This window comes from Salmo trutta, chromosome 28 (genome assembly GCF_901001165.1).
Source record: "Salmo trutta chromosome 28, fSalTru1.1, whole genome shotgun sequence".
Taxonomy (NCBI): domain Eukaryota; kingdom Metazoa; phylum Chordata; class Actinopteri; order Salmoniformes; family Salmonidae; genus Salmo; species Salmo trutta.
Genome location: NC_042984.1, coordinates 14,084,619 through 14,156,707, shown reverse-complemented (window position 1 = coordinate 14,156,707; position 72,089 = coordinate 14,084,619). Strand labels below are relative to the sequence as shown.

Genomic DNA, 72,089 nt, shown 5'->3' with positions numbered 1-72,089 from the left:
TTGACAGTGATGAGGGGTGGTCGTTTGACCATAGACTCATTATGGATGCAGGCAATGAGGCAGTGATCGCTGAGATCTTGGTTGAAAACAGCAGAGGTGTATTTGGAGGGCAGGTTGGTTAGGATGATATCTATGAGGGTGCCCATGTTTACAGATTTTGGGTTGTACCTGGTGGGTTCATTGATAATTTGTGTGAGATTGAGGGCATGTACCTACATTCTTAAAAACTAAAACAGAAAAAGTAAAAACAAGTGTAGGAAAAGGCATAAGAGGGAAAAGCAGATGGGATGGGGGATTGAGGGATGGGTAGAGAGAAGAGTGGAGGGCTCTGAAAACTATTATTGCTGAAATAACCACTTCCTTTTGTGACTTAGAGTCTAATACTTCATGATAGGTCACCAAAAATGATCCTGAAGTGTGCCAGGCCTTGCAGACCGAAATAGAAGAGGGGGGGGGGGGGGGGGGGGGGGGGGAATAACCTTGCCGAAATCCTACCCCCTTCTAATTTCCTTCATTTTGTGGCTAGAGTCAAATACTTTCTGTGGCACACATCAGAGTCAAATACTTTCTATAGAACAAACTGGCAACCAAAATGAATAATTAACGTATGTGTGTTATATTAAACATAGAGGAGGGAGTAAAATGTAGGCAAGCAATAAACATTTCAGAACGACTACTAGTCGAATAAGACATGGGAGAGATGCCGAATTTTGTCAAAGAGATTTAATTCTAGACTAATACACTTGTAACAAATAGCCAAACTAAAAACTGCAGACATTATTAGTGCCTCCCCGCGATCAAACAGCCATAAAAAATATAATGAAACGCAGCCTAACGTGATCAGAAATCTCAACTAGCAAGCAAGTCGCAGCAATGAAGAATTGAGTGTGTGCATATTCACGCGAAGGGGGAGAATTCTGGCAGGGAGGAGCTTTTCGGCACAACATTGGAGCACCAAGTCTAGGACCAAAAGGCTCCTGAACAGCTTCTACCCCCAAACCTTAACACTGCTGAAAAATTAAAAAATCGCCACCGGACAATTTACATTGACCCCCCTCCCTTTTTGTACACTGCTGCTACTCGCTGTTAATTATCTGTGCATAGTCACTTTACCCCCACCTACATGTACAAGTGACCTCAACACTGACTCGGTACCGGTGCCCCCTTTATATAGCCTCGTTATTGTTATTGTTATTCTGTTACTTTTTATTCTTTTTATTTTAGTCTACTTGGTAAATATTTTCTTAACTCTTCTTGAACTGCGCTGTTGGTTAAGGGTTTGTAAGTAAGCATTTCACGGTAAAGTCTACACTTGTTGTATTCTGTGCATGTGACAAATAAAATTTGATTTGATTGATTTGATTTGATTGCTGTGTGAATGTGAGTTAGTCAGATGATCTCCCAGGGATGTATTGCTATCAAGTCTATTCTATACTGAACAAAAATATAAATGCAACATGCAACAATTTCAACAATTTTACTGAGTTACAGTTCAAATAAGGAAATCAATCAATTTAAATAAATTCATTAGGCCCTAATCTATGGATTTCACTTGACTGGGCAGGGGTGCAGCCATGGGTGGGCCTGGGAGGGCATAGACCCTCCCACTTGGGAGCCAGGCCCACCCACTGAGGAGCCAGGAGCAGCCAATCAGAATTAGTTTTTCCCCACAAAAGGTATTTATTACAGGCAGAAATACTCCTCAGTTTCATTAGATGTCCGGGTGGCTGGTTCCAGACGATCCCTGTAGGTGAAGAAGCCAGATGTGGAGGTCCTGGGCTGGCGTGGTTACACATGGTCTGTGGTTGTTAGGCCGGTTGGATGTACTGCCAACTTCACTAAAACGACATTGGTAGGGAAATTAACATTCAATTCTCTGGTAACAGCTCTGGTGGATGTTCATGTAGTTAGCATGCTTATTGCACTCTCCCTCAAAACTTGAAACATCTGTGGCATTGTGTTGTGTGACAAAACTGCATATTATAGACTGAGATTTTATTGTCCCCAGCACAAGGTTCACCTGTGCAATGATCATGTTGTTTAATTAGCTTCTTGTGTGTGGGCAAGTAACCTAAAGGTTGCTGAATCAAATCCCGGAGCTGACAAGGTAAAAATCTGTCGTTCTGCCCCTGAACTAGAAGCACAAACATTTCGCTACACTCGCATTAACATCTGCTAACCATGTGTATGTGACCAATACAATTTGATTTGATTTGAGCAAGGCAGTTAACCCATTGTTCCCCGGGCGCCGAAGACGTGGATGTCGATTATGGCAGCCCCCCCCGCACCTCTCTGATTCAGAGGGTTTGGGTTAAATGTGGAAGACACATTTCAGTTGAATGCATTCATTTGTACAACTGACTAGGTATCCCCCTTTCCCTTTCCCTGTCAGGTGGATGTATTATCTTGGCAAAGGAGAAATGCTCAAATTTGTGGACAGAATTTGAGAGAAATAAGCTTTTTGTGTGTATGGAACATTTCTGGGATCTTTTAGTTCATCTCATGAAACATGGGACCAACACTTTACATGTTGCGTTTATATTTTTGTTCAGTATAGTTCCTCTCGGCTCCTTTTAGGCAAGTGAATATGTATGTTATGCAGCTGAATTGGTATAAGTGCTGTGCTGCCACCATGTGATACATAGATAGAGCTGCACATTGTAAAAACAAGCTAATTCTTAGCTGGCCAGGGATAAAATATGTTTATTACACAATAATGACTAAAATGTGAATTGAGATAATTTCCTTCACAGAAGTGAGTCTCAGATGAGTCAACGTAAAACATTTTTCTCATCTTGTGATTTTATTTGGAAATGTAAGTCTCATAAACTCCAGATAGGGTACAATTGGGATGACAAGTGCACAGAGGGTTTACAGTACAGTACATGGTCTATAAGGTACATAGTTAATATAATGCATACACACACACACACACACGCACGCACGCACGCACGCACGCACGCACACACACACACACACACAGTACCAGTCAAGTTTGGACACACCTACTCATTCCAGGGTTTTTCTTTATTTTTACTATTTTCTACATTGTAGAATAATAGTGAAGACATCAAAATTATAAAATAACATATATGGAATCATGTATTAACCAAAAAAGTGTTAAACAAATAAAAATATATTTTATATTTGAGATTCTTCAAAGTATCCACCCTTTGCCTTGACGACAGCATTCTCTCAACCAGCTTCATGAGGTAGTCACTGGAATGCATTTCAATTAACAGGTGTGCCTTGTTAAAAGTTAATTTGTGGAATTTGTTTCCTTCTTAATGTGTTTGAGCCAATCAGTTGTGATGTGACAAGGTAGGGGTGGTATATTTGGTAAAATACCAAGTCCATATTATGGCAAGAACAGTTCAAATAAGCAAAGAGAAACGACAGTCTATCAATCCTTTAAGACATGAAGGTCAGTCAATCCAGAAAATTTCAAGAACTTTAAAAGTTTCTTCAAGTGCAGTCGCAAAAACCATCAAGCGCTATGATGAAACTGGCTCTCATGAGGACCGCCACAGGAAAGGAAGACCCAGAGTTATCTCTGCTGCAGAGGATAGTTCATTAGAGTTAACTGCACCTCAGATTGCAGCTGGTGGAAACATGTATTTGTCTTTTCAGCTGTTTGACCAGTAGGTGAATAAACTTGGTTTGAGTTTTGACTATTTGTCCGTTAGTTTTTCACTCTGCTTGTCAGAACCCAACAACTGTCCCCAAAAATGTAATTGGCTACTCCACTCCAAGAAATCCCGACCCTATGACTTCTTTTGCAATGTACAATGCTTGTCAGCATTGCATATCCTAGACCAAACAATTGCAGTGACCCACCCATCCCTATAGTAGTATCCCTGGTAGCCCCCTGGTGTATTAGAGGAAATGGGAGTAACCATTTGGGTGAAAATGTTTGTAACTGTACTATGTTGGTTAATGGTAGCAATAACTGCTCTCTTGTAATACATGATTCTGTTACAGACGCACCAGGAAATGTGAGTTATACCATTTCTATCTACAATAAGTCTATATCACTGAAAGGAGCCCCAAATGGTACCTATTGGTTGTGTGGCCGATTTGCTTATTATAGTTTACCACCTAATTGGGGAGGGGCGTGTACTGTTGGGTTTGTGGTGTCCCGGCCATGAGAGTTCTTGGAAACACTGAAACATAATTTAGTGTTCTGTTCAGGGACTATCATCAGCCGATCCCTCGTTTTAATAAGCGATCCCTTGAAGATGTCACTCAGGTGCAGACCTTCATCCCCCAAATTTGCTGGTGTTTTGCTGACCCAATATGGAGTTGCATGTGCCTTAGATCAAATTTGAGATTTGGCTATTAAAGTTGAGAAAATGGGAAATGCTACTAGAGACGCCTTGGTTGCTCTGAATGAGGAAGTGAATGCACTCCGCAAGATAGCCCTGCAAAACATGGAGGTACTTGACTGCTTGTTCAATCAATCAAATGTATTTATAAAGCCTTTTTTACATCAGCAGATGTCATTAAGTGCTATACAGAAACCCAGCCTAAATACCAAACAGCAAGCAATGCAGATGTAGAAGCACAGTGGCTAGGAAAAAGGCAGGAACCTGGGAAGAAACCTAGAGAGGATCCAGGCTCTGAGGGATGGCCAGTCATCTTCTGGCTGTGCCAGGTGGGGATTATAAGAGTACATGGCCATTAAGGCCAGGTTGTTCTTCAAGATGTTCATAGATGACCAGCAGGGTCAAATTATAATCACAGTGGTTGTAGAGGGTGCAATAGTTCAGTACCTCAGGAATAAATGTCAGTTGGCTTTTCATAGCCGAGCATTCAGAGGTCGATACAGCAGGTGTGAGAGAGAGAGAGAGAGAGAGAGAGTCAAAAACAGCAGGTCTGGGAAAAGGTAGCATGTCCGGTGAACAGGTCAGGGTTCCATAGCTGCAGGCAGAACCGTTGAAACTAGGGCAGCAGTACGGCCAGGTGGACTGGGGACAGCCAGGAGACATCAGGCCAGGTAGTCCTGAGGCACAAGGCATGATGCTAGGGCTCAGGTCCTCCGGGAGGGAGAGAGAGGGAGAGAGAGAGAGAATTAGAGGGTGCATACTTAAATTCACGCAGGACACCAGACAAGACAGAAGAAATACACCAGATATAACAGACTGACCCTAGCCCCCTATTGCAGCATAGGTACTGGAGACTGAGACAGGGGTGGGCCGGGGGACACTGTGGCCCCGCCTGCCGATACCCCCGGACAGGGCCAACCAGGCGGGATATAACCCCACCCACTTTGCCAAAGCATAGCCGCCACACCACTAGAGGGATATCAACAGACCACCAGCTTACTACCCTGAGACAAGACTGAGTATAGCCCACAAAGATCTCCCCCACCGCACAATCACGAGGGGGTGCAAAACCCTATTCATCCACCTTAACTGGTTCAAGTTATACAAGCACAGACAATTTAATTTATGTTAGTCTTAATGGTTGACCCAGATCAATTGAGGCCAGATGAGATGACACTCCTCCACACATCTTTGTAAGACGTAGAACAAGCAGTGATGTTTTAGCAATGAGGTTTTAACTAAATAAAAAACCTCAGTGTATTATTGGCACTTAAATTTGAAAAATAAACATTTTTAAATGAGTTTGACACAGTTGAACAAAAGCATGATGGCAAATGAGAAGAAAACCAAAAACAACAAATGCACATAAGAAACAAAAGGCTTGAGGTTGAAAGGGAAAATCAAAACAAATACAGAATGTTTGCACTATAGCTTCCACTAAATTAGGTGCAACTTCTGATTTTCCGATACAACGTATGTTACGGGCGTCGTATAGAGGAGACCAAGGCGCAGCGTGTAGAGTGCTCATTGTTATATATTTTAATGAAAGAATGAACACTAGACAAAATAACAAAATGACAGCCAACAGTTCCGTCAGGTTAACAAACTAAACAGAAAGCAACTACCCACGAAAACAAAGGGAAAAACAGGCTGCCTAAGTATGGCTTCCAATCAGAGACAACGAATGACAGCTGCCTCTGATTGGAAACCATACCTGGCCAAAACATAGAACACAAAACATAGAATGCCCACCCACCTAACACACCCTGACCTAACTAAACACACCTCTCCTAGGTCAGAGCGTGACAACGTAAAATTATTGGTAATAGATAATGTTCCAGTTAAAGGCATCGTTTAACATTTTATTGATCATTTACATGAATTAGAAATACCAAAATATCTTACTACCACTTTCTTACCTTACCATAAACCAATAAAAAAAATTGTTTTAAATGTGAACTATCGCTATTGTTTACGTTTTCAACTTCCTAGAGTCATACTCACCTGCTGCCCTAGGGTCATGGCCAAGCATGAGCATGACACTCCAAATTGGACGAGGAATACCAGGAAAGGTATGAGTATGTACTACAAGGGCACGGTTAAGGACACAACAAACTGGTAATTTATCAACAGTTACCTATAAACTAGGCTATATTGAGAGAGAGTTTTCTACATTCTACATTGGAGATTCTACATTAGAGTTTGTACATTCTACATTGGATTTTCTACATTCTACATGGGCATTCCTACATTCTACATGGGCGTTCCTACATTCTATATGGGCGTTCCTACATTCTACATGGGCATATCTACATTCTACATGGGAGTTTCTACATTCGAAATTTGAGTTTCTAAATTGAATATTGGAGTTTCTAAACTCTACATTTTGTTGTTTCTACATTGTACTTCATTGGAGTTTCTACATTGGAGTTTAAACATTCTACATTGGGAGATACTTTAACCCAGAGACATGTATTTAGAAATGAATACATATCTAAATAAATACATCTAAATATATGTCTCTGCTCCAAATTGTTGCCCAAAACAATGAAGTCAGAGATACTGTCATTAAAGCCCAACAATTGAGTCAAGCTGAGCCATGTTAGGAGACTCCCCAATAGGACATAAAAAGGATACGAAGAAGAGCATGACTTGGTGGTGGCGGATGGCTCCAATGAGTTCCACGAAATTTATGAGAAGCAGGAAGAAGCCCACAGCTATGACCACGCACATGATTCCCAACTCCTTACCCCATGCTGCCACGCCTATCAGTAGCAGTCCTACCAGCTGAGGATATATCCAAACAAGCAAACACACACATTATCTAGAGGCTGAGCTGGCAGCTTGGTAACAATGCGCTACACTTGACTGCAGACCTTGTTGGGAGCTGTATGCATGTCAGTGATGATTCAGAGGTCAGGAGAGATAACAGTGAGCTAGTGTTATTGCTAACTAGTAGATGGGAATGTTAGCTTACTAGCTAGCTAAATCAAAACACTGCTAAGTCAGCAAGTTACCTAGTTAGCTAACTAATATATGTACAATATATACATACAGTACAGTAGCTAGATGTTGTTAGCTTGCAGATGTAAGTATTATTCACAAGCAGCAGTAAAGCTAGCTAGCTAACAAGGATGATAACGTTAACTCCTCGACTAACCTGTACCCCTGCACATTGACTCGGTACCGGTACCCCCTGTATATAGCCTCAATAGTGTTATTTCATTGTGTTTTTTATTAAATTTTTGACTTTAATTTATTTAGTAAGTATTTTCTTAACTCTAGTTTCTTAAAACTGCATTGTTGGTTAAGGGCTTGCAAGTAAGCATTTCATGGTAAGGTCTACACTGTTGTATTTGGCGCATATGACAAATAACATTTGATTTGATCTAGCTAGCTAAGTCTTTTACACAATGCACAGCTATCTAACGTACGTCAGGAGTTACCCATATGTCCAGTTAGTTTGATGTCATAAAGTAGCTACTTAAACAAAACTTTGTCCGGACCACCCAGGGTATTTGAACTGATTGCAGAGGCTGACCCAAAACAACGCTGCCGGAGAAGAAGACGGAGCGGTCTTCTGGTCAGACTTCGGAGGCGCGCACACCACCCACCGCTTCCGAGTATATTACTCACTAATGTTCAGTCTCTAGATAACAAGGCCGACGAAAACAGGGCAAGAGTTGCTTTCCAGAGAGACATCAAGGATTGTAACATACTCTGTTTCACAGAAACATGGCTCTCTCGGGATATGCTGTCGGAGTCGATACAGCCACCTGGATTCTTTGTGTGTCGTGCCGACAGGAATAAACACCTCTCCAGGAAGAAGAATGGCGGGGGTGTATGTTTCATGATTAACGACTCATGGTGTAATTGTAACAACACACAGGAACTCAAGTCCTTTTGTTCACCTGACCTAGAATTCCTCACAATCAAATGCCGACTGTATTATCTCCCAAGAGAATTCTCTTCGGTTATTGTCACAGCTGTGTATACCCCCCTCAAGCCGATAGCACGACGGCCCTCAAGGAACTTCACTGGACTTTATGCAAACTGTAAACCATATATCCTGAGGCTGCATTTATTGTAGCTGGGGATTTGAACAAAGCAAATTTGAGAACACGTCTACCTAAATTCTATCAGCATATCGACTGTAGCACTCGTGCTGGAAAAACACTGGATCACTGCTACTCTAATGTCCACGATGCATACAAGGCCATACCCCGCCCTCCTTTTGTCAAATCTGACCACGACTCCATTTTGCTCCTCTCTTCCATACATGAAGGGAACATTTTGGCATTTGCTGTATGATTGATGAGAAACTCCATATTGCAAATGTACGGTCCCTTACTAGACGTCCGCGAATGTTTGTAAAATTCGCCGATGGCAGTGGACCGTGCACCGGGGCCAGGTCTTCCGGGAAGTCATCGAATGAAGTCTCTCGGACATTCCGTTTCCGTTTTATAAATTTTTTAAATTGTCATTTTTCCACTGTCCCAGAAAAAAACACCAAAGAGCGAATGTAATCATATTGCAAATGTACAAAACATCACCAATCATGACGTGGCCTTTTCTCCTTAACGGAAAAGACTTCGAAGACGAAACTTGATGAGCATAGGTTTGGCATAATGGGCAGTTGGCCCCGAACAAGATGGAGTCGAGGCCTCAACGCTTTTTGAGTTAAGGCCATTTTTCTGGGATTAAAGGTCAAAAACAAAAATAGAGCACTAATTTGACCACTTTACGTCAAAGTATATGAACCTACAGTGTCAGAAAAAAAAGAACCAGACATTTATCTATCGTAATTTAAGAGAAATCGTACAATGAAAAATTGGTGATGTTAAAAGAAAAAGTTTTTTCCCCAAAAAAGTTACTGATCCAGTTGCAGCGTGTTCAGATGAATCTGTTAAGGTGGGTTTTGGAGCTCTGCGAGATTTCTGTGATTTTCTGTGATTTTCTGAAATAACACACACTCATTCAACCCTCTGTAAATAAGTCAGTTATTAACATAAAGACTTAAAACTCAATATTCTATAAGAGCCAAACCCAAGGAGGATATGTGTTCACTTTCAGCTTCCTGCGTCAACCAAAAGTGCCTTAAAATGGTGTCATATGTGCTGTTTCGAAGGGTTAAAAAGGTCAGATATTTTCAAAACTTCATATGTGTGATTAGGCAACCCTCATGAACTGTAAATCAGTCATTTCTCCCAACAGATGTCAAAGAAAAAACTCTCTCACACACACACACATAAAGGATGGAGTGACACAGTGCGGGGCTTAAAGACACACAGAGCCTGCAATGGCATTACCATAATCTCTAGGCTGTGCCGAGTTCAACGAGATGCCCCGCTTGACCGTAGCTGGCTCAGTCTGAGCGCAGCGACCATTAAAAAAGTAGGCCCATAATGAAGCCTGGCCCTAAATTGCAGGTGCTTTTGGGTGACAGCGGGAGAACCGTTAGGGTTAGAAGCACAATTCAACCGCAGGAACATTCCTGAGGTCCTCCCGATCTGTACAAGCATCACGTTGACCATGTGGCATTAACCCTTAACAGTGAAAAGAAGGTGTTTACATCAAACAGTTTGCAATGACATCTCCCCATAGGAATACATTGCCTGCTCCCCTAAATTCAACCTGAAGCCTATGTGGGTTATGAATGTCTTATGAACCTGTCTTCGATGACAATCCATCAGGCCACTATGAGGTCTACCTGTGTTGATTCTAATCTTCCTGGAGCAACCGGAAGTGGTTAAATTCACCAAAGCAATGGAGAGGAACCACTAGCACTGCCCGGCCATCTCGAGTTCATCGGGCCAGTCAATTATGCATTTCTGCAGTATTTTTGAGCATGTCAAATTCGTGATGGTAAATGCCCATTGAAACATATTGCAAATGGACAGTACATTTGCAATATGATTCAACAGTGAAAAAACATCACCAAATGGACATGATGAAATCAACACAACAAGTGATGGAGTGGAACCACAGTCACTGCCCGGCCATCCCGAGTTCATTGGGCCAGTCAATTATGCATTTCTGCAGTATTTTTGAGCATGTCAAATTCGTGATGGTAAATGCCCATTGAAACATATTGCAAATGGACAGCCGTGCACCTGGTGATTGGAATGGGTTATCAGAAGCACATTTTTAAAAAGGTTTTAATGCCTTTAGGGGGGAGCAAGGGGTCTACGGTTGGGTAGGGAGCACCCCCCACCCGTGCCCATCCAATAGGGTGCGCCCCTGGTCCTTTTGGATGTTTTTTTAAAAAATTGTTAAGAAACAACAGAGTCCCACTTCTCCCTCATCATACATGACAAATAGACCATCTAGGTTGATTCATGACTTAACATAGGGCTATATATCATTTGGGCAGTAGAAATGCCATTTGGACATGGTTCCCTGACTTTTGGGTTTGGAAACCGACTTCCTATGATCGTACATGGCAAATGGACAAACATCCTGATTTGGCACATTCAATAAAAAAGTTACTTTTGACTTCGACTTTTGACTTCCTATGAAATCATATTGCAAATGGACAAAACATATGCCTTATGGACAAGCAAAAAAAATATGATGTCAATAAAATATGACAAAAGCATGTTCATACAGTTCTTATACATGTGTAATTGACCAAAAAAATCCAAAGAATTTCAAAAAACGGTCCAGAAAGCACTTTTTTAGGGGGGTGATACGTTTTCTAAAAAAAAAACATATTTTCAAAATGTTACTTTTGGGTCTTGACTTGTGTTACATTTGCAATCAGACAAGTCGCGGTGGAGCGCGCTCGACATCTATTGGATTTTTGCTGTGTGACACTTGGCATTTGCCATATGACATTTGCAATATGTTTTGAATGAAACGGTGTCCAAATGAGTGGTATTGTACATCGTGTATATGTTTCGTACGGTGCCAATTTGTTCCCATTCATTTTTGTCCATTTCATGAGGGTCTTCCCTTACTATAGGCAGAAACTCAAACAGGAAGTACCCATGTTAAGGACTATTCAATCGGAGTCCACGCTTCAAGATTGTTTTGATCACACGGACTGGGATATGTTCCAGGTAACCTCAGGGAATAATATTGACGTATACGCTGATTCGGTGAGTGAGTTTATAAGGAAGTGCATAGGAGATGTTGTATCCACTGTGACTATTAAAACCTACCCTAACCAGAAACCGTGGATAGATGGCGGCATTAGCGAAATACTGAAAGCGCGAACCACCGCATTTAACCATGGAAAGGTGACTGGGAATATGGCGTAATACAAGCAGTGTAGTTATTCCCTCCGCAAGGCAATCAAACAAGCAAAATGTCAGTATAGAAACAAAGTCGAGTCGCAATTCAACGGCTCAGACACGAGACGTATGTGGCAGGGTCTACAGACAATCACGGACTACAAAAGAAAAACCAGCCATGTCATGGACACCGACGTCTTGCTTCCAGACAAACTAAACACCTTCTTTGCCCGCTTTGAGTATAATACAGTGCCACCGATGTGGCCCGTTACCAAGGACTGTGGGCTCTCCTTCTCCGTGGCCGACGTGAGTAAGACATTTAAACGTGTTAACCTTCTCAAGGCTGCCGGCCCAGACGGCATCCCTAGCCGCGCCCTCAGAGCATGCGCAGACCAGCTGGCTGGTGTGTTTACGGACATATTCAATCTCTCTCTATCCCAGTGTGCTGTCCCCACATGCTTCAAGATGGCCACCATTGTTCCTGTACCCAAGAATGCAAAAGTAACTGAACTAAATGTCTATCACACCGTAGCACTCACTTCCGTCATCATGAAGTGCTTTGAGAGACTAGTCAAGGACCATATCACCTCCACCCTACCTGACACCCTAGACCCACTCAAATTTGCTTACCGCCCCAATAGGTTCACAGACGACGCAATCGCAATCACACTGCACACTGCCCTAACCGATCTGGACAAGAGGAATACCTATGTGAGAATGCTGTTCTTCGATTACAGCTCAGCATTTAACACCATAGTACCCTCCAAACTCGTCATCAAGCTCGAGACCCTGGGTCTCGACCCCGCCCTGTGCAACTGGGTCCTGGACTTCCTGATGGGCCGCCCCCAGGTGGTGAGGGTAGGTAACAACATCTCCACCCCGCTGATCCTCAACACTGGGGCCCCACAAGGGTGCGTTCTCAGCCCTCTCCTGTACTCCCTGTTCACTCACGACTGCGTGGCCATGCACGCCTCCAACTCAATCATCAAGTTTGCAGACGACACTTCAGTAGTAGGCTTGATTACCAACAACGATAAGACGCCTACAGGGAGGAGGTGAGGGCCCTCGGAGTGTGGTGTCAGGAAAATAACCTCACACTCAATGTCAACAAAAGAAAGGAGATGATCGTGGACTTCAGGAAACAGCAGAGGGAGCACCCCCCTATCCACATCGACGGGACAGTAGTGGAGAGGGTAGAAAGTTTTAAGTTCCTCGGCGTACACATCACGGACAAACTGAAATGGTCCAACCACACAGACAGTGTGGTGAAGAAGGCGCAGCAGTGCCTCTTCAACCTCATGAGGCTGAAGAAATTTGGCTTGTCACCAAAAACACTCACAAACTTTTACAGATGCACAATCAAGAGCATCCTGTCGGGCTGTATCACCGCCTGGTACGGCAACTGCTCTGCCCATAACCGTAAGGCTCTCCAGAGGGTAGTGAGGTCTGCACAACGCATCACAGGGGGCAAACTACCTGCCCTCCAGGACACGTACACCACCCAATGTCACAGGAAGGCCAAAAAGATCATCAAGGACAACAACCATCTGAGCCACTGCCTGTTCACCCCGTTATCATCCAAAAGGCGAGGTCAGTACAGGTGCATCAAAGCAGGGACCGAGAGACTGAAAAACAGCTTCTATCTCAAGGTCATCAGACTGTTAAACAGACATCACTAACATTGAGTGGCTGCTGCCAACATACTGATTCAACTCCAGCCACTGGAAAAATTTATGTGATAAATGTATCACTAGCCACTTTAAACAATGCCACTTCATATAATGTTTACATACCCTACATTACTCATCTCATATGTATATACTGTACTCTATACCATCTACTGCATCTTGCCATCTTGATGTAATGTATCACTAGCCACTTTAAATAATGCCACTTTATATAATGTTTACATACCCTACATTACTCATCTCATATGTATATACTGTACTCTATACCATCCACTGCATCTTACCTATGCCGTTCTATACCATCTCTCATTCATATATTTTTATGTACATATTCTTATTCATTCTTTTAGTTGTTGTGAAATTGTTAGGTTAGATTACTCGTTGGATATTACTGCATTGTCGGAACTAGAAGCACAAGCATTTCGCTACACTCGCATTAACATCTGCTAACCATGTGTATTTGACAAATCAAATCAAATGTATTTATATAGCCCTTCGTACATCAGCTGAAATCTCAAAGTGCTGTACAGAAACCCAGCCTAAAACCCCAAACAGCAAGCAATGCATGTGAAAGAAGCACGGTGGCTAGGATAAACTCCCTAGGAAAAACTCCGTAGAAAGGCCAAAAACCTAGGAAGAAACCTAGAGAGGAACCAGGCTATGAGGGGTGGCCAGTCCTCTTCTGGCTGTGCCGGGTGGATATTATAACAGAACATGGTCAAGATGTTAAAATGTTCATAAATGACCAGCATGGTCAAATAATAATAATCATAGTAGTTGTCGAGGGTGCAACAAGCACGTCCGGTGAACAGGTCAGGGTTCCGTAGCCGCAGGCAGAACAGTTGAAACTTGTGCAGCAGCATGGCCAGGTGGACTGGGGACAGCAAGGAGTCATCATGCCAGGTAGTCCTGAGGCATGGTCCTAGGGCTCAGGTCCTCCGAGAGAAAGAAAGAAAGAGAGAAAGAGAGAATTAGAGAGAGCATATTTAAATTCACACAGGACACCGGATAAGACAAGAGAAATACTCCAGATGTAACAGACTGACCCTAGCCCCCCAACACATAAACTACTGCAGCATAAATACTGGAGGCTGAGACAGGAGGGATCAGAAGACACTGTGGCCCCATCCGATGATACCCCCGGACAGGGCCAAACAGGCAGGATATAACCCCACCCACTTTGCCAAAGCACAGCCCCCACACCACTAGAGGGATGTCTACAACCACCAACTTACCGTCCTAAGACAAGGCCGAGTATAGCCCACAAAGATCTCCGCCATGGCACAACCCAAGGGGGGGCGCCAACCCAGACAGGAAGACCACGTCAGTGACTCAACCCACTCAAGTGACGCACCCCTCCCATGGACGGCATGGAAGAACACCAGTAAGCCAGTGACTCAGCCCCTGTAATAGGGTTAGAGGCAGAGAATCCCAGTGGAAAGAGGGGATCCGGCAAGGCAGAGACAGGAAGGGCGGTTCGTTGCTCCAGCCTTTCCGTTCACCTTCACACCCCTGGGCCAGACTATACTTAATCATAGGACCTACTGAAGAGATAAGTCTTCAGTAAAGACTTAAAGGTTGAGACTGAGTCTGTGTCTCTCACATGGGTAGGCAGACCATTCCATAAAAATTGAGCTCTATAGGAGAAAGCCCTACCTCCAGCCGTTTGTTTAGAAATTCTAGGGACAATTAGGAGGCCTGCGTCTTGTGACCATAGCGTACGTGTAGGTATGTACGGCAGGACCAAATCGGAAAGATAGGTAGGAGCAAGCCCATGTAATGCTTTGTAGGTTAGCAGTAAAACCTTGAAATCAGCCCTTGCCTTAACAGGAAGCCAGTGTAGGGAGGCTAGCACTGGAGTAATATGATCACATTTTTTGGTTCTAGTCAGGATTCTAGCAGCCGTATTTAGCACTAACTGAAGTTTATTTAGTGCTTTATCCGGGTAGCCGGAAAGTAGAGAATTGCAGTAGTCCAGCCTAGAAGTAACAAAAGCATGGATACATTTTTCTGCGTCATTTTTGGACAGAAAGTTTCTGATTTTTGCAATGTTACGTAGATGGAAAAAAGCTGTCCTTGAAACAGTCTTGATATGTTCTTCAAAAGAGAGATCAGGGTCCATGTCACGGTTGTCGTTGGTTAAGGAGGACCAAAATGCAGCAGGTATGTGCAGGCTCATCTTGACGTTTATTTAACTTCCAAAATGAATACCAAAATAACAAAACAAGAAAATGAACGAACAACCAACAGTCTAGAAAGGCACAAGGCTAAACACAGAACAATCTCCCACAAATGACTAACACAAACACACCCCAATATCTGGGACTCTCAATCAAAGGCAAAGAGAAAACACCTGCCTTCAATTGAGAGTCCCAACCCCAATTAATCAACCATAGAAACACAAACATAGACCATAAACCAAAAACCCGGAAATACTAAATCAAACACCCTTTTAACAAACACACCACCCTGAACCACATAAAACAAATACCCTCTGCCACGTCCTGACCAAACTACAATACTAATTAACCCTTTTACTGGCCAGGACGTGACAGTCCAGAGTAACGCCGAGGTCCTTCACAGTTTTATTTGAGACGACTGTACAACCATCCAGATTAATTGTCAGATTCAACAGAAGATCTCTTTGTTTCTTGGGACCTAGAACAAGCATCTCTGTTTTGTCCGAGTTTAAAAGTAGAAAGTTTGCAGCCATCCACTTCCTTATGTCTGAAACACAGGCTTCTAGCGAGGGCAATTTTGGGGCTTCACCATGTTTCATTGAAATGTACAGCTGTGTGTCGTCCGCATAGCAGTGAAATTTAACATTATGTTTTCGAATGACATCCCCAAGAGGTAAAATATATAGTGAAAACAATAGTGGTCCTAAAACGGAACCTTGAGGAACACCGAAATTTACAATTGATTTGTCAGAGGACAAACCATTCACAGAGACAAACTGATATCTTTCCGACAGATAAGATCTAAACCAGGCCAGAACTTGTCTATGTAGACCAATTTGGGTTTCCAATCTCTCCAAAAGAATGTGGTGATCGATGGTATCAAAGGCGGCACTAAGATCTAGGAGCACGAGGACAGATGCAGAGCCTCGGTCTGACGTCATTAAAAGGTCATTTACCACAAGTGCAGTCTCGGTGCTATGATGGGGTCTAAAACCAGACTGAAGCGTTTCGTATACATTGTTTGTCTTCAGGAAGGCAGTGAGTTGCTGTGCAACAGCTTTTTCTAGAATTTTTGAGAGGAATGGAAGATTCGATATAGGCCGATAGTTTTTTATAATTTCTGGGTCAAGATTCGGCTTTTTCAAGAGAGGCTTTATTACTGCCACTTTTAGTGAGCTTGGTACACATCCGGTGGATAGAGAGCCGTTTATTATGTTCAACATAGGAGGGCCAAGCACAGGAAGCAGCTCTTTCAGTAGTTTAGTTGGAATAGGGTCCAGTATGCAGCTTGAGGGTTTAGAGGCCATGATTATTTTCATCATTGTGTCAAGAGATATAGTACTAAAACACTTTAGTATCTCCCTTGATCCTAGGTCCTAGCAGAGTTGTGCAGACTCAGGACAATGGAGCTTTGGAGGAATACCCAGATTTAAAGAGGACGTCCGTAATTTGCTTTCTAATGATCATGATCTTTTCCTCAAAGAAGTTCATCAATTTATTACTGCTGAAGTGAAAGCCATCCTCCATTTGCGAATGCTGCTTTTTAGTTAGCTTTGCGACAGTATCAAAAAGAAATTTCGGATTGTTCTTATTTTCCTCAATTAAGTTGGAAAAATAGGATGATCGAGCAGCAGTGAGGGCTCTTCGATACTGCACGGTACTGTCTTTCCAAGCTAGTCGGAAGACTTCCAGTTTGGTGTGGCGCCATTTCCGTTCAAATTTTCTGGAAGCTTGCTTCAGAGCTCGTGTATTTTCTGTATACCAGGGAGCTAGTTTCTTATGACAGATGTTTTTAATTTTTAGGGGTGCAACTGCATCTAGGGTATTGCGCAAGGTTAAATTGAGTTCCTCGGTAGGCAGAGGGAGTCTGGAAGGGCATCAAGGAATCTTTGGGTTGTCTGAGAATTTATAGCACGACTTTTAATGCTCCTTGGTTGGGGTCTGAGCAGATTATTTGTTGCAATTGTAAACGCAATAAAATGGTGGTCCGATAATCCAGGATTATGAGGAAAAACATTAAGATCCACAACATTTATTCCATGGGACAGAACTAGGTCCAGAGTATGACTGTGGCAGTGAGTAGGTCCAGAGACATGTTGGACAAAACCCACTGAGTCGATGATGGCTCCGAAAGCCTTTTGGAGTGGGTCTGTGGACTTTTCCATGTGAATGTTAAAGTCACCAAAAATTAGAATATTATCTGCTATGACTACAAGATCCGATAGGAATTCAGGGAACTCGGTGAGGAACACTGCATATGGCCCAGGAGGCCTGTAAACAGTAGCTATAAAAAGTGAGTGAGTAGGCTGCATAGATTTCATGACTAGAAGCTCAAAAGACGAAAACGTCATTGTTTTTTTTTGTAAATTTAAATTTGCTATCGTAAATGTTAGCAACACCTCCGCCTTTGCCGGATGCACGGGGGGTATGGTCACTAGTGTAACCAGGGGGCGAGGCCTCTTTTAACATTTAACATTTAACAAGTAAATTCATCAGGCTTAAGCCATGTTTCAGTCAGGCCAATCACATCAAGATTATGATCAGTGATTAGTTCATTGACTATAACTGCCTTGGAAGTGAGGGATCTAACATTAAGTAACCCAATTTTGAGATGTGAAGTATCACAATCTCTTTCAATAATGTCAGGAATGGAGGAGGTCTTTATACTAGTGAGATTACTAAAGCGAACACCGCCATTTTTTATTTTGCCCAACCTAGATCGAGGCACAGACACGGTCTCAATGGGGAAAGCTGAGCTGACTACGCTGACTGTGCTAGTGGCAGACTCCACTAAGCTGGCAGGCTGGCTAACAGCCTGCTGCCTGGCCTGCACCCTATTTCATTGTGGAGCTAGAGGAGTTAGAGCCCTGTCTATGTTCGTAGATAAGATGAGAGTACCCCTATAGCTAGGATGGAGTCCGTCACTCCTCAACAGGCCAGGCTTGGTCCTTGGTCCCAGAAAGAGGGCCAATTATCTACAAATTCTATCTTTTGGGAGGGGCAGAACACAGTTTTCAACCAGCGATTGAGTTGTGAGACTCTGCTGTAGAGCTCATCACTCCCCCTAACTGGGAGGGGGCCAGAGACAATTAATCGATGCCGACACATCTTTCTAGCTGATTTACACGCTGAAGCTATGTTGCGCTTGGTGACCTCTGACTGTTTCATCCTAACATCGTTGGTGCCGACGTGGATAACAATATCTCTATACTCTCTACACTCGCCAGTTTTAGCTTTAGCCAGCACCGTCTTTAGATTAGCCTTAACGTCGGTAGCCCTGCCCCCTGGTAAACAGTGTATGATCGCTGGATGATTAGTTTTAAGTCTAATACTGCGGGTAATGGAGTCGCCAATGACTAGAGTTTTCAATTTGTCAGAGCTAATGGTGGGAGCCTTTGGCGTCTCAGACCCCACAGCGGGAGGAGTAGAGACCAGAGAAGTCTCGGCCTCCGACTCCGACTCGCTTAATGGGGAGAACCGGTTGAAAGTTTCTGTCGGCTGAATAAGCGACACTGGTTGAGCATTCCTACAGCGTTTCCCTCCAGAAGCCATGAGAAAGTTGTCCGGCTGCGGGGACCGTGCGAGGGGGTTTATACTAACGTTACTATCTGTACTTGCTGGTGGCACAGACGCTGTTTCATCCTTTCCTACACTGAAATTACCCTTGCCTAACGATTGCGTCTGAAGCTGGGCTTGCAGCACAGCTATCCTTGCCGTAAGGCGATCGTTCTCCTGTATATTATAAGTACAACGACTGCAATTAGAAGGCATCATGTTAATGTTACTTAGCTTCGGCTGTTTGAAGTCCTGAAAAAACCATGTCCAGATAAAACCTCCGGGGTAAGAAAGTTGAATGAAAAAAGTTGAGTGATGGAAAAAGTAAAAACCGTCAGGTAGCAAAGTAAGATCGGCAACAAAAACGCACGGCAGCGTAAACAAGTCTGCAAGTTGTGACCGGAAACAGGAAAACACCTGTGAGTCGTGACTTCCTACAAAATCCTCTCTCTGTAATCAAATTTGATTTGATTTGATTAGGAACCTCCCTCCTACACACTGCTGCTACATGCCCATACGCTTGACACCTGTAACAACATAATGTATTCGGCACAAAAGCTTGTACAGGATAACTTATATATCTTAACATCCCTTTGTCGGTCAAAGACTCAACATCAAACCTCAAAAGAACAGAAAATGACTCTTCTGTTTCACCACTCACGCCACCCTGTCTGCGTCGCACCAAACGATGAGCATAACAAACACCAGGAATCTTCCCCTTCAGTTGGTCAACTTTACATTTACCGCTACCCTAGTAATCACTCCTTTCAATGGCGCCCTTTTCTTGAGAACAAAACAATTCACATCTCTTTCCCCCATTTGTTTAACGCAGAACACCTGCTCCCTCTGACCAGCAGAAACACAAACAAGAGATATATATTCCACAGCACCCAGCTGTGTTTTCACCCACCCTGAAACCAGAAATGTATTAGCCAAAAGGCAAGGGTCCACTTTTTCCAAAAACATCATTCCTACTGTCACAGACTCATCTTTATCCTGACCCTCGGTGCAAGCCTTGTGTTCCGAGAACTTCAACACACCTACCACCTCCGATATTTTGCCCTCATTCACTTCCATTTCTCCTCCTGCCTTCAGCTCCCCTTGCTCACACTTTATACAATTTTTCTTTAACAAACCATTTCCCTTTTCCCCGCTATTTTTAACAGACTCAAGCTCACCGTCTTCCTCCTTTTCTCTCTTAAACCTACTCTGCCTCTCTTCTTCCTTCCATTCCTCCTTATTCTCCTTATGATAATACTGCACTTCTGCTGACGTACATCTTGTTCTTGCCTTCTCAAGGGACACCATTTAACCAGCTGTCACAATCTCCGTACAATCAGCACAAATCCCTCGGGATGTAGCGCTCAACAGTGCATCTGTCACGAGAATTTTTATCCCAATTGTTGAACTCAACTATCACTCATGCTTTAAATATTTCCCAGAGGTTGTAATGCCCTGGTTAATAAAGAATTGTTCAAAGACTCAGTCTGCATTAGATCAATCCTTTATTCAGAGAACATTCTGAAGTAAAAAATGCATACACAGTCATTTTATAACTCTCACACCCACCTACGCACACACACACACACACACACACACACACACACACACACACACACACACACACACACACACACACACACGCACACACACACACACACACACACACACACACACACACACACAGTTTTATCACTTTTCTACCAGCCTTGGCAGTTTCTCGCCGATCCTCTCCTCCCTAGATTAGAGAGGCCTTGGAAGGGCCCTCTTTCCTGTTATCAGAATCAGAATCAGAAACTTTCTGTCCAAAAATGACACAGAAAAATTAATCCATGCCTTTGTTACTTCTAGGTTGGACTACTGCAATGCTCTACTTTCCGGTTACCCGGATAAAGCACTAAATAAACTTCCGTTAGTGCTAAATACGGCTGCTAGAATCCTGACTAGAACCAAAAAATGTGATCATATTACTCCAGTGCTAGCCTCCCTACACTGGCTTCCTGTTAAGGCAAGGGCTGATTTCAAGGTTTTACTGCTAACCTACAAAGCATTTCATGGGCTTGCTCCTACCTATCTTTCTGATTTGGTCCTGCCGTACATACCTACACGTACGCTACGGTCACAAGACGCGGGCCTCCTAATTGTTCCTAGAATTTCTAAGCAAACAGCTGGAGGCAGGGCTTTCTCCTATAGAGCTCCATTTTTATGGAATAGTCTGCCTACCCATGTGAGAGACGCAGACTCAGTCTCAACCTTTAAGTCTTTACTGAAGACACATCTCTTCAGTAGGTCCTATGATTAAGTGTAGTCTGGCCCAGGGGTGTGAAGGTGAACGGAAAGGCTGGAGCAACGAACCGCCCTTGCTGTCTCTGCCTGGCCGGTTTCCCCTCTTTCCACTGGGATTCTCTGCCTCTACCCCTATTACCAGGCTTACTGGTGTTCTTCCATGCCGTCCCTGGGAGGGGTGCGTCACTTGAGTGGGTTGAGTCACTGACGTGGTCTTCCTGTCTGGGTTGGCGCCCCCCCTTGGGCTGTGCCGTGGCGGAGATCTTTGTGGGCTATACTCGGCCTTGTCCCGGGATGGTATGTTGGTGGTTGGAGATATCCCTCCAGTGGTGTGGAGGCTGTGCTTTGGCAAAGTGGGTGGGGTTATATCCTACCTGTTTGGCCCTGTCCGGGGGTTTCAGCGGTTGGGGCCACAGTGTCTCCTGACCCCTCCTGTCTCAGCCTCCAGTATTTATGCTGCAGTAGTTTATGTGTCGGGGGGCTAGGGTCAGTCTGTCACATCTGGAGTATTTCTCTTGTCTTTTCCGGTGTCCTGTGTGAATTTAAATATGCTCTCTCTAATTCTCTCTTTCTTTCTCTCTCTTGGAGGACCTGAGCCCTAGGACCATGCCTCAGGACTACCTGGCTTGATGACTCCTTGCTGTCCCCAGTTCACCTGGCCGTGCTGCTGCTCCAGTTCCAACTGTTCTGCCTGCAGCTATGGAACCCTGACCTGTTCACCGGACGTGCTACCTGTCCCAGACCTGCTGTCCCAGACCTGCTGGAACCCTGACCTATTCACCGGACGTGCTACCTGTCCCAGACCTGCTGTTTTCAACTCTCTAGAGACAGCAGGAGCGGTAGAGATACTCTGAATGATCGGCTATGAAAAAGCCAACTGACACTTACTCTTGTGTTACTGACTTGTTGCACCCTCGACAACTACTATGATTATTATTGTTTGACCATGCTGGTCATTTATGAACATTTGAACATCTAGGCCATGTGCTGTTATAATCTCCACCCGGCACAGCCAGAAGAGGACTGGCCACCCCTCATAGCCTGGTTCCTCTCTAGGTTTCTTCCTAGGTTTTGGCCTTTCTAGGGAGTTTTTCCTAGCCACCGTGCTTCTACACCTGCATTGCTTGCTGTTTGGGGTTTTAGGCTGGGTTTCTGTACAGCACTTTGAGATATCAGCTGATGTAAGAAGGGCTATATAAATAGATTTGATTTGATTTGATCAGTTTTCAGAGTCATAACCAGGTCATGTGCAGTTCAGTTGTCCTCTGTTTTCTCAACCATCCACTTCTCACCCTTAACTTGTCTCACACACATTATTGGATTATAGTCTTATAATTCTAATACATCTCACATAGTCTTATAATTCTAATACATTTCACATAGTCTTATACGTTTCAGGGTGGAATTCATTAGTCATTACTTTAAACATATAAATTCCTTTATCAGCATCCCACTTACAAACACTTTCGATTAATCTTCTTCATCTATGGTATTATGGTGGTCTGCAAGCAAGCGTTAGAGGTGCATGCCGCCACCTACTGTACGGGTGGTGAACTGTATAAAAAAATATATATAAACATGGGTGTTCGAGCCCTGAATGATGATTGGCTGACATCTGTGGTACATCAGACCGTATACCATGGGTATGACAAAATATTTATTTTTACTTCTCTAATTACGTTGGTAACCAGTTTAAAATAGCAATAAGGCACCCCAGGTTGTGATATATGGCCAATACACCACGGCTAAGGGCTGCATCCAGGCACTCCGCGTTGAGTCGTGCATAAGAACAGCCCTTAGGAGTGGAATATTGGCTTTATACCACACCCCCTCGTGCCTTATTGCTTAAATATACAGTGCATTCGGAAAGTATTCAGACCCCTTCCCTTTTTCCACATTTTGTTACAATACAGCCTTATTCTAAAATGGATTGAATTCATTGTTTTCCTCATCAATCTACACACAATACCCCATAATGACAAAGCAAAAACAGGTTTTTATTCAATTTTGCAAATGTATTAAAAATAAAAGACAGAAATACCTTATTTACATATAATATATCAAGATCCCTTGATGGCCAAGAAGCATTCACTGGTGCAGTCTCAATTACCATTGCGTCTTATACGCCACTCTCAAAAGCTCTTACAGGGTATCTAAGCCTAGCTTTACATGAGAAGGGAGAGACTCATCAAAAAACAATATGGATGAAGTGGGTTTCCTTACTCCATCCACCATACAGGTCAGTCGACGTGTACCAATCACTTCATCTATACTGAACAAAAAATATAAACGCTTCTGCAGGCAGCATGCCAATTGCACGTTCCCACAAAACTCGAGACATCTGTGGCATTGCGTTGTGTGACAAAACTGCACATTTTAGAGTGGCCTTTAATTGTCCCCTAGCACAAGGTGCACCTGTGTGATGATCATGCTGCTTAATCAGCTTCTTGATATGCCACACCTGTCAGGTGGAGGGATTATCTTGACAAAGGATAAATGCTCACCAAAAGGGATGAAAACAAATTTTGTGCCGAAATAAACTTTTGTGTATATAGAAACTTTCTGGTATCTTTATTTCAGCTCATGAAAGACGGGACCAGCACTTTATATTTTTGTTACCGAGGTAAAGACAGTTTCAAGTTGGATATTCGACGGATATTCGCGCTTTCAAACCTCAATAGCTTTACAACCACTTGAGCCACAGACTCCAAATAAGTGTCATGTTGTTGGAAGAATTTCGCATAACATTGCACAGGTCTTATTTTCAGAATTTGGACATTAATTCACTTTCCAAAGCTAATAAACATGTGGAAATGTGAGCAGCATTTTGTATTCCAAGTTGAATTAGTACAAAGTACAAACTTTTTTTACATTTGAATTTCAATAGCTCCTTGGTCATGTGAACTACTGACTTCAAACAAGGTACAGAATGTACACTGACTACCCTTCTATATTGCACACTCTTGTTTGTGTACTGTAAAATCATGCGGTGTAATGTACATTTTTCATAGTTTTACATTTCAATAGCTCTTTGGTCATGTCAATTACACACCTAAGAAGCGTGCAGTGGATATACACCCATATTGCATAACCTCTAGTCATGTATCTTCTATATTGTTGTACATTAATATTAGTTTGACAATTAGGGGGTTCAGTCCAGTGTTGTGTTTACCCTTTTCTTTAATATTTATCTATAATAATTGGTAGTTCTAAGTACTTATTTTCCCTGTTTTTTATTTTTCCACACTATTTAACAATAGGAGAGAGACAAATAATATCTCCTTTCATCGTTAATATCAACCATAAGGTAAAACCATAAAGGAAAATGTACGCGAGTCATGTACGAGAGTCATGTTATTAATTGTCCAAAGCAGGGATGGAGAGTGAGCTAGTGAGGTAGGCTGCAGTGGGTTTGCTGGTCAATACATATGCTAAACATGTAACCACAGTAAGTTTGGCCAGTAAATCAATGAATAAACATTTAATATTGACAAATTAAACAGAAATTGTAGACCTTTAATCTTTTCCAACATGTCAACAGACACTTTACTTCAAATAAGTATATAACATTTCACAGTGTTAACTTTCTCTTTATCCCTGGTTGACGTAAATTTCAGATTCTCTTCAACCTTATCACAGAGTGAATAAATGTAGAGCGTTTGTAGACTTTAAGAAAGAAATATTAAGTGACAGTTTCATCAGTACGTGCTTAAAAGAAAGTCATATCACAAAGATCACAGATGACAGTGCCCACCAAATCTATGACAATAGAGAATTAATTGTAAGCACCAAAGTGTGTTAAAGTGTGTTTGTCAAAATAATATCTGAAAATGTCAGTTGTTGAACATAATACTTCTATTTGCAATAGCAATTTATGATATATGCAGTGGAGGAATATTCCATGTACCAACACTACATGTAGGACGGACATAAGACATTCCCACATACAGTAGACACATACATAGAGGCATTTTTCAGCTGTGATTTTACCACACAGAATCCAAATTGGATATGACAATGGGGCCAGCACAGGATGTAATACACCCTTACAACAATCTACTTTTCGATCTTCTTGACTTATTTCATGTTATCAAGCTCACTCTGACTGAGAAATCCCTGCCTATTACTGTGATTAAAAAGAGCATATGAAACATTGTTTTTCATGAGACCTACCTGTGCGTCTTCCTTTAAGCACCTCTGTTCGAACACCTCTCCTGTCCTTGATCCATACCACATACAGCCATTTGTGGATCTTTTCAGTGTCCATGTAAAAGATATATTTTTTTAACACCCATGTAAAATGAAGGCCTGCAAAGCTTACAGATTTAAGTCTAATAGCATGAGATGAAAGTAGACGAACATCAGAGTGTGCGATGTGAAGGCAAATTCAGTGGACATTCTGAACCTTGTTTGAAGTAGGTAGGTCACATGACCAAGGAGCGATTGAAAATTTTAATTTTGAAAATTTCCTGTAAAATCATGTGAGATGAAAACGGACAAACTAAAGGGTGTGCAATATAGAAGGGTAGTCAGTGTACATTCTGCACATTGTTTGAAGTCATTAGGTCACATGACCAAAGAGCTATTGAAATTTTACATTTTGAAAAATTCATGTAAAATCTTGTGAGATAAAAATAGACAAACTAAAGGGTGTGCAATATGTAGGCCCACTGAGTTGACATTCTGAACCTTGTTTGAAGTCATTAGGTCACATGACCAATGAGCTATTGAAATTCAAAAATGTAAATAAATAATTTAAAATAGTGCGAGATGTAAATCAACAAAAACGTGTGTGCAATGTGTGTCTATGCCATCGGGTTAGCTACAACCAGTTTTGAAAATTTTAGGAGTAATGGTCAAGAGCTATTGGAATTTGAAACATTTGATTTGTCACTATGGTGACGGTTCCTAACTGCTGTTGGTGGCCATAAGGAAAATTACAGGCGAATATCCGTCCTGAAACTGTCTTTACCTCGGTATTTTTGATTTTACGAGACAAGTCAGTTAAGAACAAATTCTTATTTTCAATGACGGCCCAGGAACAGTGGGTTAACTGCCTTGTTCAGGGGCAGAAAGACAGATTTTTACCTTGTCAGCTCGGGGATTTGATCTAACCACTAGGCTACCTGGAAGTATACTTCCTCAGGTATATCATCTGCAACCCCAGAAATAACCCCCTTGACAGGCGCCCTGCCTCGGAAATCTATACACAAAACCTTCCATTCAAACATATTTTTGAGGCGCAAAGCACGCTTCTTCTGTTCTGCAGAAACACAAAAAAATCGGAATAAGACCAGATCGTGTGACTCTCACCGACGCCACCTCACCCAACGCATTCATGATACTCTTTATGACTTCGAACCGATCCCCCAGGTAACATTGATCCAAAACCCTCACTCGTCTATAAATTATTCTATCTAGTTATTTCTTAGTTTCCATCACAACTTTATTTATTTTGTTTCCTTTCTTTTTCACGACTACTCTCATTTTCACCCGACCCACCATCAGTTTCGAACAGAACATCAGCTTCTGCCATCTTCCCTCTTTTCTCAAACAAGGCAGCATGTAATGAATTACTTTTGCATGTGAAAACACAGAATCCTACTTATTACTACACATGCTTAATTACGTCACTTTTGTTGTATAGAACGGGGCACCTGGCTCTTGCCCAAGAGGCAGCCCGGTTCCAAATTGAATGCAATCAGCTTTCAGCTGGTGTGAAACACGCCTACACAGGCGCCCGGGCTAGATTAATCGAACCCCCTAACTTGTCCAAACAGTTGCAACTAAAACAAGAGTTTCTATTGGACAAATTCAGATAGGTCCCTCCCAGTTTCGTTGTATTTGCTTCCGTTTAAGATCCCCCTGCACACAAGTGAAAAGAGGGAGGTGTCATGACGTTTTCACAAGACATAAAATCATCAAGTTTATTATCTCTGTGTTTAGAGTATTTAAAAGAGAAAATGTGCAAAATGTTCCAAATGTCATCATTTTTTAATAGAATATAATTCAATGTAGTAGGTTGGCTACTTTGACAAGCCTTGACAAGGATTAAGCAACATGGTTCAGAGAAATAGGGGTGAGAGAGAGATAGATTTTCCCTTTCGTACAACGCTGTACATACGCTGTACATAGCCATAATATAACATTTGAAATGTCTCTGTTCTGTTGAAACTTTTTTCAGTGTAATGTTTACTGTTCATTTCTAATTGTTTATTTCACTTTTGCTTATTATCTATTTAACTTGCTTTGGCAATGTAAATATGCTTCACATGACAATAAAGCCCTTTGAATTAAATTGAATTGAGAGAGGAGGCTGATGATTATTATGTAAAAAAATATTTTTTATTTTTATTTCACCTTTATTTAACCAGGTAGGCAAGTTGAGAACAAGTTCTCATTTACAATTGCGACCTGGCCAAGATAAAGCAAGCAGTTTGCCACATACAACAACACAGAGTTACACATGGAGTAAAACAAACATAAAGTCAATAATATAGTAGAAAAATAAGTCTATATACAAAGTGAGCAAATGAGGTGAGATAAGGGAGGTAAAGGCAATTAAGGCCATGGTGGCGAAGTAAATACAATATAGCAAGTAAATCACTGGAATGGTAGATTTGCAGTGGAAGAAAGTGCAAAGTAGAAATAGAAATAATGGGGTGCAAAGGAGCAAAATAAATAAATAAATACAGTAGGGGAAGTGGTAGTTGTTTGGGCTAAATTATAGATGGGCTATGTACAGGCGCAGTAATCTGTGAGCTGCTCTGACAGCTGGTGCTTAAAGCCAGTGAGGGAGATAAGTGTTTCCAGTTTTAGAGATTTTTGCAGTTCGTTCCAGTCATTGGCAGCAGAGAACTGGAAGGAGAGGCGGCCGAAGGAGGAATTGGCTTTGGGGGTGACCAGAGAGATATACCTGCTGGAGCGCGTGCTACAGGTGGGTGCTGCTGTGGTGACCAGCGAGCTGAGATAAGGGGGAACTTTACCTAGCAGGGTCTTGTAGATGACCTGGAGCCAGTGGGTTTGGCGACGAGTATGAAGCGAGGGCCAGCCAACGAGAGCATACAGGTCGCAGTGGTGGGTAGTATATTGGGCTTTGGTGACAAAACGGATGGCACTGTGATAGATTGCATCCAATTTATTGAGTAGGGTGTTGGAGGCTATTTTGTAAATGACATCGCCGAAGTCGAGGATCGGTAGGATGGTCAGTTTTACGAGGGTATGTTTGGCAGCATGAGTGAAAGATGCTTTGTTGCAAAATAGGAAGCCAATTCTAGATTTAACTTTGGATTGGAGATGTTTGATGTGAGTCTGGAAGGAGAGTTTACAGTCTAACCAGACACCTAGGTATTTGTAGTTGTCCACATATTCTAAGTCAGAACCATCCAGAGTAGTGATGCTGGACGGGCGGGCAGGTGCAGGCAGCGATCGGTTGAAGACCATGCATTTAGTTTTACTTGCATTTATTAGCAGTTGGAGGCCCAAGAATTGAACCCTGTGGCACCCCCGTAGAGACTGCCAGAGGCCCGGACAACAGGCCCTCCGATTTGACACACTGAACTCTATCAGAGAAGTAGTTGGTGAACCAGGCAAGGCAATCATTTGAGAAACCAAGGCTGTTGAGTCTGCCGATGAGGATGTGGTGATTGACAGAGTCGAAAGCCTTGGCCAGGTCAATGAATACGGCTGCACAGTATTGTTTCTTAGCGATGGCGGTTAAGATATCGTTTAGGACCTTGAGCGTGGCTGAGGTGCACCCATGACCAGCTCTGAAACCAGATTGCATAGCGGAGAAGGTGCGGTGGGATTCAAAATGGTCAGTAATCTGTTTGATGACTTGGCTTTCAAAGACTTTAGAGAGGCAGGGTAGGATAGATATAGGTCTGTTGTAACGGCTGTCTTCAGAGATGGACCAAGGCGCAGCGGGATTGTGGACACTCATGTTTATTAAATCAACAAAACAAGTAAAGTATCCACTGGAAAACCAAAAACAGTACTCACGACAGCAAACAGTTTTGCAGGCTCACAAAGCAAGTGCAAAAACAACCACCCACAACCCCAAAGAAAAACACACACACCTATATAGGACTTCCAATCAAAGGCAACTATACACACCTGACTTCAATTGGAAGTCCCAATCATCCACACAAACATTCCCAACACAAACATGCCACGTCCTGACCCCAAAACTAAAACACTAGCTCTATCTGCTGGTCAGGACGTGACATCTGTAGCAGTTTGGGTCAAGAGTGTCCCCCCTTTGAAGAGGGGGATGACCGCAGCTGCTTTCCAATCTTTGGGAATCTCAGATGACACGAAAGAGAGGTTGAACAGGCTAGTAATAGGGGTTGCAACATTTTCTGCAGATAATTTTAGAAAGAAAGGGTCCAGATTGTCTAGCCTGGCTGATTTGTAGGCGTCCAGATTTTGCAGCTCTTTCAGAACATCAGCTGACTGGATTTGGGAGAAGGAGAAATGGGGAGGCTTGGGCGAGTTGCTGTGGGGGGTGCAGTGCTGTTGACCGGGGTAGGCGTAGAAAAATGCTTATTGAAATTCTCAATTATAGTGGATTTATCGGTGGTGACAGAGTTTCCTAGACTCAGTGCATTGGGTAGCTGGGAGGAGGTGCTCTTATTCTCCAAGGACTTTACAGTGTCCCCGAATTGAGTTTGTGTTGCAGGAAGCAAATTTCTGCTTGAAAAAGCTAGCCTTGGCTTTTCTAACTGCATGTGTATATTGGTTTCTAACTTCCCTGAAAGTTGCATATCACAGGGGCTGTTCGATGCTAATGCAGAACGCCACAGGCTGTTTTTGTGTTGGTTAAGGGCAGTCAGGTCTGGAGAGAACCAAGGGCTATATCTGTTCCTGGTTCTAAATTTCTTGAATGGGGCATGCTTATTTAAGCATTTAAAAATAACCAGGCATCCTCTACTGAAGGGATGAGGTCAATATCCTTCCAGGATACCCCGGCCAGGTCGATTAGAAAAGCCTGCTCGCTGAAGTGTTTTAGGGAGCTTTTGACAGTGATGCAGGCAATCAGGCAATGATCGCTGAGATCTTGGTTGAAAACAGCAGAGGTGTATTTAGAGGGCAAGTTGGTTAGGATGATATCTATGAGGGTGCCCGTGCTTACGGCTTTGGGGTGGTACCTGGTAGGTTCATTGATAATTTGTGTAAGATTGAGGGCATCAAGCTTAGATTGTAGGATGGCTGGGGTGTTAAGCATGTCCCAGTTTAGGTCACCTAGCAGCACGAGCTCTGAAGATAGATGGGGGGCAATCAGTTCATATATGGTGTCCAGAGCACAGCTGGGAGCAGAAGGTGGTCTATAGCAGGCGGCAACGGTGAGAGACTTGTTTTTAGAAAGGTGGATTTTTAAAAGTAGAAGTTCAAATTGTTTGGGTACAGACCTGGATAATAGGACAGAACTCTGCAGGCTATCTCCGCAGTAGATTGCAACACCACCCCCTTTGGCCGTTATATCTTGTCTGAAAATGTTGTAGTTAGGGATGGAGATTTCAGAGCTTTTGGTGGTCTTCCTAAACCAGGATTCAGACACGGCTTGGACATCCGGGTTGGAAGAGTGTGCTAAAGCATGAACCTGAACATGAACCTACTTTCCATCACTGTGATTGACATTATGAGCCATGACACCCCATTTCAGATCCAAGCCTCACCATCTAGGGACAGAGGCTCTCGTTATTTCAAATCAAATACATTTTTATTTGTCACATGCGCCGAATACAACAGGTATGAATGCTTGAAATGCTTACTTACAAGCCCTTAACCAACAATGCAGTCCTATTGTTCATACATGTAGCTCAGTAAACACCAACAGTTTACATACATATTATACATGAAATTGTATATTCATGTAAATTCTAAACATTGGTGAGAAAATAGAGTGATTTTTGAATCAGCCGTAGGGACCTTTACAATGTGTAGGCTAGCCCTGGTGCACAGAAGACTCTCCTTTAACAAAAAGCAAGCAACCACACAGTAAAAAATATCGTTTGAAATCAGGAAGTGATTTCAAAGCTGTCAGAGGAAATTGAAAAACGTTGCAATGAGAGCTCTGGTGTCCTGCGATCTAAACTATTGAGTGTAACTTTCTCTTGGAGTATATTTTTTTGCATTTTAACGGAATGAACAGTTGTGGAATGAAAAAGAGAGGACTTCAAATGGGCTGAAGCAACTGGATTATTTAACCAGTTTATTTCAATCTACATACTTCAAGATGAATAGCAGCAATAAATTGTCTCAGTCAAGTGCCATAAGAGCAGAGGTAAAACGGCATGAATCCGTTCAGAACACAATCAACAAACTGTTTAAGCAGTTTGACAGGGTAGGTGATCAGCAGCTCCGCTCTGGCCTTAAGGTTTACCTCCACAGTTTTCAAGGTAAGCTCTCCTCTCATTACAACATGGGCAAGCTGTGTTTCACTTCAAACTAGAATATTCAATTTTCAATTGCTGTGACCTATACCATGGTGTTACTGAACTGAACTTGTCATATAGCATTCACACGTGATTTATGCAGTTTTATGTTGTAAATGAGTTTATAGCTATGCTCCCTCTTGTTTTCGATTAGCCAATGTGAGGTATTTTTTAGCCCATTTACTATAGTACAGTTGCTTAGTGGTCCAGTTTGTTTGTACCTTGTGAGTGTATTAGAAAAAACAACTGACTTCAGATCATGATAAGATCAACCTCTTGTAGCTTCCTGTGTTTGACTGAGGTTGTGACTCTTTCTTCCACACATCCTCTCTATCAGTTCAGTGACAACACTTTTAACTAACCTGTCTCTGTGGTCATTGCCATGGCAGCAGGTTTGTTCAACCCAGAACTCTGGGCTTCTAGCCTACTTCCTGTCTGTCTGCCACTCTTCTTATTCTTCTGTTGCTCTCAAAGCCATTTCCTCTCAGACCAGGACAGTTTCTCAGCACCATAGTTTGCATGCGAATTGTGTCGCTTTTGTCACTTCCTTCATCCGGCCTCCCACAGTTGTTTAGTTATTTTCTTGACTTCACAGAGACTCAATGTATTACTCTCATCCTCATTCTCGTTGTTTGTCTCTGTTTAACAAGTGAATGAGATTAAATTGCATAAAGTAATTGGTTAACCATTGCTATGTGGATCATGAATGTATGATTTAATAAAGGAGAGCTAGTCACTCTTCCGTTTGACTGATGAGACAAAAGTCACTAGAATAGTTGAGAGCCACTGGTGCTTTACTACTCTGTGTCTGCGTCCCAAATGGGACCCTATTTTCTTCATACTGCACATTTTATTATTATTTAACTAGGCAAGTCAGTTAAGAACACATTCTTATTTACAATGATGGCCTACCCAGCCATACCCAGACAGACCTGGGACAATTGTGCACCGCACTATTGGACTCCCAATCACAACCAGATGTGATAGAGCCTGGAATCAAACCAAGAACTGTAGTGACACCTCTTGCACTGAGACGCATTGCCTTAGACTGCTGCGCCACTCTGGAGCCTTTGTTCCTTCTAGTATTTCTATTTCTTTCTATTGCCCTCCCACAACCACTCCCCCACCCATCCCCAACCAAAGGTGTCACCCCCTCAAAATGCTGCAAATATTTACACAAATAAGATAAGACCTGGAGGAAAAAATAAAGTGTGAAGGGCTATGGTCGAAAGTAGTGCAAATGTATAGGGAATAGTGTGCCATTTGGGACACAGAACTATGTGTTGACACGTTTTGAGTAGATGTGTATGATCTGCCAGACCTCTGCATGGCCTTAGAAATATATGCCTAATATACATTCAAACATTTATTTTACATACAGTGCCTTCAGAAAGTATTCACACACCTTGACTTTTTCCACATTTTGTTGTGTTACAGCCTGAATTAAAAATGTATTACATTGAGATGTTGTGTCTCTGGCCTACACACAATACCCCATAATGTTTATCGACATTTTTACAAAGTAAATAAAAAAACCTGAAATGTCTTGAGTCAATAAGTATTCAACTCCTTTGTTATGGCAAGCCTAAGTAAGTTCAGGATTTAAAATGTGCTTAAGAAGTCACATAATAAGCTGCATGGACTCACTCTGTGTGCAATAATAGTGTTTAACATGATTTAGAATGACAACTTCATCTCTGTACCTCACACATACAATTATCTGTAAGGTCCCTCAGTCGAGCAGTGAATTTCAAACACTGATTCAACCACAAAGACCAGGGAGGTTTTCCAATGCCTCGCAAAGAAGGGCACATATTGGTATATGGGTAAAAAAAAAGCAAACACTGAATATTCCTTTGAGGATGGTGAAGTTGTTTACACTGTGGATGGTGTATCAATACACCGAGTCACTACAAAGATACAGATGTCCTTCCTAGCTCAGTTGCCAAAGAGGAAGGAAATCGCTCAGGGATTTCACCATGAGGCCAATGGTGACTTTATAACAGTTACAGAGTTTAATGGTTGTGATAGGAGAAAACTGAGGATGGATCAGCAACATTGTAGTTACTCCACAATACAAATCTAAATGACAGAGTGAAAAAAAGGAAGCCTGTACAGAATAAAAATATTCCAAAACATGCCTCCTGTTTGCAATAAGGAACTAAAGTAAAACTGGAAGAAAATGTGGCAAAGAAATGAACTTCATGTCCTGAATACAGTTATGTTTGGAGCAAATCCAACACAACACAACACTGAGTACCACTCTTCATATTTTCAAGCTTGGAATTGGCTGCATCATGTTGTGGCTATGCTTGTCATCTGCAAGGACTAGGGAGATTTTTTGGACAAAAATAAACAGAATCGAGCTAAGAACAGGCAAAATCCTAGAGGAAATCCTGGTTCAGTCTGGTTTCCAACAGACACTGGGAGACAAATTCACCTTTCAGCAGAACAATAACCTAAAACACAAGGCCAAATATACACTGGAGTTGCTTACTAAGATGACATTGAATGTTTCTGAGTGGCTTAGATACAGTTTTGACTTAAATCGGCTTGAAAATCTATGAAAATACTTGAAAATGTCTGTCTAGCAATGGCAATGATCAACAACCAAGTTGACAGAGCTTGAAGAATTATTTAAAGAATAATGTGCAAATATTGTACAATCCAGGTGCGCAAAGCTCTTAGAGACTTACCCAGAAAAACTCATAGCTGTAAATGCTGCCAGTGGTGATTCTATCATGTATTGACTCAGGGGTGTGATGACTTCTGTAAATGAGATATTTCTGTATTTCATTTTCAATACATTTGCAAAAATGTCAAAAAACATGTTTTCACTTCGTCATTATGGGGAATTGTGTGTAGATGGGTGAGAACAAAGTATATTTAATCCGTTTTGAATTCAGACAGTAACACAACAAAATGTGAAACGAGTCTAACGATATGAATACTTTCTGAAGGCACTGTAATTCATAAGTTTGGCTATCAAAAGTTCAATGGCAGCCATGATCAAAGAATGCCCATCTCAGATGGATACCATTTGGGATGCTTACATAGTGTGGAGTACACTGGTGGAAAGAGGGGCGTTTCTGTTAGGAATTGAATGCTAGTCGAATGAATGGGGAGAAGAAGTGATGCTCCAGGGTGCAGAATGAAGCCATTTGAATTGAGATCTGTCACATACAGCAGCTCTGTTCACTTCAGCATGCCAAGAGGGTGGGAGATATCTGTAGAGAAAACTAATTAAAGAGGACCAGGGATGGTTCACAGCAAAGATGAAATAATATGAAAAATCACAGCCTGAACACTGCTCTCTGTCAGTGTCCATCTGACTCTCTCTCTCTCTCTCTCTCTCTCTCTCTCTCTCTCTCTCTCTTTCTTTCTTTCTCTGTGTGTGTGCGCGTGTGTGAGACAGGGAGAGAGAGCGAGAGAGAAAAAGAGAGAGGGGAGCGCACACATCTCTGATATTTCTTACCTTGTGCAACTGGATTCTTCCATCTCAAATCTGTGGGTGTCTATATCAGATTCATTAGATTAATCAAGAAACAGAACAGAAATATACATAAACCTCTTGCACGTGAGTAATTCAACACAAACAAAATAGGATTATATGGACACACGGCAGTTGTTCCTGTTTTAGATGTTCTGCAAGATGTTTACACATAAATTGAGCTGCTCTCCAAAAACAATATGTTGCATTAGTCGCATGAATTCACTTCCTCTGTGTTTGAGACTGTAGTCATGTTATTTCTAGGTTGCGTTTCCCCCCTGTAACTGAAACACTGTCAGAATCTTTTGTATTCCGTGTGGTCATGGCTCCCTCAGCGACAGTGAGAGGGTAGAGGGAGGGAGAGTAGGGGGGAGAAAGGTGGGTAGCCGGATGCTGTGTATTAGGATGTCAGCAGGGAGAGACTGAGATTTCTAGTGTATGTGAAGATTCTAAACATATACAACCCTCACAAAACTGTTCGTAGACAACAGGTTTTAACAAAGGAAACCCATAAAATGTGTGTAGAAAAAAGATGAAATGTGTCATAGAGATGTATTACGACATTAATGAGTCTATTATAGAACATTTTATTTAGATTTTTTCTTGTAATGAATTTAGCTTGAAATTATCTTTTTGATGTCGATTATGTTCTCACCTTCTCACACTGCTAATGAACACATCCTGTATGTGGTATAGATGCTACAGATCAGCACATTCACACAGGGATCGTCACTCACATACACACACGCAGACACACACACACACGCTGACACACACACACACACACACACACACACACACACACACACACACACACACACACACACACACACACACATATAGATCCTTTGGTGAAAGAGTATGAGAGGAGCAAGGACAATTGTTCACCCACTGGAGCTGGGAAGATCCTAGCACCTTAGTAACAAGCCAGATCAGCATCTTGAGTAAAGCCTGAGGGGGAAGCTGATGATAACCATAACACTGAGTGGCTGTGATGACAGATCTTCAGACAGCTGTGGTATAAAAAGAACAGACAAGGTAGAGGAGAATGTGAAGTCAGTCTCTATTTTTCTTCCTCTCCACTCGCCCTTGTTCTGTTCCACTGTCACTCTTCATTACTCTCTCTACACCTCCTTCCTCTTTCATTATTCTCTCGTCCCCTCTCTCTCTTTCTCTCTCTCTGATCTTTCTTCCTTTGGTGTGTCTTTCCTTCCTTCTTGCACCAGCTTGTTTCTGTGCTTTACCACCAGCCCTTTTTACTTTCGTTTCTTGAATCTTTATTTTTTTTAGAATCTTTGTTTTTTGTAATCTTTATTTTTTAGAATGTTTATGTTTTTTGTAATCTTTATTTTTTTTAAAATCTTTATCAAAGTACACATTTTACAATCATAATAGTTCATATACAGTGGGGGAAAAAAGTTTTTGATCCACTGCTGATTTTCTACATTTGCCCACTGACAAAGAAAGGATCAGTCTATAATTTTAATGGTAGGTTTATTTGAACAGTGAGAGACAGAATAACAACAAAAATATCCAGAAAAACGCATGTCAAAAATGTTATGAATTGATTTGCATTTTAATGAGGGAAATAAGTATTTGACCCCCTCTCAATCAGAAAGATTTCTGGCTCCCAGATGTCTTTTATACAGGTAACGAGCTGAGATTAGGAGCACACTCTTAAAGGGAGTGCTCCTAACCGCAGCTTGTTACCTGTAAAAAAGACACCTGTCCACAGAAGCAATCAATCAATGAGATTCCAAACTCTCCACCATGGCCAAGACTAAAGAGCTCTCCAAGGATGTCAGGGACAAGATTGTAGACCTACACAAGGCTGGAATGGGCTACAAGACCATCGCCAAGCAGCTTGGTGAGAAGGTGACAACATTTGGTGCGATTATTCGCAAATGGAAGAAACACAAAAGAACTGTCACTATTCCTCGGCCTGGGGCTCCATGCAAGATCTCACCTCGTGGAGTTGCAATGATCATGAGAACGGTGAGGAATCAGCCCAGAACTACACGGGAGGATCTTGACAATGATCTCAAGGCAGCTGGGGCCATAGTCACCAAGAAAACAATTGGTAACACACTACGCCGTGAAGGACTGAAATCCTGCAGCGTCCGCAAGGTCCCCCTGCTCAAGAATACATATACATGCCCGTCTGAAGTTTGCCAATGAACATCTGAATGACTCAGAGGATAACTGGTGAAAGTGTTGTGGTCAGATGAGACCAAAATGGAGCTCTTTGATATCAACTCAACTCGCCGTGTTTGGAAGAGGAGGAATGCTGCCTATGACCCCATGAACACCATCTCCACCGTCAAACATGGAGGTGGAAACATTATGCTTTGGGGGTGTTTTTCTGCTAAGGGGACAGGACAACTTCACCGCATCAAAGGGACGATGGACGGGGCCATGTACCGTCAAATCTTGGGTGAGAACCTCCTTCACTCAGCCAGGGCATTGAAAATGGGTCGTGGATGGGTATTCCAGTATGACAATGACCCAAAACACACGGCCAAGGCAACAAAGGAGTGGCTCAAGAAGAAGCACATTAAGGTCCTGGAGTGGCCTAGCCAGTCTCCAGACCTTAATCCCATAGAAAATCTGTGGCGGGAGCTGAAGGTTCGAGTTGCCAAACGTCAGCCTCGAAACCTTAATGACTTGGAGAAGATCTGCAAAGAGGAGTGGGACAAAATCCATCCTGAGATGTGTGCAAACCTGGTGGCCAACTACAAGAAACGTCTGACCTCTGTGATTGCCAACAAGGGTTTTGCCACCAAGTACTAAGTCATGTTTTGCAGAGGGGTCAAATACTTATTTCCCTCATTAAAATGCTAATCATTTTATAACATTTTTGACATGCTTTTTTCAGGATTTTTTTGTTGTTATTCTGTCTCTCACCGTTCAAATAAACCTACTATTAAAATTATAGACTGATTATTTCTTTGTAAGTGGGCAAACGTACAAAATCAGCAGGGGATCAAATACTTTTTTCCCCCACTGTAAATGCAATTCAGTTTTCACATCAATACTGTAACGTCTGCTTCCAACTCACACTCGCAAACACGTAGATCCCCTGAAAGCAGCTCATTTTCCAGCCCACTTTCCAGCTCACACTCTCAAACACATAGATCCCCTGAACGCAGCTCCCAATCACCTGAATTCTGATCACCTGTTCACACACCTGTATGTCATTACCACTTAGTTCAGTTCTTTGCACCCTGTCATTGTGAGGTATTGTTTGTTTTTGTACACATTCTAGTCAGAGCGCTGTTTATTTCCATATTAGTCCTCCTGTGTATCATAGGTTTTGGCTGTCCTCACTAACGGCGCCTTTTTGACTATTCCCTGCCTGTACTTTAGCCTATTGGATATCCTGTTATCTACCTATTACCCGATCTCCCGGACTACGTTACTAGCCTTTTCCCTGCCTGTACTGTTGCCCTTTTGGACCCTCTGTGTATGACCTTCTGCCTGCCCCTGGACCCAGCTACCTGCCTCCTCCTGTGGTCCTTAACTAATAAACACCTGCTGCGCCCTGCGCTTGAAACCAGGCCTCTGTCTCCTATTGTATTCATTACAAATACATGGGTTCATTATGACATAATATGGATTACAGATTTAATAGTCCTTTCCTCTACACCTCATCACCTCCCTCTTTACAACAAGGAGAGTGCGTGAGAGCAAGAGCGAGAGAGAGGGTGATGAGGGGGGGAGGAGCAATGAAGAGCTGGGACAGTGCGCAGTCTGCATGCTGAGAGGCAGAGAGGTAAAAAAAAAGAGAGAGAGAGAGGGGAAGAAGAGAAACAGGGTTTTCCTTCTCTGTTTGGTTTGGCACTCACCCAAGAAGGGGATCTAGAGGAGGGCTTGAGAAGATATTCTCTCCGTTTCCATACTCTCAGGTACCAGCTGTGCGACTGGGTTTTGGACTCATGTCGTACCTGTTGTCTGTATAGCAGAAAGATTCAGAGCCAGAGATGTTGTGTTCATTGCAGAGGCTTGGCTCAGCCACACAGACCGGTGGCTCTATGGACATGCACAATGCCTGACACGATTGAAGGACACAGGAACTGACGGAAAGAGCCGTGATGGTGGCCGGGCGCTGTGACTCGGTCATGCATCTCCAGATCTCTGCCTGCGATTGGATCCTAGTGGCTTTCTCTTCCTGATCCACATCAAACCTAATCACTGTGCCGTCTGTCTCTCGCTCAGACCTTTCTCTGAGTAGAGGCTGCTGTCAGAACACATGGCTGAAGAGGATAACCCATAGTCTGAACTGCACTCTGTGAGGATATTTTCTGATACCGTACAAAGGTTTTTTTTTCCAACATGGGAGTATTGAAATCCTTCAGATTTTCCTGACACTCTTGATCGACAGTTTCAGTGAAATGGGATTTTTTTCCTTCTGATTTGCGTTTTGCATAGAATATGGGACAGGAAGTTGACAGGAAGTAGAACACTATTGGAGATGTGGGAGCGGCAACACAACACAAATAGAATCAAGTTAATAATTGAAACCATATTATACAGCTGATTTTTATACTCACTTTTATCCAGATGTTTTTACTGTAGGATGTTTTAACACAACTGGAACGCTACTGAATGGATTTCAGTCTCTTTTGATATTTGTGGCAGAAGATGGTATTTTTGTACATTGCAACAAAATGAATGGAAGTTTAATTGAAACACTGACAATGCATGACTGGAATCCTACATCTAAAAGCAATGAAGAGGGAGAAGAGGGGAGTGAAGTAAAGGAATAAATACATCTTAGAGCAGGTATAGCAGTTCTGTTCTAATCCCTCGAGGAGATACTTCAGCTCTCTCTCTCTTCAGCTCTCTCTCTCTCTTCAGCTCTCTCTCTCTTCAGCTCTCTCTCTCTTCAGCTCTCTCTCTCTTCAGCTCTCTCTCTCTTCAGCTCTCTCTCTCTTCAGCTCTCTCTCTCTTCAGCTCCCTCTCTCTTCAGCTCCCTCTCTCTTCAGCTCTCTCTCTCTTCAGCTCCCTCTCTCTTCAGCTCTCTCTCTCTTCAGCTCTCTCTCTCTTCAGCTCCCTCTCTCTTCAGCTCCCTCTCTCTTCAGCTCCCTCTCTCTTCAGCTCTCTCTCTCTTCAGCTCTCTCTCTCTTCAGCTCTCTCTCTCTTCAGCTCTCTCTCTCTTCAGCTCCCTCTCTCTCTTCAGCTCCCTCTCTCTTCAGCTCTCTCTCTCTTCAGCTCTCTCTCTCTTCAGCTCCCTCTCTCTTCAGCTCCCTCTCTCTCTTCAGCTCCCTCTCTCTTCAGCTCCCTCTCTCTTCAGCTCTCTCTCTCTTCAGCTCTCTCTCTCTTCAGCTCCCTCTCTCTTCAGCTCCCTCTCTCTTCAGCTCTCTCTCTCAGCTCTCTCTCTTCAGCTCTCTCTCTCTTCAGCTCTCTCTCTCTTCAGCTCCCTCTCTCTTCAGCTCCCTCTCTCTTCAGCTCCCTCTCTCTTCAGCTCCCTCTCTCTTCAGCTCCCTCTCTCTTCAGCTCTCTCTCTCTTCAGCTCTCTCTCTCTCTTCAGCTCTCTCTCTCTTCAGCTCTCTCTCTCTTCAGCTCCCTCTCTCTTCAGCTCCCTCTCTCTTCAGCTCCCTCTCTCTTCAGCTCCCTCTCTCTTCAGCTCCCTCTCTCTTCAGCTCTCTCTCTCTTCAGCTCTCTCTCTCTCTTCAGCTCTCTCTCTCTTCAGCTCTCTCTCTCTTCAGCTCCCTCTCTCTTCAGCTCCCTCTCTCTTCAGCTCCCTCTCTCTCACTTGTTCTCTATCTAGGTTTGCTCCCACCTGCTGTCATATTCTTTTGAGGATTAGGATTTCAAAGCTTGTCAGTCATTCATCCATGTCAGTGTCAGCTCTTTCTGAATGTATCTGTCTATGGTGTGTCTACCGGAGCCTGATCACATGAGCCAAGCCGACACACTGCACCAGGGCACCACCTACCTCATCTCCCTCACCCTGGTTAAGGTAGAGGCTGTGGAAGCGCATGGAGGGGAGCAGGCCAGGTCAATCACCCAGGGGAGGAAGCCTGGGGATGGGTCAGAGAAGGGACAGACCCTGAGTACACAGGAGAACCAGGAAGATGTTTCTGTCCTGGAGGGTGGGAAAGGTAGTGAACTCAAACTAGAGGAGAGGAAATCACCCTTGAGAGACAAGGCACCTTGTGTGCCGATGTTCTTCCCAAAGAAAGTGGCAAGTTATAAGACGGTGACAATGTCATTATCTCCTCCACTGTTGACAATGTGAAGACGGAAATGTTACCGTGTGGAGAAGAATGCAGCAGGGGAGAAAGAGGACAACCAGACAACAACAGTCACCTCAAAAGTAATAACATGCAGCACAACTACACCACAGAGCTGGACACCCGTGGTGGTAGCAGTCGACCCCAACCACACCCCGACCAGGGGCAATATCCCTGTACGCACGCCTGGTCAGGGTCCGGAATCCCTGCTGAATACACACAGCCTGTTGGCCAGCCCGGTGACCAGCCGCCGGGAGCCAAGGGATGTCAAGGAGGCCAAGCGAAGCCCTACACCAGCCCAGACCCTGGACTTCAGAGACAGCAGAATCCCAACCTGTTCCCCTGGTCCCAGTCGGGCCTCCTGGGATGAGAATGGTGAGGGTCGAGGCCAGATCTCAGGGTCAGGGAGGTAGGGATGAAACTGAGGACAGAGCAGGGAAGAGAGAAAGAGGGACTGATGAAGCTGGTGCCAGAGCAGGGAAGAGAGAAAGAGTGACTGATGAAGCTGGGGCCAGAGCAGGGAAGAGAGAAAGAGTGGCTGATGAAGCTGGTGCCAGAGCAGGGAAGAGAGAAAGAGTGACTGATGAAGCTGGTGCCAGAGCAGGGAAGACAGAAAGAGTGACTGATGAAGCTGGTGCCAGAGCAGGGAAGACAGAAAGAGTGACTGATGAAGCTGGTGCCAGAGCAGGGAAGAGAGAAAGAGTGACTGATAGAGCTGCTACACAGTAGGGAAAAGGAGGAATGGATGCAAAGCGAGACGATCCCAGGATGGGGAGACTGAAGATAAATTCTGCTTCTCTACTTGCTCCTGTCACCCTGGTCCCCAAGCCCCCATGCAGAGGCAACAGCTGTACCCTGGATAACACTGACCCTTAAAGTCAGGCAGAGGACTTCTGTGTGGCCAGAGAGAACATCCAGATACAGCCTGGTCCCCACAATCAGCAGGGACAAAAGGGCTCTGCTCAAGATCGTAAGATGCTCAAGTTCAACAGTGGGATCTTCACCAGTCTCTGTCTCAGCTACCACTTCCTCTAACACAGCAATACATCCCCCTGTCAGCAATATACACAGACAGTCTAGTGAGGAGGAAGGTACAGTAGAACACACACACACACACACACACATGCACGGAAAGAAACACACACACATATGCACACACGCACGGAAACACACACACGTAAACACACACAACCTCACTTCTTATACCGCTCTGGGTTGAAATAGGTTACTTAATAAAGATAAAGAGCAACTGTCTGTTTGCAGTTTTTTCAGCCACCATGTAACAAAAAAGTCAAGAAGGAATCAAACGAGTATTCATTTAATTCTAGTCTAGTCTAGTATTTAATCCATATGTAGAGGAATTCATTTGAAATGGAGGGAAAAGAATGAAACCTTCTGAGAGCATCACATACATTTGATATAGAGCCCATTATAAAATGGATGTCGTGTCTGTGAGGATGAAATTTAAAGCCATGCGTAACTGTAAAAGGATGATACACGATAGTCCTTTTGATCTCTGAGTTGACAATAGAGCTATAATCTCTGAGTTGACAATAGAGCTATAATCTCTGAGTTGACAATAGAGCTATAATCTCTGAGATGACAATAGAGCTATAATCTCTGAGTTGACAATAGAGCTATAATCTCTGAGTTGACAATAGAGCTATAATCTCTGAGTTGACAATAGAGCTATAATCTCTGAGTTGACAATAGAGCTATAATCTCTGAGTTGACAATAGAGCTATAATCTCTGAGTTGACAATAGAGCTATAATCTCTGAGATGACAATAGAGCTATAATCTCTGAGTTGACAATAGAGCTATAATCTCTGAGATGACAATAGAGCTATAATCTCTGAGCTGACAATAGAGCTATAATCTCTGAGTTGACAATAGAGCTATAATCTCTGAGCTGACAATAGAGCTATAATCTCTGAGCTGACAATAGAGCTATAATCTCTGAGTTGACAATAGAGCTATAATCTCTGAGCTGACAATAGAGCTATAATCTCTGAGATGACAATAGAGCTATAATCTTGGACAGTTGTAATATAATTACCTTCTGAACGGAACGGGGGTGATTTGACGCAGCCTGAAGGGGTATTCTCTCCACAGCGTAGCTACACTGTGTTTGTCCCAAATGACACCCTTTTCCCTTTTTAGTGCACTACTTTTGACCAGGGCCCTTTGGGTGCACTATATAGGGAATAGGGTGCCATTGGGATATAGACACTGTGTTAACTCTCATAATGATCCTAATTGTTAAAGCCAGAGCTATATATTATGGATGTACTGTATACCGTGCTTCTACACCTGCATGGCTTGCTGTTTGGGGTTTTAGGCTGGGTTTCTGTACAGCACTTTGAGATATCAGCTGATGTAAGAAGGGCTATATAAATACATTTGATTTGATTTGATTTACTACATTGGTTAAAGCACAGGCTGTGCCACCTTGACTATCTGTGATTTTGTGTATTTGTTGGCTGCTGCTTGGGCTTATTTCTGTCTCCAAAACTGAAGGGGTTTGTGGGGACATTTGACAATCTGAAGTACAATTACAGCTAATATCCGTAATCCATATATTTGATGGTTCGCCTGCCCTGATTGACTATTCCTCCACAAATCTCTCTCTCTCTCGCTCTCGCTCTCGCTCTCGCTCTCGCTCTCGCTCTCGCTCTCTCTCTCTCTCTCTCTCGCTCTCGCTCTCGCTCTCGCTCTCTCTCTCGCTCTCGCTCTCTGTCTCTCTCGCTCTCGCTCTCTCTCTCTCTCTCTCTCTCGCTCTCTCTCTCTCTCTCTCTCTCTCTCTCTCTCTCTCTCTCTCTCTCTCTCTCTCTCTCTCGCTCTCGCGCTCTCTCTCTCTCTCTCTCTCTCTCTCTCGCTCTCACTCTCACTCTCTCTCTCTCTCTCTCTCTCTCGCTCTCGCTCTCGCTCTCGCTCTCTCTCTCTCTCTCTCTCTCTCGCTCGCTCTCTCTCTCTCTCTCTCTCTCTCTCTTCCCTGCATTTCACATCACCAACCATCAGTCTGACATTCTTAACTATATAAATAATAAATATGCCCTTTTTGGAGAAGTTAATTAAACTTCAAAAGCCCTTCATCTGCCTCTGGCACATACCATGTATTTCAAGAACAATAACATGGAAACATGAATAATGTCTGTGGAGGGTAGTGACAAGCTGTTTCACTGGTATTGGCTTGCAGCTTGTGTTAATTACTTGATTGCAATGCTTTTGTGTTTTCTCAATATGAGTATGGGCCTGGAGTGTATAGTATTCATGCTGGTACACATCGCATGTGTTCTGTGTCTAGTCATGTATGGTATGTGTTCTCTCTGGGCAAGAGCAGAATCAGCCTAGCAGGGTCTGGGGGAAAAGGTTTCCATCGCAACACAGGGGTGCTGTGTGTGTGAGTGAGTGAGTGAGTGAGTGAGTGAGTGAGTGAGTGAGTGAGAGAGAGAGAGAGAGAGAGAGAGAGAGAGAGAGAGAGAGAGAGAGAGAGAGAGAGAGAGACTTCTAATGTTCCCAGGAAGAATAGAAGGGTTCTTTGAATGTCAGTTACACTACAATAGTGTCTTCATACAGTGCAGGGAGAGAGTCTGGATATTTAGCTTTATACATAGTGATTTGTAGGCAGCTGTATAAGGATCATGCTGTCTGATTGCTTTGGCAACATGTCTCATGTGGTCTGGCGCGTAAAGAGCCCTTTGGCTTGAGTTGAATACGTCTCTCTCTATGTTACGGGAAGCTGCCTGTGAAAAACACAATTTTGTAATCTCTCTCTTTCTCTGGCCCTATTGTGTCTTCCCTCCTTGTGCATCTGTGTTGGCCTGCATCTTTGAGGAACTGACATCACTGAGTAGTAGACTGCTGGCTCTGGTCCTACCACAGCAACACAGAGTCACTCAACTGCCTGCAGACACAGAGCGTCAGAGGGTGTGGGGGTGTGAGCATCATATTGCATTGGGGGCATGTCTGGCCCAGCAGGGACAGTAACAGTGTTGGTGCTGTTCCATCCCTGACAGTAACAGTGTTGGTGCTGTTCCATCCCTGACAGTAACAGTGTTGGTGCTGTCCCATCCCTGACAGTAACAGTGTTGGTGCTGTTCCATCCCTAACAGTAACAGTGTTGGTGCTGTTCCATCCATGACAGTAACAGTGTTGGTGCTGTTCCATCCCTAACAGTAACAGTGTTGGTGCTGTTCCATCCCTGACAGTAACAGTGTTGGTGCTGTTCCATCCCTGACAGTAACAGTGTTGGTGCTGTTCCATCCCTGACAGTAACAGTGTTGGTGCTGTTCCATCCATGACAGTAACAGTGTTGGTGCTGTTCCATCCCTGACAGTAACAGTGTTGGTGCTGTTCCATCCCTGACAGTAACAGTGTTGGTGCTGTTCCATCCATGACAGTAACAGTGTTGGTGCTGTTCCATCCCTGACCGTGATGGTGTTGGTGCTGTTCCATCCCTGACCGTGATGGTGTTGGTGCTGTTCCATCCCTGACAGTAACAGTGTTGGTGCTGTTCCATCCCTGACCGTGATGGTGTTGGTGCTGTTCCATCCCTGACTGTGACAGTGTTGGTGCTGTTCCATCCCTGACTGTGACAGTGTTGGTGCTGTTCCATCCCTGACAGTAACAGTGTTGGTGCTGTTCCATCACTGACTGTGACAGTGTTGGTGCTGTTCCATCCCTGACAGTAACAGTGTTGGTGCTGTTCCATCCCTGACAGTAACAGTGTTGGTGCTGTTCCATCCCTGACAGTAACAGTGTTGGTGCTGTTCCATCCCTGACAGTAACAGTGTTGGTGCTGTTCCATCCCTGACAGTAACAGTGTTGGTGCTGTTCCATCCCTGACAGTAACAGTGTTGGTGCTGTTCCATCCCTGACAGTAACAGTGTTGGTGTTGTTCCATCCCTGACAGTAACAGTGTTGGTGTTGTTCCATCCCTGACTGTGATGGTGTGTGTGTTCCACTGGGAATGCACAGAGCATTCTAAAGCCTAGCAACACACAAAGCGAAAGGAGTCTGATTGTTGTTCCCGTTGAATTATCAAAATGATGATCTCTCCCTCTGTCCCTTTCTCCCAAACAGCTGCTTGTGCAAATAGTCAAGAGTGGACCCTGAGTCGATCCATCCCTGAGCTCCGTGTGGTAAGACAAAGCATCCTCATTGAAGATGAATTGAAAGAAAAGTTAGATAGAGCTTCACCTCTTTTCACACTCTATTTGAGAAAGCTACCATGAGTGAAGATGTTTGTGTGTGTGTGTGTGTGTGTGTGTGTGTGTGTGTGTGTGTGTGTGTGTGTGTGTGTGTGTGTGTGTGTGTGTGTACAGTAGTCTGTGTGTGTGTTTTCTAACTTCTTTAATCTGTGCAGGGGGTGCTGGGAAGTCTTCGGAGTGGCAGGTCAGCGCTGATTAACAGATACATAACAGGCAGTTACATTCCACTAGAGAAGATTGAAGGTAAACATGAAAAACACTTTTGTTGTCCTACCATTTTATCTTTCATAATGGCTCTCTGACACACAATAACTAACCTCTGCTCTGCTGTTCAATTGTCAGGGGGGAGGTATAAGAAGGAGGTGTTGGTAGATGGACAGAGTCATCTATTGCTAATCAGAGAGGAGGCAGGTACTCCTGATGCACAGGTGTGTGTAAATGTACTAGTGTATTTGCTGGAGTGTGTGTACAGTGCATTCGGAAAGTATTCCGACCCCTTGAGTTATTCCACATTTTGTTACATTACAGCCTTATTCTAAAATGGATTAAATTGTTTTTTCCCCTCACCAATCTACACACAATACCACATAATGACAAAGCAAAAACAGATTTTTAGACATTTTTTCAATTGTATAAAAAAAACTGAAATATCACATTTACATAAGTATTTAGACTCTTTACACAGTACTTTGTTGAAGCACCTTTGGCAGCGATTACAGCCATCGAGTCGTCTTGGGTATGACGCTACAAGCTTGTTACACCTGTATTTGGGGAGTTTCTCCCATTCCTCTCTGCAGATCCTCTCAAGCTCTGTCTGGTTGGATGGGGAGCGTCCAGAGATGTTCGATCGGGTTCAAGTCCTGGCTCTGGCTGGGCCACTCAAGGACATTCAGAGACTTGTCCCGAAGCCACTCCTGCATTGTCTTGGCTGTGTGTTTTGGGTTGTTGTCCTGTTGTCCTGTTGTCCAATTCTGAGGTCCTGCGCTCTGGAGCAGGTGCTCTGGAGCAAGTTTTCATCAAGCATCTCTCCGTACTTTGCTCCATTCATCTTTCCCTTGATCCTGACTAGTCTCCCAGTCCCCGCCACTGAAAAACATCCTGACAGCATGATGCTGCCACCACCATGCTTCACTGTAGGGATGGTGTCAGGTTTCCTCCAGACGTGATGCTTGGCATTCAGGCCAAAGAGTTCAATCTTGGTTTCATCAGACCAGAGAATCTTGTTTCTCATGGTCTGAGAGTCCTTTAGGTGCCTTTTGGCAAACTCCAAGCATGCTGTCATGCCTTTTACTGAGGAGTGGCTTCCGTCTGGCCACTCTAACATAATGGCCTGCTTTCCTGGTTAAATAAAGGTTAAATAAAAATAAAACAACTTGATTGGAGTCCACCTGTGGTAAATTCAATTTATTGGACATGTTTTGGAAAGGCGCACACCTGTCTTTATAAGGTCACATGTTTAACAGTGCATGTCAGATGCAAAAACCAAGCCATGAGGTCGAAGGAATTGTCCATAGAGCTCCAAGACAGGATTGTATCCAGGCACATATCTGGGGAAGGGTACAAAAAAATTCTGCAGCATTTTAGGTCCCGAAGAACACAGTGGCCTCCATAATTCTTAAATGGAAGAAGTTTAGAACCCCGGCCAAACTGAGCAATCGGGGGAGAAGGGCCTTGGTCAGAGAGGATCTGATCAACGTAAACAGGATGCCCCTGAGCTCAATTTCCAGTCTCATAGCAAAGGATCTGAATACTTGTGTAAATAAGGTATTTGTCACGTCCTGACCAGCAGAGGGAGTAATTGTATTAGTATTTGGTCAGGACGTGGCAGAAGGGTATTTGTTTTGTATGGTTCGGGGTGGTGGTTTGTTAAGTAAGGTATTTTATTTATGTATTCCGGGGGGGTTTGGGTTATGTTCTATGTTTGTATTTCTATGTTCTTTCTAGTTCTTTGTATTTCTATGTCTAGGTTTGGGTGTTGGACTCTCAATTGGAGGCAGGTGTTTTTAGTTGCCTCTGATTGAGAGTCCTATATATAGGTATGTGTTTTGTAGTTTGTGGGAGATTGTTCTGTGTATAGCCTTGCGCCTTACCAGCCTGGATATAGTCGTTGTGTTTCCTTTGTGTATGTGTTTATTTTGGTTCTCCTTCTTCACCAAATAAAAGAAGATGAGTGCACATATTCCTGCTGCGTTTTGGTCCACTTTATCCGACGACAACCGTTACAGTCTTTCTGTTTTGTATTTTTTATACATTTGCAAAAATGTCTGAAAGCTTGTTTTCACGTTGTCGTTATGGGGTATTGTGTGTAGATTGATGAAGACATTTTTTAAATGAATACATTTTAGAATAAGGCTGTAGGGGAAAGGGGTCTGAATACTTTCCGAATGCCCTGTATACCTTGTTGCATTGTTGTTGATGTGCAATGATGTGTTGAGTTAGATTGTAATTATTTCTAACTCATCAAAATCCTTATCCTGACCCATCTTGCACTCGTCTCCCTCTCGCTTCTCTTCCCTCTCCTACCAAATCTCTGTCTGTAGTTCAGCAACTGGGTAGATGCAGTGGTCCTTGTGTTCAGTCTGGAGAATGAGGCCAGCTTCCAGGATGTGTACCAGCTGTACAGCCAGCTCAACACACACCGCAGCAGTGCTGACATCCCAATTGTTGTGGTTGGGACTCAAGGTAAGGGACATGGAGGAATGAAAATGGATGGATATGTTCAGGGAAATGTAAGAGGGCAGATGGATAGCATCTGCAGAAGCATTAGTCTTATTTTATATAATTAGATGGAAGAAAGTGAGCATATACTGTACAAGCTACTGTAGCCTATATGACTTCATCTCAGTGTCTGAAGCCCCACGGTCTCCACTGTCCTCTTTCTATAGACAAAATCAGCAGTACCAACCCACGTGTGATTGAGGACATGCGTGCCCGGCAGCTATGTGTTGATGTGAGGCACTGTGTGTTCTATGAGACCTGTGCCACCTATGGGCTCAACGTAGACCGGGTTTTTCAGGAGGGTGAGTTAACTGAAATTGAGCATTGGTGTCAGAGCTGGGGACCCAAAGGTACAGACACATTACCATTGTTTTAACACAATAAATCATTCCGGTCGCACTATACACAAATGCTTCACAAATCATTTAAAAGCAATGTCATTCTACATAAAGGATTATATCACAAGTCTATGTTGTTTGACCAGAGATGCATGGCTGTACTTACTTACCTAACACATACAATTCACATCCTGAAGTAATGAGCGATGAGTGCCATCTCACTAGTGCAGTATTTCTCTCTCCTCTCAGCTGCCCAGAAAATAGTCACACAGAAGAAACAGTCTGCATTCCTGGCCTCCTGCAAGTCTCTTCCTAACTCCCCGAGTCACTCTGGGGGCTCCACATCGGGGTCAGCATCCTTCACTGGACAGGTAACATGCCTCACACTGTTCACATCTGTCTTTTTCTCAGGCTTATCTCTTCTGTGTTGTTGACAGAAAATCAATACTGTAGTGCAGTGGGACCCACAGTACCAGCTACAGTACTGAAGCTCCTCCTATAGGCCTTAACCTTGAGCTGTGGCTAGATACATTGTTGTCACCCACAATAAAATCAGGGAGGGGACTGTGGATCTGTCTCCTACATTAGTACAATATCTCAGACAGCACTGGCCTGATTTTGACAAAATTTGGGTGAATGATGCGTCTTGCCATAGAGAGCTGGCTTTTATACAATTACACTGATTGGCTAGATGGTTGTGCGATCACAACAGATTTAAAATGCAAACTTTTAAAGGTCACACCCCTCACCCAATTTGACCAAGTCATGAAATTCGGTACATAGGTCACTCTCCTCACAAGGACCAAATTTGCCTCAGGGACCCATAAGGTCCACAATGATGGATTTTCCACCATTTTGAATTTTGTGAAAAACACATAAAAGGCTACTCTTTTGGCACCGAATCACCGATCTGCACACATCTTGTTATGTGGCAGCTATGGACAAAGATGTCTCAACGCAATATTTTCCAGACTAGCACCTAAAACATCATGGCCAATATTAACCAATAAACATTCACGAGGGCGTATTCTGGCACAGAAATGCAAATCAGTCAAGGATATTCATATTGTAACAAAATTTGGTTCACATGTTGCAAACACTGTGAAGATTCAACATATGCAAGAACATTCATGTCGACCACACGATGGCGCTATAACAGGCACATGTCTATTTCTCTTGATCTGTTTGACTCTGAGAGGAAATTTGGCACACATGCTCAGGAATATGAGTCTAGCTAACTCACGTGATATCTCAGACACCACTGGTCCAATTCCGATTAAACTTGGGTGAATTATGCATCTTTCCATAGAGATCCGACATTTACAAAATTATACTGATTGGCCCAAGGCGGGAGTTTTTTGTTCATCTGGGGGGTTAAAAGAGGCCCTTGATGGATTCAAAGAATGGTTCAAAATGTTTGGGAACCACAGATGTAGGATTTATTCTAGTAGATACCAAATGTATTCAGGAGGAAGAGCATGTTGTCTTGTCCGTTTGTCTAGTTTTCTCTGTTTCATCTCATTTGTCCACACCCCATCCTCTCTCTGTATTCCTTGTGCCACTCTCCGTCTGCCCTCTTGTCCATCCCCCTGTCTGTCCCCCTGTCCTCCCCTCCCTCTCAGGCCAGTAATGGAGGACTGAATAGTGGCTACCCCTCCTCACTACCCTCCACCCCTGTGATCAGCCACAGAGAGCTGCGAGGCGGGGCAGGGGCGGTGGCTGCGGTAGAGGGGGGTGGCAGTATCACCTCCTCAGGGTCCATGAGAAACATCCCTCAACGGCGGACCTCTCTGTTCAAGGTCAGTTACTGTTCTCAGAATCTCTGGTGATCAAATTATTGGAATCTTTCATCAACGGAACAATGTTCCAAAGAGCCATATAGTTCGAACAAGCTGATTTCTAAACAGAGCTAAAAATAACTGTACAGTTTAACATACAGTAATAGTCACACAGTTTCGCATCTGTCCTGTACACTTGTGTCAGTCCATATTTATACCTGTCACTCTCATCTCTAACCCTATAATGTTGATACAACTTCTCTCAGAACCGTCGAGGCAGTGGCAGTGAAAAGAACGTTGACCCTAAAGGTGACGTGGGCAGCGGCCGGGCCATCGCTATCAAACAGGTCCGTGTGACACACACTGGATATTGTGTATAATGAATAGATTAGATCCAGTTCTTCAGTCATGGAAGGGAACTTAATGACATTAAACCCATTGTTTGTAACAGAGTATCCTATCAAAGCGGAGTGGGAGCTCACTGAACAAAGAGTGGAAGAAGAAATATGTCACTCTGTCCAACAACGGCTCACTGGTCTATCACCCCAGCCACAATGTAAGTCACACCACAATCAACCAGACCAACACCAGTAACATGATCTCGTCTTAGTTATAAGATAAGAAAAATATATACAATACCAGTCAAAAGTTTGGACACACCTACTCATTCGAGGGTTTTTCTTTATTTTTTACTATTTTCTACATTGTAGAATAACAGTGACGACATCAAAACTATGACATAACACATGGAATCATGTAGTAACCCAAAAAGTGTTAAACAAATAAAAATATATTTTAGATGTTAGTTTCTTCAAAGTAGCCACCCTTTGCCTTGATGGCAGCTTTGCACACTCTTGGCATTCTCTCAACCAGCTTCATGAGGTAGTCACCTGGAATGCATATCAATTAACAGGTGTGCCTTGTTAAAAGTTAATTTGTGGAATCTCTTTCCTTCTTAATGTGTTTGAGCCAATCAGTTGTGTTGTGACATGGTAGCGGTGGTATACAGAAGATAGCCCTATTTGGTAAAATACCATGGCAAGAACAGTTCAAATAAGCAAAGAGAAATGACAGTCCATCATTACCTTAAGACACGAAGGTCAGTCAATCCGGAACATTTCAAGAACTTTGAGAGTTTCTTCCAGTGCAGTCACAAAAAACGTCAAGCGCTATGATGAAACTGGCTCTCACAAGGACCGTCACAGGAAAGGAAGACCCAGAGTTACCTCTGCTGCAGAGGATAAGTTCATTAGAGTTACAAGCCTCAGATTGCAGCCCAAATAAATGCTTCACAGAGTTCAAGTAATAGACACATCTCAACATCGACTGTTCAGAGGAGACTGTGAATCAGGCCTTCATGGACGAATTGCTGGAAAGAAACCACTACTAAAGGACACCAATAACAAGAAGAAACTTGCTTGGGCCAAGAAACACGGGCAATGGACATTAGACCGGTGGAAATCTGTCCTTTGGTCTGATGAGTCCAAATTTGAGATTTTTGTGAGATGCAGAGTAGGTGAACGGATGATTTCCACATGTGTAGTCCCCACCCTGAAGCATGGAGGTGTGATGGTGTGGAGGTGCTTTGCTGGTGACACTGTGGGTGATTTATTTAGAATTCAAGGCACACTTAACCAGCATGTCTACCACAGCATTCTGCTGCGCTACGCCATCCCATCTGGTTTGCACTTAGTGGGACTATCATTTGTTTTTCAACAGGACAATGACCCAACACACCTCCAGGCTGTGTAAGGGCTATTTGACCAAGAAGGAGAGTGATGGAGTGCTGCGTCAGATGACCTGGCCTCCACAATCACTTGACCTCAACCCAATTGAGATGGTTTGGGATGAGTTGGACCGCAGAGTGAAGGAAAAGCTGCCAACAAGTGCTCAGCATATGTGGGAACTCCTTCAAGGCTGTTGGAAAATCATTCCAGGTGAAGCTGGTTGAGAAAATGCCAAACATGTGCAAGGCTGTCATCAAGGAAATGTGGCTACTTTGAAGAATCTTAAAATCTAAAATAGATTTTGATTTGTTTAACACTTTTTTTTGGTTACTACATGATTCCATATGTGTTATTTCTTAGTTTTGATGTCTTTACTATTATTCTACAATGTAGAAAATAAAGAAAAACCCTTGAATGGGTAGGTGTGTCCAAACTTTTGACTGGTACTGTATATATATATTTTTTTATGATGTTAAATTAGTTGAAATCTATTTTGATGTGAGAATTCACTGTGTTGAGAACTGTAATACACAGTAAAATTGCAATATTTCGAGAAAAAAAAAACATTTCATTTCTAGTCTACTGAAATTTAGCAAATCATCCTAGTTTAACAGGTATGATCTTGGTGGTTTCAGGACTATATACAGAATTCTCACGCTAAAGAGATCGACCTACTGCGTGTCACAGTCAAGGTTCCAGGGAAACGCCCACCGAGGGCAGTCCCCCCTTATGGGCCCTCCCCTGGCCTGAACGGTGTGGCCAAGGATGCTGCAACCACAGAGAGCGCCAGTGCCCCATTGTTGCCACCAAGCCTTGTGCCTGTTGAAGAACAGCCTGGTGCATTGTCTTCTCCCGGAGATAGAGGAGTAAAACGTTGTCCATCGACACTGTCCAGCAAGTCACATAGTGCTGGTATGTCAAATGTTATAATAAAAGGTTTCTAATATACAGTATGTCAATGTGGACTTTGGAGCATGATAGTACCAGAGCTGCAAGTTCCTCAACACATAATAGTGTTTTATTCATCTTTTTACCCCAGATGCTATTGAAGGAGCAACCAGTCCCCCTTTTGGAAAAGATGGTCAATCCTCTCCAATGATGGACAAAAGGAAGAAAACAAGGAAGAAGAGTATGAACCAGAAAGGCGACACAGCCATTGGACAGGCTGAAGGTGAGCTCTAGGCCTCCTACTGTACATCTCCACCAGATTATTCTGCACTCTTTATATACATCTCTTTTGCTGTTATTTTCCTTCTTCATCTAATGCTAATCTGGGCTAAGCTGTTGCCCTGCAGCCAAACACAAAATGTGGAAATTAAAAAGCTTGGTAGCTTGAGAAACATTAACAAGACAGGTACCAACAAGGAACAGTGAGGAGCTGACTGGCTCACTGAATCTACCTGTGTGTTATGCCTGTTTGTCTGTTTGTCTCTCTACCTAACAAGTGAATTACACATTTTGGATTGACCTGTGATTTGTAAGGTTTGTTGTTTGTTTTAGTTACTTTCTTTCTCTCAATCACCCTTTTTCAACTTTTTGCATCATGCACAATGTCTGCCTGCTCGGTGTCCTTTTTTTAAATGATCAGCGAACATCTCATGGCGATGAATTGAGTCTGTGTTTATGCTGGTTACATGTGCTTTTTGTGTATGTACTGTAAAGAAGTGTTAGGATTTGAACTTATTAAATGGGGCGGATTAATGGTATTACATTTTCCAAATTTCCCTTGCCAACGTGTCTTTGTAGATGAAGAAAATACTGGCTTCATCATCGTGTCCAGCACGGGGCAGACGTGGCACTTTGAGGCCCAGAGTCTGGAGGACAGAGATGCCTGGGTGACGGCCATAGAGAGCCAGATACTGGCCAGCCTGCAATCCTGTGAGAGCCTCAGGAACAAGGCAAGGAACTGACTGGGCAGCACCCTGGGATGTGTGGAAATATGTACTGTTTAAAAATAGTATTCAAAGTTGATTTCTTATAATAGACTATCGCAGACGACACCATTCTGTATACTTCTGGCCCTTCTTTGGACACTGTGTTAACTACCCTCCAGACAAGCTTCAATGCCATACAACTCTCCTTCCGTGGCCTCCAACTGCTCTTAAATACAAGTAAAACTAAATGCATGCTCTTCAACCGATCGCTGCCTGCACCTGCCCGCCTGTCCAGCATCACTACTCTGGACGGTTCTGACTTAGAATATGTGGACAACTACAAATACCTAGGTGTCTGGTTAGACTGTAAACTCTCCTTCCAGACTCACATCAAACATCTCCAATCCAAAGTTAAATCTAGAATTGGCTTCCTATTTCGCAACAAAGCATCCTTCACTCATGCTGCCAAACATACCCTCGTAAAACTGACCATCCTACCGATCCTCGACTTCGGCAATGTCAGTTACAAAATATCCTCCAATACCCTACTCAACAAACTGGATGCAGTCTATCACAGTGCCATCCGTTTTGTCACCAAAGCCCCATATACTACCCACCACTGCGACCTGTACGCTCTCGTTGGCTGGCCCTCGCTTCATACTCGTCGCCAAACCCACTGGCTCCAGGTCATCTACAAGACCCTGCTAGGTAAAGTCCTCCCTTATCTCCGCTCACTGGTCATCATAGCAGCACCCACCTGTAGCACGCGCTCCAGCAGGTATATCTCTCTGGTCACCCCCAAAGCCAATTCCTCCTTTGGCCGTCTCTCCTTCCAGTTCTCTGCTGCCAATGACTGGAACGAACTACAAAAATATCTGAAACTGGAAACACTTATCTCCCTCACTAGCTTTAAGCACCAGCTGTCAGAGCAGCTCACAGATCACTGCACCTATACATAGCCCATCTATAATTTAGCCCAAACAACTACCTCTTCCCCTACTGTATTTATTTATTTATTCATTTTGCTCCTTTGCACCCCATTTATTTGTATTTTGCACTTTCTTCTACTACAAATCTACCATTCCAGTGTTTTACTTGCTATATTAAATTTACTTTGCCACCATGGCCTTTTTGCCTTTACCTCCCTTATCTCACCAAATTTGCTCACATTGTATATAGACTTATTTTTCTGCTGTATTATTGACTGTATGTTTTTTTTACTCCATATGTAACTCTGTGTTGTTGTATGTTGTCGAACTGCTTTGCTTTATCTTGGCCAGGTCGCAATTGTAAATGAGAACTTGTTCTCAACTTGCCTACCTGGTTAAATAAAGGTGAAATAAAAATATATATATATATAAATAGTTGAAATAGTTTTGAATGTTTTATAGTATATAACATGTATATATGTTCCCTGTGGAACCCTGCTGGGGAGTGAAAATAATGCTGATTGGCTGTGTACTGACAGCGTTGCGGTCCAAATTGTTGATTCCTTAGAGATGTATTCAGTCACAATGCACATCCACTTCATACTTGTGAAATGTCAACTATGTGTTCTTTCATAGGCACGGAGGAGCAGCCAGAGTGAGGCGGTGGCCATACAGGCCATCCGCAATGCCAAGGGCAACAGCTTCTGCGTGGACTGTGAAGCACCAAGTGGGTTTCTAGACTTGACCTCCTCTCTCACTCTCTTTATATATCTCTAACTCTCTAGTTAAAATGTATTCTATTCAATGTCCATGCATATGCAAAGAGTTCATTATTATACTATCTACCAGATACAGCCATTAATTTTTTTCAGTAGTAATGAAAAAGTAGTCATTAGTGCAAAATGATTGATTACGTTAGAAGCAGCCTTTCTTTTACTCAATCCCTTACGCTCGATCTCAATCCCTCTGCTCTGGTTTGGATGTCCTCTCCAGACCCCACGTGGGCCAGCCTCAACCTGGGGGCGTTGATCTGCATCGAGTGTTCAGGGATCCACCGTAATCTGGGGACACACCTGTCCCGTGTCCGCTCTCTGGACCTGGATGACTGGCCCAGGGAGCTGACACAGGTTCTGACTGCCATCGGCAACCACTTGGCCAATAGCATCTGGGAATGCCACACCCAGGGCAGACACAAACCCACACCTAACGCCACACGGTGAGGGTCCTGGTTCAGTGTAATAGATAGGAAACATCTGGATGCTTTATTTATGGCCACCTGTCACCTCTGTCCAATGAACACCATTATGTGACTAGAATAAGATTTAAATAGTTGAATCCAAGAATGTGTTGCAGACAATCAAATCAAATCAAAGTTTATATGTCACTTGCGCTGAATACAACAGGTGTAGACCTTACAGTGAAATGCTTACTTACAGGCTCTAATGAATAGTGCAAAAAAGGTATTAGGTGAACAATAGGTGAGTAAAGAAATAAAAACAACAGTAAAAAGACTGAAAAATAAAAGTAGCGAGGCTACATACAGACACCGGTTAGTCAGGCTGATTGAGGTAGTATGTACATGTAGATATGGTTAAAGTGACTATGCATATATGATGAACAGAGGGTAGCAGTAGCGTAAGAGGAGTTGGCGGGTGGTGGGACACAATGCAGATATCCCGGTTAGCCAATGTGCGGGAGCACTGGTTGGTCGGGCCAATTGAGGTGGTATGTACATGAATGTATAGTTAAAGTGACTATGCATATTAGATAAACAGAGAGTAGCAGCAGCGTAAAAGAGGGGTGGGGGGGGGGCACACAATGCAAATAGTCCTGGTAGCCTTTTGATTACCTGTTCAGGAGTCTTATGGCTTGGGGGTAAAAACTGTTGAGAAGCCTTTTTGTCTTAGACTTGGCACTCCGGTACCGCTTGCCATGCGGTAGTAGAGAGAACAGTCCATGACTGGGGGTGGCTGGGGTCTTTGACCATTTTTAGGGCCTTCCTCTGACACAGCCTGGTGTAGAGGTCCAGGATGGCAGGCAGCTTAGCTCCAGTGATGTACTGGGGCGTACGCATTACCCTCTGTAGTGACTTGCGGTCGGAGGCCGAGCAATTGCCGGACCAGGCGGTGATGCAACCAGTCAGGATGCTCTCGATGTTGCAGCTGTAGAACCTTTTGAGGATCTCAGGACCCATGCCAAATCTTTTTAGTTTCCTGAGGGGGAATAGGCTTTGTCATGCCCTCTTCACTGCTGTCTTGGTGTGTTTGGACCATTCTAGTTTGTTGGTGATGTGGACACCAAGGAACATGAAGCTCTCAACCTGCTCCACTACAGCCCCGTCGATGAGAATGGGGGTGTGCTCGGTCCTCCTTTTCCTGTAGTCCACAATCATCTCCTTAGTCTTGGTTACGTTGAGGGATAGGTTGTTATTCTGGCACCACCCGGCCAGGTCTCTGAACTCTTCCCTATAGGCTGTTTCGTCGTTGTCGGTGATCAGGTCTACCACTGTTGTGTCATCTGCAAACTTAATGATGGTGTTGGAGTTGTGCCTGGCCACTCAGTCGTGGGTGAACAGAGAGTACAGGAGGGGACTGAGCACGCACCCCTGGGGGTCTCCTGTGTTGAGGATCAGCGTGGCAGATGTGTTGCTACCTACCCTTACCACCTGGGGTTGGCCCGTCAGGAAGTCCAGGATCCAGTTGCAGAGGGAGGTGTTTAGTCCCAGGATCCTTAGCTTAGTGATGAGCTTTGAGGGTACTATGGTGTTGAACGCTGAGCTGTAGTCAATGAATAGCATTCTCATATAGGTGTTCCTTTTGTCCAGGTGGGAAAGGGCAGTGGGGAGTGCAATAGAGATTGCATCATCTGTAAATCTGTTTGGGCGGTATGCAAATTGGAGTGGGTATAGGGTTTCTGGGATAATGTTGTTGATGTGAGCCATTACCAGCCTTTCAAAGAACTTCATGGCTACGGACCTGAGTGCTACGGGTCTGTGGCCATTTAGGCAGGTTGCCTTTGTGTTCTTTGGCACAGGGACTATGGTGGTCTGCTTGGAACATGTTAGTATTACAGACTCAATCAGGGACATGTTGAAAATGTCAGTGAAGACACCTGCCAGTTGGTCAGCACATGCCCGGAGCACACGTCCTGGAAGATACTGTATGTTGCCACAAAGATCTCTCTCTTGATCCATGAACAGTTGCCATGGTAACTCACCTGTATGTTTGTGTCTCTCTCACAGAGAGGAGAGGGAATCATGGATCCGTACAAAATACGAGCAGCGTGTGTTTGTGGCACCCCTGCCTGCTCCAATCCCCACAGGCCCAGGGGACACTGCGATGTCTGTGTGTCTGCTATCCGCGGTGACAGAGAGGGATTTGCCCAGGCTCCTACTGCTCCTGGCCCACAGCAACAAGGAGCAGATCAACACTGCCCTGGCCAACGGAGGAACACCCTCACAGCCACAGCCTCACACCGCCCTGCACGCTGCCTGTCAGCTGGGTGATGTGGTAATGACACAGCTGCTAGTCTGGGTAAGGCCCTGGTCTGGACAAATGATTTGTTGATGATGATCTTTCTCAAGCACTGGACACAATTTGTTAGCCTTTAGCCGAAGTCAAGTGGTGTCACATGAAAATAATTCATTAAATAATTCACCTATTCTCAATTATTATATTTTGGAGTAATTTTATACAGAATGTAAATTGTGAATTGTTCAATCTCTCCCTCCCTGCAGTATGGAAGTGATGTGAAGGCCATGGATCCTCAGGGCCGGACAGCCATGACCATGGCTAGAAAAACTGGGAGCAAAGAGTGTGCTGACATCCTCCTGCAACATGGTTGCCCTAACGAGGTCTCCCCCAATTGACCAACACTTGGTGTCTCCCGTAGACCTAGCACTGCCAGCCTCAGCAGTCTGGGTCATACCAATTCCAGGAAGAGGGTTTCGTATTTTTAACGGCCATGGTAGCACACAAAGGCTGGTGAAAAAAGCTTCTATGGATGTGGTTTTGAAAGTGAGGAAGGCAACAAGAATATAAAGAAAGTACTCCACAGAAAGAGAACATCAAGCAACTAAAAAAGCAATATTCATTCCATTTTTAAAGGCAAATATATTGGTGAAATTGTCAATGGTTGTCTGTTTACAAATACAAACAAATTAGAAAATATGTGGGTTAAATCTGTAATAAACTATATCTGTTTAGATTATACATTTGCCTGTTTTACAATATTGAGAAGTCATACTGACATATAATGATCGATTATAGTGATTTTGTAATATATGCTGTACTTTTATGTAATTCTGCCTGTTTGAACATCTAAGACTTGTTTGTAGACATGCAGGGTAACACTTACAATTCAACAAAATTGACTGCAATTGTTTTCTTTGATTTTCAGAGTACTTTTTCAATAGACCACAGGATTTTATCTGACTGTATACTTTCAACCATTTTCTGTTTGTTATTTGTTACAATGTATCTATTTGTCATCTATTTTTCTCACTGTTTCTATTTGAAACGTTTATGAACTGTAAGTACATTAAATAAAATATCTCCAAAAGTAAAAGTTTGTTTTTATGGCCCTCTGGCTCCTGTGTGCCACTGTCATCCAACCGCTGGGTGGCAATACTGCCAAATATTTGGCATTCAAGCAGCCTTCCAGGCATTATTTTTGTTTTACGTCATTGCTGTGCGACTGATAACGACCGATAATAAAAAAGGAATCTAGCGAAAACGTTGACTAAATGGTCGAACATACTGCCTTCTATTGGTAAAGAATATAATATCAACATGATTTATGAAAGACTTTGTCTATCCTTGTAGAAAGGTGTTTAGAGGTTTGCATTTTGTAGAGTTTGGAATTGGATCATGGCAAACGTAGAAAACTGATGTGCAGCTAGCGTTAGCTGGCTGGCTAGCTAGATAGCCTAACAAATTAGCATTCAATGAAACTTGAAGCGTAACAATGTTTCCCACGTTTATTATGTATTCGAGCTCAAATAACTACCTGTTAGTTCAATAAGTATTATCTATTTGTTTTACAAGCATGGCACTCGACAAAGCTGCACTCTCCTTAATCTCACAATCAATCAATGGCGCTTGATACTGGATTATGTTATTGCGGACTGATTTAGGCTAGACAATGACGCTGTTGGCTTCCCCTTGTCTCTTCTCCTAGTTGGGATTTGAGTAACACCGCCAGGGAGGGATGAGGATTCGGCTGCAGGGCTCAGGCCACGCCGCTGGCCTCCTCGCCGAGCTCAACCACTGCCGTCTGTCCCGCCTCTTCTGTGATGTCATCCTCCAGGTGGGGAGCCGCGCCTTTGCAGCGCACCGCGCCGTGCTCGCGTGCGCCGGAACCCACTTCCGCAGCTTGTTCTCGGTCAGGGGGACCCAGATCGGAACCTCAGGAGCCGGAGCCACGACAACGTACACTCTGGATTTTGTGTCCCCGGCCAACTTTGAAAAGGTGCTGACTTTCATCTACACCGGAGAGATTTTCACAGACCTGATAGATGTAGGAGTGCTGTATGAGCTGGCAGAGAGGCTGGGGGTGAGAGAGCTGGTGAGGGCCTGTCACGCTACCTTCCCTGACCTGCAGCAACCGGGCTCTGGCTCTGCAGACTGTGTGGTGGATGGAGACCTGGACCCTGACATGGTTGCTGCTGCAGCTGCTGCTGCTGCTGGGTCATCCGTGTGCTCGTCCTCTGCAGCGTCTTGTTCCTCCCTGTCATCATCTGCTGGTCCCTCGGCTGCTCCTACTCCAGCGGCGGCTCCCTCACCTCTCCCTCAGGGCAGCAGGGTGTCCAGGCTGGGCCGGGGTGGTGGACACACAGCCCCTCTGTCCCTGTCCCTCAAAGCAGAGGACGTCCAGTCTCACCTGGGCTATGGACAGATGGCCGAAGACAAACGGCTACAGCTGACAGGAGATCAGCAGAGTTCAGTAGACATGTCCACTGTAGCTGTGGGGGCAACACCTGGACCTCTCCTGCAGCTGAAGACTGAGGAGGTGGTGGTGGGAGACGGGGTTGGTAACGGTGAGGAGGAACAGATGGTAGTTAGTGGGAGTAGGGCTGGTTCTGTACCTCCATGTGTGTCTGACTCCTGCTCCTACCCCGACTCGTCAGCCCAGCTGGGAGGGGACATCTGTGGGGTGAGGGAGGCCCCCTCGTCCTCCTCTGGAGACCCCCTGGACAGCCTGCAGATGGGAGTGGTGGAGGCTGGGGTGGGGGGGGTGAGCTCTGACCCCGCAAGGGTCATCTTTGGGGGGGGGGGGGATGATGAAGACGATGATGACGAGAACGAGGAAGAGAGAGAGCATCTGCAGGGAGATGAAGAAGGGACTGATGGAGGAGTGGACCAGTGGAGACAGTTGGCTGGAGAGATCATCGAGTTGAGCGATGGCGAGAACTACATGGAGGAGGAAGATGAGGAGGAGGATGAAGACGAGGACTTGGTGTGTGTGGAGAACGGAGCAGCGGTCAGCGCAGGGGGTGTGAACACTGGCCAGGTGTCGTCGGTGCAGGGTATAATGGCGTGTAAAGCCTGTGGAATGGCACTGTTGGCAGACTCCGCTTCCCTGAGGGCCCACGCAGAGACCCACCTCTCTGAGACAGGGGCCTGCAGGGTGTGTGGGGCATCTTTCCCCGGGGACCGTGGCGCCAGCATCACCCACGCCCTGTCCCATGTGGTGTTCTCTTGTGACATGTGTCATCTCCAGTTCAACAGCCAGGCCAAGTTGGTACGCCACCGGCGCCAAGCTGCAGCCAGGTACACCCTCCCCAGTCAGCTCCACAACGCTACCCAGGGGCACAACGGGGAGCTGCAGTGTGCTGTCTGTAACAAAGCCCTCACCAAGGACTTTCAGGTCAGTTTGGTTTGCTCCACTTTTCCTAAGTGATTGTGTTTTGGCTAATGGCGACGGTAAAATACACTGCTCAAAAAAATAAAGGGAACACTTAAACAACACATCCTAGATCTGAATGAAAGAAATAATCTTATTAAATACTTTTTTCTTACATAGTTGAATGTGCTGACAACAAAATCACACAAAAATAATCAATGGAAATTCAATTTATCAACCCATGGAGGTCTGGATTTGGAGTCACACTCAAAATTAATGTGGAAAACCACACTACAAAAAAGTCAAAATTAGGCTCAGTAGTGTGTGTGGCCTCCACGTGCCTGTATGACCTCCCTACAACGCCTGGGCATGCTCCTGATGAGGTGGCGGATGGTCTCCTGAGGGATCTCCTCCCAGACCTGGACTAAAGCATCCGCCAACTCCTGGACAGTCTGTGGTGCAATGTGGCGTTGGTGGATGGAGCGAGACATGATGTCCCAGATGTGCTCAATTGGATTCAGGTCTGGGGAACGGGCAGGCCAGTCCATAGCATCAATGCCTTCCTCTTGCAGGAACTGCTGACACACTCCAGCCACATGTGGTCTAGCATTGTCTTGCATTAGGAGGAACCCAGGGCCAACCGCACCAGCATATGGTCTCACAAGGGGTCTGAGGATCTCATCTCGGTACCAAATGGCAGTCAGGCTACCTCTGGCGAGCACATGGAGGGCTGTGCGGCCCCCCAAAGAAATGCCACCCCACACCATGACTGACCCACCGCCAAACCGGTCATGCTGGAGGATGTTGCAGGCAGCAGAACGTTCTCCACGGCATCTCCAGACTCTGTCACGTCTGTCACGTGCTCAGTGTGAACCTGCTTTCATCTGTGAAGAGCACAGGGCGCCAGTGGCGAATTTGCCAATCTTGGTGTTCTCTGGCAAATGCCAAACGTCCTGCACGGTGTTGGGCTGTAAGCACAACCCCCACCTGTGGACGTCGGGCCCTCATACCACCCTCATGGAGTCTGTTTCTGACCGTTTGAGCAGACGCATGCACATTTGTGGCCTGCTGGAGGTCATTTTGCAGGGCTCTGGCAGTGCTTCTCCTGCTCCTCCTTGCACAAAGGTCGGAGGTAGCGGTCCTGCTGCTGGGTTGTTGCCCTCGTACGGCCTCCTCCACGTCTCCTGATGTACTGGCCCGTCTCCTGGTAGCGCCTCCATGCTCTGGACACTATGCTGACAGACACAGCAAACCTTCTTGCCACAGCTCACATTGATGTGCCATCCTGGATGAGCTGCACTACCTGAGCCACTTGTGTGGGTTGTAGACTCCGTCTCATGCTACCACTAGAGTGAAAGCACCGCCAGCATTCAAAAGTGACCAAAACATCAGCCAGGAAGCATAGGAACTGAGAAGTATTCTGTGGTCCCCACCTGCAGAACCACTCCTTTATTGGGGGTGTCTTGCTAATTGCCTATAATTTCCAACTGTTGTCTATTCCATTTGCACAACAGCATGTGAAATTTATTGTCAATCAGTGTTGCTTCCTAAGTGGACAGTTTGATTTCACAGAAGTGTGATTGACTTGGAGTTACATTGTGTTGTTTAAGTGTTCCCTTTATTTTTTTGAGCAGTGTATATAGATTGACATAGCTCAATCAAATTCATTGAACTCGAGCACACCTATTGGCATTGAAGTGGCTAAGACATCTAAAGACATCTGTCTGTTATCCCTCGTTGTATTGTTGACATACTGTCTCTCTCCTTCCCCCAGGTCATCAGGGATCACCTGCTGAGTCACGTGTCTATCCAGTCACTGAGCTGTGGTGTGTGCCAGCTGCCCCAGCCCTCCCTGTGTGCCCTGCTGTGGCACGCCCTCACCCACCTCTCCCTGCCAGTCTACTCCTGCCCGCTCTGCGCCTGTGGCTTCCCAGATCGCCCTCTGCTGGACAGACACATGTTCCTGCATGCAGAGGAGGCTGCCACTGACAGAGAGGCCATGAGGGCTCATAAAGCAGCCGGACCAGAGGGAGAGGAGGAGCTGCGTTGCTTCTTATGTCCACAGATCTTCCGCTCCGCCTCAGCCTTCCAGTACCACCTGAGCTTTCACACCAACGAGGCCCAGGGCAGCCAGGGGTGGGCAGGGAAACGAAAGGCTGACCAGATAGAGTACCCTTCCTCCTGCTCCTCCTCCTCCCCTTTGGAGGCAGGCAGCCTGGGGAAGCTGGGCAACATGGACTTCGGCCTGGGCTCCTTCAGCCTCTCAGACAAGCTGCTCCAGGGGGCCGTGGCGGCTGGCTTTCCCACAGGCCTCCTGTCCAATGGAAACTCTATGGGTGGCACCATCCCCCGGGAGAAATGGTACCGCTGTCGCTTCTGTGGCAAACGCTTTGCCCACTCAGGCGAGTTCACCTACCACCTGCGCATCCACACTGGGGAGAAGCCGTACCAGTGCAAGGTGTGCCTGAGGTTCTTCCGAGGGCGCTCCACCATGATCTGCCACCTGAAGACCCACGCCGGGGCGCTCATGTACCGTTGCACCATTTGCGGCCTCTACTTTTCCACGCTCAAGCTGGTGTCTTCCCACATGGACGTCCACAAAGACCACCTGCCTCCAGACTTCAACATAGAGCAGACCTTCATGTACAATGACCACTCCAAAGAACCCCTCCCCGCCCTGGACACCTGATCAGCTACTCCTCTGGTGTCTGTCTTTTACTTCCTTTTCTTCCCCCCCGTCTCTTTGTCTGCCTGTCTCTCGCCCCTTCTCTCCCTCTCTTTTCCACTCGCTTTCAATACCTCTTTCTGGTTGTGGACCATATCTATAGCCGTGTAGAATGTATTTCACTTGTTTTATGTCTGTATTTCAGATGGTATTATGGATCGAAGAGACCTGTTTTGTAGCATAGTGTAGCAGGAAAGGTCATCTTTCTTGGAAGAAGCTTAGCCACTTGGTGGCAGTATATCTATTGTGGTCTATGGAAGGAAGGATGTGCTACTGTTTACTGACTGTTTTCAATGCAAGTCCATTGGCTTTTCCTAAATTGCAGTCAAACTTTGTCTTAAGTGTCTTATTACTCAGTTTTACTAAAAATGAATAACATTTTTCTATCACTGTAAGCATTTTGTCAGTTACACGTTCATCCATTTTTATATCAAACACGTGACAGACCATTCATGTGTCTGAGTGAAACAATATTTGCCACGCTGCACCAAGCATATGTACCCATTAACATGGGTTAAGTGTACCTAACCAGTCATACTTTGTAACTGAAGAATGGGAGGATGAATGAGGCCTTGCTGTATCTGTTCCCTAGGAAACCATTTAGGTACATCTTCCTCAAAGCATTTGTTATGTAGTGATAGACTATAATGCAGACATTATATAGTAGTTCATATGTGTTACTGATCAGATGGTATTAATGGTAGTTTCCAACCAGAGTGCCATTTAGTCACGCAAGAGGTTTAAAATTCACAGGAAGTCATGTCTGCCTTGTCTCAGCATTTCAAAGGCACTGCGTTATTAGTATTGTGTTTTGTAGACTTGTGGTCCTTCAAGTGCTCACTTTGGGTATGATGGCATTTAAAACAACTATTTGGTGTCTCACCTCATCAGTCGGATTAAACTATTTATTATATTTATTATTTTATGTACCTTTTTTTTTTAATGAGAACTATGAACGTTGGCCTTTATATCTCGTTTCTAGTTCTGGAAAGAATAAAGTAAATATAACAAATGTTGATCTCACTGTCTAGTTACTTTTCGACCTAACCCTAATGCTTCATTTTTTCTTCATTGTATTTGATCTGTTATGTTCGCTGCCACAGAATACTACATTCATCATTACATTTTAATGATGCATATATGCACAATTTGCGTGTTTATCTAGATCCTGCTTTAGGGATTGGTGACCTTTGAACCTGTAAAGCTGTTCTGTTCTTGGTATGCTGCTTCCTCCCATTGTGCTGTATGTGAAGTGAAACCTAAGCCTTTTCTCCCTCTTATTACCATGTCAACATCGTTAAACCAACATAAAATTCCTTCCGGACTTCCCAGTGAAAGCAAACTTAGGACAGTATTAAACAAAAAAATGAGGACTGATTTTGTACAATCAGACCTGTGTTGAAATAATACTTTATTACTTTCAAAGACATTTGGAAGTATTTAGATATTTATTTGAAAAGACAAGTAGTTGAATATTGGAATGTATTTGGAAATACTCTAACATGCATTTAATAACCCATGCATTTGAAAATAAGTACTTAAATACTTTAAAATAGTAGGCTATTTATAGGAAATGTAAACGCTTTCAATATAAGTAGTTGATTCGGGACAGATTTGAAAATACTCAAACAGAAAATAAGTATTTAAATAACTAATCAAATATATTTTTTTACCCAGGTCTGCATAAAATAAAAGTTAACATTTAAGAGATGTTTTCCAGATACACATTAAACCTAGTCCTGGACTGAAAAGCTAATTTAATGGAGAATATCCATTGAAAGTGCTATTTAGTCCAGGACTATGCTTAATCTCTGTCTGGGAAACCAGCCCATAAAAAATGTGAAGATGTTGCATTGTTACACACCAGATAAGATAGGTGCAGTGAAATGTGTTGTTTTAAAGGGTCAGTCATATTAGTAAGGTACCCATAGAAAATTAGGGTTAAGTGGCTTGCTCAAGGGCACGTTGACAGTTATTTTCACCTTGTTGGCTCAGGTATTCGAACCAGCAACCTTTTGGTTACTGGCTCAACACTGTAGGCTACCTGCCTCCTACGTGAGCTATTCATAGTCTTGCCTTTATTTTTCCCTATTGTAAATAATCAAAAGGGAAGTTGATTTTTATATTAACACAATCATTCTGTTTGAAATCCTTTTATTCAACATCATTCAGCTTTTAACACATTTACAAATTCAGCAGAAAAACAGGTACTGTGGAAATTAAGATTTGTTTATATGTTTGTGTAATCAAAATGTTTTACATTTAGCAGTTGCATTTCAATTTTACAAGTTGTTTATACTCAGTAGTTATAAGAATCAATCTTATCCATGTTACACAGAGGAAAATGTTTATTTGCGTGGAAGCTTCTCTTCACCCTGCGATGTAATGACTAATTCTGTCCTCCAGAAGTTCCTAGATATTGGTGCCACAAGTTCTTGTGGAAGTTCAAAGAAAAAAATCTGAAAGCATTTCCTTCCTTCCTCTGTTTACAACATTGATGTGCTGAATGAGAAAAAACGGGAGACAGATGAGAGGGACAGAGAGCCCATAATTTACATGACTATTTCTTAGTGACCAAGGCTGAATCCTGATTCTCCATAAATGTGTACTTGCACACTGCTGGTCATGTTTTCTTTTGTTTTATAATGTAAGAAACTCCCTTCAGCCAATGCTTACACCAATCAAATACTTTGAAATGAAAGTGTGCAAGTGTACACTTCGGGAGAAGGGTGGACAATCTGGACCCAAGAGAGTCAGACTAAGAAACCTTGTCTTGTGGCATGTCTTTTAGCCTGTGAAGGCAGCACACGCTTCAGTAACAGCTCTCAAGTGCTTTTTTCCCCCCTTTCCTCCATTGTCCTTCAGTGATGATAGCTAGTTAAATCTCAATGTGACACTGTGGTGCTTCCTTTTTCTACAACCCAGCAACATCAGAGTGACTGGTGCTCATGTTGCTAAGCTTGCGTTCCTTCTTCCTAGTGTCTGGTCCTCCTGCGTTGGGTGCAGTTTCTAGGGGATTCGACCCTCCTGGACCCTCCCTGGGTGCATAGTGGACCACAGCGTTGATCAGGTTGGAACGGAAGCTCTTGCTGAGGAAGTTGTAAAGGACAGGGTTGGCGATGCAGTGGAAAAGCGACAGGCCCTCAACCACACTGTAGGAGTTGTAGAGCACCTCCACTGTGTTGCAGCTGAACACGTGAGGGTCCAGATCATCCACCATCATCAGGAACAAGACGATGTGGTACGGCAGCCAGCAGAGGACAAACACCAGGGAGTACACATGCACCAGCCAGACATCCCGTTTTCCCTGCACGTCTGGAGCGGAGCGCACCGCTCGTGCTATCAAGATGTTACAGGTGATGATGATGGAGGCCGGGCCAAGGAACTGGAAGATGAGACAGAGGAAGGAGACGGAGACGAACCACTCAGTGTAGTTGTTCTCTGGCAGCATGTAGCAGCCCGGCTCGTCCCACTCCAGCAGGTCCATGTGGACGTTCTCCAGCAGAGCCAGGAACAGGGAGAGGAGCCAGAGACCACCGCAGAGTAGCCAGCGGCGACGTCTGGCCACGGGGAAGCAGGCGGGAGACGAGGGCCTGGACAGGGACAGGTAGCGCTCCAGGGTCATGAAGGCCAGGAAGAAGGAGCTGCTATAGAAGTTGATCACGTAGATGAGGTGGGTGACTTTACATAGGAAGCGGCCCCACAGCCACACCTTGTCCATGGTGACCTCCAGCATGTAGAAGGGCAACATCAGAACCACCATCAGGTCCGACAAGCTCACATTAATGACGCAGAACAAGACACCGTTGGCCGAGTGGCGCCGGCGCCAATTGACCCAGACCACAAGGGTGTTTTCAGCCAGCCCCACCATGAACAGCAGCAGGTAGAGCAGGAACAAAGCGATCCGCTGATAGTCCTTATCCAGGTTGAGGGTGCACTCGTAGACGAACCAGGGCGTGCCATTGAAGAAATTTAACGAGGAGTTGTGTATGTCAAATTCGTTCATTGTCTATTGAAAGCAGAGGAAATTGTTAGCCGTGTTAGGAGTTTAGAATTGGGATAATCAGATTAAAGTCAGACATAATGTAAACAGTGGAGGACATGCAGTAGTGAAACATGCATTTCTGGCTGGTTTTGAGCTGCAAAATGAAATGTGAGGAGCATTTCACACCAGAGAATTGTCATAAAGAATATATATATATATATATATATATATATTTTTTTTTTAATCTACCTGAGACAAAGTCAGACACTATGGCATGTGTATACTAGCTCATTTGAGATAATCATAATTTGCTGTTCTCCCCCCAGTTTTCCTCTTTACTTATCATAATAATATAGCCAAAAAATGCATGAATAAATGACTTTGTGGAGATCGTAATGAGATAATTAAATATGAATATTCACAAATTAAGTTTTTCATTTTTCACTCTTAGAGTCTATCAAGTCTAAACTCAAATCATTGAAAATTCTACTAGAGGTGAAGAACAGCAGGAAGCCATACTGTTGTGATACATACAGTACCTTGATGTGCTGTGGCGAGGAGAACCTGGTGATAGATGATGAGTGGTTAGGAAAGGTCCCTCAGGGCAGGGGGTTCTGGTGGTCTGCCTGCCTGGGGAGTTAGCTGAGGCTTGGAGGAGCGAGGAGGCTGGACTGGCTCTGGGGTCCTGGAGAATCTGTGCTTAGTTCAGGCTGACTGGACTGACAGACAAAGCCCTCTCCTCCCCCGTCCTGTCTTCTCAGTGCCAGAGTTGACAGGACATCCTAAGAAGGGGGGTGGGGGTTGGTAGTGTGGAGAAGAACAGGAAAGCCTTGATGGCTGTGGAGCTGCCAGGGGGGAAATACTGGCCCATTCCCGATTTAGTGGAGTACTTTTAATTGCCTTGTTTAAAACTAATGCACTCTATAGGTGCCATTTGAGAAGCTGTTATGGGGTCAGTGTGACTGGGTGGAACAGGGAAAGCAGCCTACCTAGAATCTCTACCTTTACCTCCATAACAGCTGCAAACTTAGCATTGTTGCTTAGTACATCACACATATTGTATGCTCCTCTATCAACCCTTTATGATATTTCCTTCACATATAAAGTAAGTGGTAAATACAGTGCATTTGGAAAGTATTCAGACCCCTTGCCTTTTTCCACATTTTGTTAAATCAAAAATGGATTAAATGTTTTTCTTATCAATCTACACACAATAGCCCATAATGATGAAGCGGAAACAGATTTGCAAATGTATTAAATATAAAAAACGAATACCTTATTCACATAAGTATTCAGACCACTTGCTATGAGACTCAAAATTGAGCTCAGGTGCATCCTGTTTCCATTGATCATCCTTGAGATGTTTCTACAACTTGATTGGAGTCCACCTGTGGTAACATGATTTGGAAAGGCACACAACTGTCTATATAACGTCCCACAGTTGACAGTGCATGTCAGAGCAAAAACCAAGCCATGAGGTCGAAGGAATTATCCAAAGAGCTCCGTGACAGGATTGTGTCGAGGCACAGATCTGGGGAATGGTACCAAAATAATTCTGCAGCATTGAAGGTTGCCAAGAACACAGTGGTCCCCATCATTCTTAAATGGAAGAAGTTTGGAACCACCAAGACCCTTCCTAGAGCCGACCGTAGACTAGTCAACAGAGGAAAGTACAGAGAGATACTTGATCCAGACGCTTATAAGAAATCCTGCTATGTCCTCAAACAAAACATCAAACAGGCAAAGCGTCAATACAGTACTAAGATTGAATCCTACTACACCGGCTCTGACGCTCGTCAACTATTACGGACTACAAAAAGAAACAAAGCCGCGAGCTGCCCAATGACGCAGACCTACCAAATAAGCTAAATGCCTTTTATGCTCACTTCAAGACAAGCAACACTGAAGCGTGCATGAGAGCAGAAGCAGTTCCAGACTGTGATCACGCTCTCCGTAGCCGAAGTGAGCAAGACCTTTAAACAGTTCACCATTCACAAGGCCGCAGGGCCAGACGGATTACCAAGACGTGTACTCACTTCCCTGACATTTTCAATCTCTCCCTTACCAAGTCTGTAATACCTACATGTTTCAAGCAGACGGGGGGAGGCAGGTAGCCTAGTGGTTAGGGCGTTGGACTAGTAACCGAAAGGTTGCAAGATTGAATCCCGAGCTGACAAGGTAAAAATCTGTCGTTCTGCCCCTGAACAAGGCAGTTAACCCACTGTTCCTAGGCTGTCATTGAAATTAAGAATTTGTTCTTAACTGACTTGCCTAGTTAAATAAAGGTAAAATAAAAATAGACCACCATAATCACTGTGACCAAGAAAGCGAAGGTAACCTGCCTAAATGACCACAGAACCGTAGCACTCACGCCGGTAGCCATGAAGTGCTTTGAAAGGCTGGTCATGGGTCACAACACAATCATCCCGGAAAACCTAGACCCGCTCCAATTCGCATACAGCCCTAACAGATCCGCAGATGACGCAATCTCAAATCCCACTCCACACTGCCCTTTCCCACCTGGACAAA

At 44.0% G+C, this 72,089-nt stretch overlaps 3 protein-coding genes across 4 annotated transcripts; 2 read left to right on the top strand and 1 right to left on the bottom strand.

The window, feature by feature from the left end:
* The first annotated feature begins 31,292 nt into the window (after positions 1-31,292).
* Positions 31,293-60,568, top strand: LOC115165553 (arf-GAP with GTPase, ANK repeat and PH domain-containing protein 2). The gene is made up of 17 exons (XM_029718747.1): positions 31,293-31,669; positions 46,516-46,574; positions 46,799-46,886; positions 46,986-47,071; positions 49,184-49,325; positions 49,529-49,663; positions 49,949-50,070; positions 51,322-51,498; positions 51,744-51,824; positions 51,929-52,033; positions 53,840-54,116; positions 54,244-54,375; positions 54,951-55,102; positions 56,644-56,734; positions 57,001-57,223; positions 59,249-59,540; positions 59,744-60,568. Exons 1-17 carry the CDS (start codon positions 31,507-31,509, stop codon positions 59,873-59,875), a joined length of 2,457 nt encoding a protein of 818 aa, XP_029574607.1. The 5' UTR covers positions 31,293-31,506; the 3' UTR covers positions 59,876-60,568.
* An 87-nt stretch (positions 60,569-60,655) lies between these two features.
* Positions 60,656-66,587, top strand: LOC115166473 (zinc finger and BTB domain-containing protein 39). The gene is made up of 3 exons (XM_029720370.1): positions 60,656-60,777; positions 61,186-62,874; positions 64,625-66,587. Exons 2-3 carry the CDS (start codon positions 61,216-61,218, stop codon positions 65,537-65,539), a joined length of 2,574 nt encoding a protein of 857 aa, XP_029576230.1. The 5' UTR covers positions 60,656-60,777; positions 61,186-61,215; the 3' UTR covers positions 65,540-66,587.
* Positions 66,588-67,712: 1,125 nt separating this feature from the next.
* Positions 67,713-70,695, bottom strand: LOC115165551 (G-protein coupled receptor 182). Of its 2 annotated transcripts, none has more exons than XM_029718746.1 (2): positions 70,095-70,695; positions 67,713-69,584 (listed from the first exon to the last, which is right to left on the bottom strand). In XM_029718746.1, exon 2 carries the CDS (start codon positions 69,579-69,581, stop codon positions 68,490-68,492), a length of 1,092 nt encoding a protein of 363 aa, XP_029574606.1. In that variant the 5' UTR covers positions 69,582-69,584; positions 70,095-70,695; the 3' UTR covers positions 67,713-68,489. The 2 variants fall into 2 exon arrangements, with proteins under 2 accessions (XP_029574606.1, XP_029574605.1); XM_029718745.1 differs by having other exon boundaries at positions 70,100-70,684.
* Positions 70,696-72,089: the final 1,394 nt, after the last annotated feature.

Excerpts from the sequence above, each read along its gene's own strand:
- LOC115165553 (XM_029718747.1), top strand. The coding sequence starts at position 31,507 with ATGAATAGCAGCAATAAATTGTCTCAGTCAAGTGCCATAAGAGCAGAG. Across the intron at positions 31,670-46,515 it reads TTACCTCCACAGTTTTCAAG|CTGCTTGTGCAAATAGTCAA; the intron begins GTAAGCTCTCCT and ends TCTCCCAAACAG. Across the intron at positions 57,224-59,248 it reads CCCACACCTAACGCCACACG|AGAGGAGAGGGAATCATGGA; the intron begins GTGAGGGTCCTG and ends TCTCTCTCACAG.
- LOC115166473 (XM_029720370.1), top strand. The coding sequence starts at position 61,216 with ATGAGGATTCGGCTGCAGGGCTCAGGCCACGCCGCTGGCCTCCTCGCC. Across the intron at positions 62,875-64,624 it reads CCCTCACCAAGGACTTTCAG|GTCATCAGGGATCACCTGCT; the intron begins GTCAGTTTGGTT and ends TCCTTCCCCCAG.
- LOC115165551 (XM_029718746.1), bottom strand. The coding sequence starts at position 69,581 with ATGAACGAATTTGACATACACAACTCCTCGTTAAATTTCTTCAATGGC.